This window comes from Nicotiana tabacum, chromosome 16 (assembly GCF_000715075.1).
Source record: "Nicotiana tabacum cultivar K326 chromosome 16, ASM71507v2, whole genome shotgun sequence".
Taxonomy (NCBI): Eukaryota; Viridiplantae; Streptophyta; class Magnoliopsida; order Solanales; family Solanaceae; genus Nicotiana; species Nicotiana tabacum.
In genome coordinates, this window is record NC_134095.1 from 85,860,468 (window position 1) to 85,932,556 (window position 72,089).

Here is a 72,089-nt window from a genome sequence, read left to right on the forward strand (position 1 = left end):
CCCTAGAATGTTTGTGAAATTGTGACTCCAAATCCGAGTGGTAGTAGATATATTGAGGTTGTTACAAATTTTTGCATTCACTTTAACTCGTTATAGCTTATTTGCTGTTAATTACTGAAATGAATAAGAATTGGCTTAATGATTCTCTAATGTTGGCTTGCCTATTAGCAAGTGAAATGTTAGGTGCCATCAGGACCCGATAGTGGAAAATTCGGGTCGTGACACAATTATGAGACTACCTTCTTAGACATTCTCTTTGAGCCACGTCAAGAGACAATAACAATCATTCTTGAATCAACTATTTTTTCGGGGAAAAAGTATGATTTAATTAAAACCCCTTCTTTCCATCCATATTCTTAAAAGCATAAATCAAGTCCAATCTGACTATTCGTCGAACAAGTCCTTGACTCTATTGATGTCACGACCCTAAAACCGGACCCGGTCGTGATGGTGCCTCTCGTGAAGAGAAGGTCAGCCGACACTTCCCATTTCAATATTTAACAGTTAAATAGTAAGAAATAGTCTAAAGCATGATAAAATAATCCAAAGTTTGAGTAGTTAATAGTATAATGTGCAGAATACAACCCAACACAACCCGATACCAGGGTGTCAGTAGTCATGAGCATCTAAACAATCCAGAATACTCAGAGGAAAACTACAAGTTTTAATACAAAAAACTAAGAACATGAGAAATAAGATAGGGAAGAGCTCCAGGCTGCGAATGCCGACTGCTACCTAGAGACACCTCGGATCCGTCTGGGTTGGGAAGATCAGCACTCGTGAGCGGGACCAAATGCGCCTGAATCTACACACAGGGTGCAGGGAGTAAAGTGAGTACTCCAACTCAGTGAGTAATAATCATAAATAAAGACTGAAAGCAGAAAATCACGTAAGGCACGTTAAGGCTATAACAAGGCGGTACAACCAGTAAAAACGGTAAATCAGTAGAAGATATGTGAAAGTCATTTTAGTTCAAATTACGCTTCATGAAAAGTCTGTTTCAACAATTAAGCAGGTAAATGGCAGGCAATTAAGGAAGTTAAACACATAAAGGTTCGCCCCTCAGGCACAATATCAACAAATCCGCCCCTTGGGCAATATCTCAGAACAATATCAACCCCTTGGGCTATATCTCACATCACAATGGGTACCCGCGCTCACTGGGGGTGTGTAGACTCCTAGAGGGGCCCGTTACAGCCCAAGCGCAATATCAAGCCATCTCGTGGCGTCATCACTAGGCTCTCGGCCTGATATTAACAAGCCACCTCGTGGCGTACATATCTCAGGCCCTTGGCCTTATAATCAATATCAAATGTTTCCTCACAACATAGGCCCTCGGCCTTACTTAGTCAAAATCCTCACAAGCCACTCGGGCGATAGTAAAACATGATTCTCAGCCCAAAATATCATTTAAGTGTTAAAACAGAGTAAACATGGTTGAGTACGAAAATAGTGAAATATAACATGACTGAGTTCAAGTATAAAGTCAAAACAGTGAGGAAATATTAATAAAAGTCCCCAAAGGGTTCAAATAGTTGCCACGAAACACAAATATGGCATTCAACCCAAATAATGATGATAGCAAATAGATTTCAGTCAAACACGCGGTAAAATAGTCATTCGGGACTGACTAAGTCACAATCCCCAATAGTGCACGACCCCATGCTCGCCATCAAGCATCTGCGTCACCTCAATATAGCATAACGATGTGCAATCCAGGGTTTCACACCCTCAGAACATCATTTACAATCATTACTTATCTCAAACCGGTTAAATCTCTAGCTCGTAACGCCTTTGCCCCTCGAATCGGCCTCCACTCGCTTCGAATCTATCCAAAATCAGAATCATGACGTCAAAATATGCTAAAGGAACGAAGCCCAAGCAAAAATAATCAATTTATAATATAAATCCCGAAATTACCAAAACTCGACCCTCGAGCCCACGTCTCAAAACTTGATAAAAATCAAATCAACAGAATATTCATCCTCCCACGAGTCCATACATACCAAGAACATTGAAATCAGAGTCCAAATGACCCCTCAAATTCTCATTTTAAGGTCTATTAATCTCATGCCCTAATTCCTCAATTTTTGGCTTAGATTTCATGATTTATTAGGTAGATTTCACAATAGAATCGAGTTAAGTCCAAAATTCTTACCTCCAAGTGATTCCCCTTGAATCCCTCTTCAATCCCCTTCAAATAGCTCCAAAAACAACCAACAATGGAAGAAATATACCCCAAATTCGCGGACAAGACGACTATTTAAACCTTCTGCCGAGGCCTAAAATCCTTCTTCGTGAACGCGGTCAAAGCCTCGCATTCACGAAGCACAAAAATACCTTGACCAAAATTCCCCTTATGCGATCGCGACCACCCCATCGCGAATGCAATGCTTTACTCAGACAGACCTTCACGATCACATTCACCCTATCACGAACGCGATGAATTAAATTCCCTTGAAGCTCAGCTGCCCATTTCTTCTACGCGAACGCGACAACACCCCCGCGAACACGATGCACAGATGCCCAGCCCTTCACGAATACGGAGCCTCCTCGCAAACGCGAAGACTAAATTTCCTGCTTCCTCAACTGACCCTTCGCGAACGCGAAAGTCATTTCTCTGCAGCACTGACCTGCAATTTTCTACAGCTCCAAACTTCATGGAATGGCCCGATTGACCACCCAAAACTCACTCGATGCCCCCGAGACCTCAAGCAAAGGCACTAACATATCCCAAAACCTTATTTAAACTTGTACCAATCTTCAAAACACCTCAAACAATATCAAATCAACCAAAACACATTGGATTCAAGCCTAAGTTTCCAAAATCTTCCGAATTACGCTTTTGATCAAAAACCCAACCAAACCACGTTTGAATGACCTGAAATTTGCACACACATCCAAAATGACACAGCGGAACTACCGCAACTCTTGAAATTCCATTCCAACCCCTATATCAAAATCTCACCTACCAACCGGAAATCGCCAAAAATCCACTTTTGCCAATTCAAGCCTAAATCTACTCCGGACCTCCAAAACTCATTCCGATCACACTCCTAAGTCCCAAATCACATCCTGAAGCTAGATAAACTATCGAAACTCACATCCGATCCCTCTAAAACATAAGTCAACATCCAGCTGACTTTTCCAACTTAACCTTCCTCAAAAGAGACTAAGTATCTCAAACCTTACCAATTCCTTTCCGAACCCAAACCAATCAACCCGATCACATATAGAACCATTATACAAAGCAATAAGAAGCAGAAATGGGGAAAATGGAGCGGTAACTCATGAGACAACTGGCCGGGTCGTCATGATAACTAGGAATTATGACGCATTTTACACTCCTTCATGCTCAAGTTTTGATTAGAAATGTGTACAAAATAGTCCCAAAGGCTCACAAGTTATGCTTGATTGTAGGTTTGATCAACAAGGTGACAAGATGTCAAAGATCAGCTCAAAAAGGAGGAAACTTGCACAAGTATCAAGACAAGGCAAAGCTCAGTCAAACAGAGCTAGTGCGGCCGCACACCATTCTGTGCGGTCCGCACAAGTGAAGTTCAGAGAATATGCATCTCAGGCGAAAAGGCAATGCGGTCGCAAAGGGTTTTGTGTGGTCCGCATTGGACTCACTATGGCCGCACTCGATGTAATGCGGTCCGCAGAGCCAAGGTTCATAGAATTGCCAGTTTGAAGATTGAAGTCCAATGCGGTCCGCACTCCATTTCATGCGGACTGCACTAGAAGCCACCGCGGCCACACTCGATTCTGTGCAGTCCGCATTTCCCAAGTTCAGAGAGCTGGATATTCAAGTCAAGAGCCTTAGTGTAGCCGCAGTTAATTTTATGCGGTCTGTACTAGCCCCGCAGGGGTATTTTTGTCCAAAATTGTCAACTTAGTATAAATAACTTCTTTTCCCATTTTTAGGTCATCAAATAGTTTTTCCTCAGAGTTGCGCTCGTGAATTAGCTTCTTTTATCTATTTTGAGTAATATTAGCTTCATTTCAACATTGAATCTTCAAGTCTAATTTAGCAATTACTTAATATGAGTTTTTCTTCATCTATTTCTTTATTTTTTTCTCTAATTATGAGTAGCTAGACCTATAAGCTAGGGTTGTGGCTCAACTCTAGTGTGGGTAATTGATGGGTCTTGTGTTTTGATGCTCGATTGTCTATGGGTGTTTGATATTTGGACTAATTTCATGTTTAATTGCTGAATTAGTGGTTGCAAAACACTAGTTTGTGTTTAGTTGACTTTGGCTCTTCTTGAGAAAGAGAGCCTAAGTCTCTAAAATTGGTCCAACAAGGAATTGGGCCGTACTCAAGAGATTGATAGCCCCAATTAAAGGGTTAAACCTAGAGATAGTAATAACCGACTTGAACCTTAATTGTTTGTGCAAATTTGCATACCCAATTGGTCTTGAGAAAGTTAATTCGGGCAAAATCGCTCGAACTACCAAGAGGTATAGAGTGAGTAGAATCGTGCAATGGTTATATCATACTCCCCAAATGTGACAATCATGCCTCAAAATCAAGTATCCCTCAATTGACCACCTAGGCGAAAGTCACTACCCTAGTTCCTTTTAATCATTTGAACAACTCGCAATAGTTTAACCTTAGCTTATTTTAGTTTAGTTGAGCATTGTAGTTTGTAAAATTAGAATCATAATCAAAACCAAAAATGTGCAGAAGTGCAATTTGGAGCAAATACGCATCTCTGATTTAGATAGACACCCGACTCCAATATCTAGCTCCCCATGGAAATCGATCCCGACCTTAATCGGGTAAAAGCTGCTTTGACCTCTCTCGCTACTCAATAGTAGTGCAGGGTTGGCCTCGATCACTTTTTGGTGCCAATGCTGGGGAGCTAACGGTTTTGGCTATCTATCTAAATAGTTTTGTGTACTGTTCTTCTTTCCTTCTGTGTTACTAATTTGTTTGTATCACAACTTCAGGTACAAAATGGCAGCAAACTTAAACAATGCACCTTTTAGAGATCTTCCGCCGAGGGAGGAAGTAGATGACAATGTTGAAGATGAGGTCCCTATTGTACCTCAATGACAAAGAAGGCCGCCAGGCCAATGATAATATTCTAAACCCACCCCCGCCACCTCCAAGAGTGGCTCTGAGAGTGCTTCCAAACCAAGGCTATGCAAGTGAAATTGTCCCACCCCGGATCCGGGCGGGAAATTTTCAAATAACCAATGTGATGATGACTTTGCTGGAGCAGCGTGGGTATTTCACGAGCGCTGCAAATCAAAATGCTTACAAACATCTCGGGGTTCGTGGATACATGTTGGGGGAGCAAGCAAACAAATGTATCCGAGGATGCATTGTGGTTGAGACTCTTCCCATTTTCACTTAGAGGGAAAGCACTTGATTGGCTTGAGCGACTTCCCAACCATTCCATCACTACTTGGGATGAGTTGGCGGATAAGTTCATTGCAAACTTTTTCTCACCGGGGCATATGGCTGCATTGAGAGATGAGATCTTGGCTTTCAAGCAAGAGCTCACGGAACCTTTGCATGATATTTGGGAGCGTTATAGAACAATGGTGAAGGAATGACCCAACAATGATATGACCGAGGCGATGATCCAACAAAACTTTTACCGGGGCAGTAACACAACAAACCAATGCATAGTGAACCAACTTGCTAAGGGCAACATTAAGCAGTTGTCTTATGATGAAGCTTGTAACATTCTTGACGAGATGGCTAACACTTCTTCTGCATGGCAAAGTAGAGGCAATGTGCCCCAGGGTGACCCCACGGTCACTCATTTGCACAAAAGTTACATGATCATGGGCTGGCTATAACTGAGTTAACAACTACTATGAACCAACTAGCAAAGGCACAATTGCAACAAGTTCAAAATCCTCACCAAGTGAATGCCAAAGAGGGTGTTAACATGCTTATCAACAAAATAAGACAAAGAGGTCAACAAAACCAAGGGAATTCAGATCAATTTGACAATGATTGTGGTGGATTTTAAGATGATGGTTTTGACAGACAGAGTGAAGAGGTGCAGTACGTGAATAATTATCAAGGCCAAAGGGGAAATTCTTCCAACCAATAACAATGGAGACCCCAAGGTAATTGGGGCAATCAACAACAATAAGGCAATGGTAATTGGGGGAACAACAACCAAAACTCCAACTGGGGCAATCAGAACAACAATTAAAACAATCAAGGAAATTGGAATGGTAATAACAATTGGGGTGGCAACAACAATCAAGGTGGATGGAATAATAGAAACCAAGAAAATCGGGGGCAAGGCTTTCTGAGGCCCCCAATGTACCAACAATCGAACAATCCTCCCCCATTTCCATCTCAAGGTCCCAGTTCTTCTAGCAATGATATGGGGAGAATTGAAATGATGTTCAAACAGATGATGAAAAAGAGTGCGGATTCCGATGCTCAATTGTCTTCCCACAATACCTCGATTCGGAATTTGGAGGTTCAGTTGGGCCAAATCTCACAATCTTTTAACACTCGCTCTAAGGGTGCTCTACCAAGTGATACGGTAGTGAACCCGAAAGGTCGGAACAATCATGTTATGGCGGTAACTACAAGGAGTGGACGAGGCGGTGATGTGAATGCCTCCAAACAAAAGCAAATCTTAAGTGATGATGTTGAGTTGCAAGAAGATGAAGTTCCTTTGGTGGTTGAAAATGTGATTGATGAGAATGTGAATGAAGAAGTGAAGATTGATATTCAAGATACCGAGGTGGAAACTCAAAATGATGTAAACCCATCTAGGGAACACAGACATGCCAGAGCCGGTTCTGCCTAAAGACAAGGCTCCTTTGCCAAGGCCACATCCACCTTATCCTCAAAGGCTTGCGAAGCAGAAAAATGAGAATCAGTTTAAAAAGTTCATTAACATGATGAAGAGCTTATCCATTAATGTGCCTTTAGTGGAGGCTCTTGAACAAATGTCAGGCTATTCTAAATTCATGAAGGACTTGGTGACAAAGAAGCGGACTATGGATTGTGAAACTATAAAGATGACTCACCAAGTTAGTGCAATAGTGCATTCAATGGCCCCGAAGCTTGAAGATCCCGGTGCTTTCACCATTCCTTGCACCACTGGGAGTGCGGATTTTGCTAAGGCTCTATACGATTTGAGGGCTAGTATCAATTTGATGCCCTACTTAGTTTCAAGACTTTGGGTATTGGGAAACTGAGGCGACTTCCATGAGATTACAAATGGCAGATAGAACGATGAAGAGACCATTGGGTATTATTGATGATATGCTTGTTCGAGTGGACGAATTTATCCTGCCAGCTGACTTTGTGATCTTGGACTGCGAGGTAGATTATGAAGTTCCTATCATATTGGGGAGACCTTTACTTTCTACGGGGAAGGCCTTAGTTGATATGGAAGTAGGGGAACTCACCTTCTGAGTGGGTGATGAAAAAGTGTTCTTTCATGTGTGCAATTCAATGAAGCAGCCCAATAGTACCGAGGTGTACTCTTTTGTGGACCTTGTCACAATAGTGATAGTTGATGACACCCGTGCAATGATCAATGTGGAGGACCCATTGGAGGCCGTATAGTTGGATTTGATGTCAATGATGATGAAGGCCGAGTGGAGTGTGTGAATACTTTACATGGAATGGGCTCTTACTCCTATGAGCCTAGGAAAATCTCTCTGGATCTCGAGAATAGGAAGACTCCACCAACAAAACCTTCAATTGAGGAGCCTCCGGTGTTGGAGTTGAAACCACTGCCTCCACACCTCAGGTATGAGTTCTTGGGCCTAGTTCTACTTTGCCAGTTATTCTTTCTTCTTGTCTTACTAACATGCAGGTTGATGCCATATTGGCGGTGCTTCAAAATCAGAAAAAAGCAATTGGATGGACTCTAGCTGATATTTGGGGGATAAGCCTCGCATTCTATATGCACAAGATTATTCTGGAAGATGATGCAAATCCCTCCTTGGAATATCAAAGGAGGTGGAACGAGGCAATACAAAAAGTGGTGAAAAAGGAGGTGATCAAGTGATTAGATGCCGGGGTTGTGTACCCCATCTCCGATAGCTCTTGGACTTCACCGGTGCAATGTGTACCGAAGAAGGGTGGCATGACCGTGGTTGCAAATTCACAAAATGAGTTGATTCCTACCAGAACCTTCACCAGTTAGAGGGTATGCATGGACTACTGCAAGTTGAATAAAGTGACCTGCAAGGATCACTTTCCTTTGCCTTTTCTTTATCAGATGTTAGACCGACTTGCTGGGCGTGCCTTCTACTATTTCTTGGATGGGTATAGTGGGTACAACCAAATCTTGATTGCTCCGGAAGATCAAGAGAAGACCACATTCACTTGTCCATATGGCACCTTTGCCTTTTCTAGGATGCCTTTTGGGTTGTGTAATGCACTGGCTACATTCTAGCGGTATATGATAGCTATTTTCACCGATATAGTGGAAGACATTTTGGAGGTGTTCATGGATGACTTTAGTGTTGTGGGTGATTTATTTGATGAGTGCTTGAAGAATCTTGATAGAGTTTTGGCACATTGTGAAGAAACCAATCTTGTTCTCAATTGGGAGAAATGCCACTTTATGGTGGAAGAGGGCATAGTTCTTGGGCATAAAATTTCGAAAAATGGTATTGAGGTAGAAAAAGCAAAAACTGATGTGATTTCAAGACTCCCTCCCCCTACATCTGTCAAGGGAGTTCGAAGTTTTCTTGGGCATGCGGGGTTCTACTGGAGATTTATCAAAGACTTTTCGAAGGTAGTGAATCCTTTGTGCAAGTTGTTGGGAAAGGATGCCAAGTTCGTGTTTGATGACAATTGTATGCAAGCCTTTGAACTTCTCAAGCATAAGTTGACCACCACTCCTATCATTACCGAACCTAATTGGAGCTTACCCTTTGAGCTCATGTGTGATGCGAGCGATGTTGCGGTTGGGGCGGTTTTGGGTGAAAGAGTGAACAAAATATTTTATCTGGTGTACTATGCGAGCAAGACAATGAATGATGCTCAAGTGAACTACACGGTGACCGAGAAAGAACCTTTGGCTATTTTGTTCGCAACGGAGAAATTTTGGTCGTATCTTATGGGTGCCAAGGTCATAATCCATACCGACCATGCCACACTCCGGTACTTGATGACGAAGAAGGATTCCAAAGCTAGACTGATGCGATGGGTTTTGTTACTTCAAGAGTTTGATTTGGAGATTGTGGACCGGAAGGGTAGTGAGAACCAAGTGGCGGACCACTTGTCCCGCTTGGAGGAGAAGAGGAGGCCTCGTGATGGCCTAGAGATCAATGATTCATTTCCCGACAAACAACTCCCTTCGGTGTCGGTGAATAGTATGCCATGGTTTGCGGACGTTGTTAATTTCCTTGTGACTGGTATAATCCCGTGTGAGCTCTCTTCTAACCAAAGGAAGAAGCTCAAACGGGATAGTTTGAATTTCTATTGGGATGATACATACTTGTTCAAGGTTTGCACGGATGGCGTGATCCGAAGGTGTGTCCCGGAGGAAGAGCAATTGAGTATATTGGTGGCTTTTTATTCCTCTCCCTATGGTGTCCATCATGGCGGGGCGAGGACGGCTTCCAAAGTTCTTAGTTGTGGGTTTTATTGGCCAACTTTGTACAAAGATGCAAGTGAACTTGTGAAGAGTTGTGACGAATATCAAAGAGCGGGTGGAATTTCGAAGAAAGATGAGATGCCTCTCAATACCATCCTCGAGGTTGATATTTTTGATGTATGGGGCATTGATTTTATGGGCCCGTTTGTTAGCTGACCCGGTGCCAGCAGCCCATCCCCAGCCAGTGCAGTTGGAGAGGCCTCCCATGAAGAAGAGGTTGATTTCCCTTATAGATGACGCAATCATATAGTTGGAGGACCCACATGGAGAGTCCCCCAGCCAGCCCCAGGAGTTAGCCCAGGCCTCGGTCCAGGTCCAGGTCCCAGCAGCAGAGCAGCAGGTCATAGGGAGCCAATCTCAGGTTCCCGAGCTTATAGAGGACCCAGGGACCACTCAGGATCCCATGCAGACAGATGGGCCATAGGGAGTTTCTGTTTCCTCTCCCTTTTATTTTTGGTGCTTATTTTGGTTAGTTGGCATTGAGGACAATGCCATCTTTCATTTGAAGGGGTAGGCCCTACTTTGATTTGATTGGATGAATGTATATATTTGACAGATTTTATGCTTTCTTTATTTTTCATCTTTGCTATGTATATAATTTTATCACTTCATTACATTTTTCGCACTTTTTATCTTGGGTCTGTATATAAAAGTATGTTCCATTGTATATATTCATCTCCCTTATTGTATATTCGATTAAATCCCCCTCTTGTAAATATTCAATTTACTTTCCGTAATTTTTTCTTTTTTTGCTTCTTATTTGTGTTCGTAGCTTCTTGTTTTGGATTTTTGCAATAAGCCTTTGGTTTTCTTAATGCTACGGTTCTTTCCAAAGGTAGAATTTGTGTGAACCGGGTGGCTCTTCCCGATGATGGATGGCATGACTACCTTCTTAAGGGTTTGAGTCCGTTTTTCTTTTGCTTTTTAGTATTTAATGGTAAGGGTGCCTCAAGCAAAACTTCACTTGGGCCTATCACATTTGCTTTTGATCTCATGTTCAAAAATAAATTGTTGTGTTTAGGATGGTGAAAGTCGTGACCTTGAGACTTTTTTGTTGACCGATAATCATCAAGTAGTTTTTCGTGACCATTGTATGCTCAAATCTTATCTAAGGTTGTTGTGGGCCCCTGACTCTGTGTCTTTAGCAATCCCATAGCTTGTGTGGTGAGAAATTTGCATTGGAAGTCCAAGTCCCGAGCCATTGGTCTAGAACTTGCCCTGAATGTTTGTTGAGGTGAAATACTAAGTGAATTTTGACTTGAGACATGATTATAGGATCTCCTTGATCCAAATGATAGCTTGAACACTTCCATATCCTACCAATGATAAAATCCCTAATCAACCCTTTTGAGCCTTAGACCTTTTTTCTTCAAAAACCATAATACAAGCCTTTACCCGTTCTAAAAAATACCCTCTCTTGGCACCCGATCTTTTCTTAGCACATGGCATAAGTATAAGTTTGGGGGGAGAGATGAGGATGGCAACAAAGTGGTAAAAAAGTACAAAATGAAGAAAAGAAAAGGCAATGAAAAAGAAAGAAAAGCAAAAAGACAAAAAGAATGTTCAATGTAGAAATGAATAAAAGGGATTCAAGAAAAGCAAAGAATGAAAGGTGTGGAAAATTGAAAAAGGAGAAAAGATTTGAAATGAATAAGAAAGAGTACCAGTGTGTCTCTCTAACCCCTTAGAAAGAAGTGAAACGACTTAAAAAGTCAAGTGAATGTGTGCCAAAATAAAACAAAAGAAGTGCTTAAGGGAAGATGGAACCTACTTAGACCAAACATTTCCTACCCTGAACCAAAAGCCTTCACTATGTCTCCACAAAAGCCCTATATGATCTTGAGTTGAATAAAGCTTACATTAGTGGTGACTCAAATAAGGGGAAAGCATATGGTACTTAAAGTCGGACTTGTGACTTTTTCTTGAGAGAGATGAGTGTGTTTCCATTAACCTCGTTCTGAGTGTCACTATCTTAAAGGTGAGGTTGGCTTAGGGAGAGTTGAGGATGCGTGAGTTTGGGTTCCACAATGACCGAAGTAATAGAAAGAGTTTCTTTGATGTGTTGAGTCAACTCTTGATGCTCTTGTGTCACACTTAATCCATGGTGTTTAAAAGGGTAAATGTCATTAATGATTCATTTGTATTGAGGGCAAATGTTAGTCCCAATTGATGCTAGATGAGGTCACTTTAGGACAGCTGAATTTTCTTGGATGTTCTCTTAAGGGGTGGGTCTTATTTTGTTTGCTTGAGGACAAGCAAATGCTTAAATTTGGGGGAGTTGATAACTAAGAATTATGACATATTTTACACTCCTTCATACTCAAGTTTTGATTAGAAATGTGTATAAAATAGTCACAAAGGCTCACAAGTTATTCTTGATTGCAGGTTTGATCAACAAGGTGACAAGATATCAAATATCAGCTCAAAAAAGAGTGAAACTTACACAAGTACCAAGACAAGGCAAAGCTTAGTCAAACAGGACCAGTGCGGCCGCACACCATTATGTGCGGTCCACACAAGTGGAGTTAAGAGATTGTGCATCTCAGACCAAAAGGCAATACGGTCGCAAAGGATTTTGTGCGGTCCGCATTAGATTCACTATGGCCGCACTCGATTTAATGCGGTCTATAGAGCCAAGGTTCAGAGAATTGCCAGTTTGAAGATTGAAGCCCAATGCGGTCTGTGCTACACTTCATGCGGACCGCACTAGAAGCCACCAAGACCGTACTCGATTCTATGTGGTCTGCATTGCCCAAGCTTAGAGACCTGGATATTCAAGTCAAGAGCCTTAGTGTGGCCTCACTTGATTTTGTGCGGTCCGCACTAGCCCCGCGAGGGTATTTTTGTCCAGAATTGTTAGCTTAGAATATCTTCTTTTCCTATTTTTAGGTCATCAGATAGTTTTTCCTCAGAGCTACGCTCGTGACTTAGCTTCTTTTATCTGTTTTAAGTAATTTTAGCTTCATTTCAACATTGAATCTTCAAATTTAATTTAGCAATTACTTAATATGAGTTTTTCTTCATCTATTTCTTTGTTTTCTTCTCTAATTATGAGTAGCTAGACCCATAAGCTAGGGTTGTGGCTCAACCCTAGTGTGGGTAATTGATGGATCTTGTGTTTTGATGCTTTATTGTTTATGGGTGTTTGATATTTGAACTAATTTCATATTTAATTGCTGAAATAATTAGTGGTTGCAAACACTAGTTTGTGTTTAGTTGACTTTGGCTCTTCTTGAGAAAGAGAGCCTAAGTCTTTGAAATTGGTCTAACAAGGAATTGAGGCGTACTCAAGAGATTGATAGCCCTAATTAAAGGGTTAAACCTAGAGATAGTAATACCCGACTTGAACCTTAATTGCTTGTGCAACTTGGCATACCCAATTGGTCTTGAGATATTCAATTCGGGCAAAATCACTCGAACTAACGAGAGGTATAGAGTGAGTAGAATCGTGCAATGGTTATATCATACTCCTCAAATGTGACAATCACGCCTTAAACTCAAGTATCCATCAATTGACCACCTAGGCAAAAGTTACTACCCTAGCGCCTTTTAATCATTTGAACAGCTCGCAATAGTTTAACCTTAGCTTATTTTAGTTTATTTGAGCATTGTAGTTTATAAAATTAGAATCATAATCAAAACCAAAAATGTGTAGAAGTGCAATTTGGAGCAAATACGCATCTCTCATTTAGATAGACACCCGACTCTAATATCTAGCTCCCTGTGGAAATCAATCCCGACCTTAATCGGGTAAAAGCTGTTTTGACCTCTCTCGCTACTCAATAGTAGTGTAGGGTTGGCCTCGGTCACATCATATCCTCCCCAACTTAAACAAATGTTCGTCCTCGAATGAGTCAAGAAACATACCTGAAGCCTCAAACGGGTGAGGATATCTGCTCCACATCTCCCGCTCGGTCACCCAGGTAACCCCCTTCACGGGCCGACCTCTCCACTACACTTTCACTGAAGCTATATCCTTTGAACTCAACTTTCAAACCTGACGACCCAAAATAGCTTCTGGCTCCATATCATAGGTAAAATCATCATCCAACTGAACCGTGTTGAAATCCAGAACATGAGACGGATCCCCAATATACTTCCAGAGCATAGAAACATGAAATACCGGATGCACACTCGACAAGCTAGGTGACAAAGCAAGCTCATAAGCCACCTCTTCAATCCTCCGAAGCACCTCAAAAGGCCCAATGAACCGCGGACTCAATTTCCCTTTCTTCCCAAATCTCATAACACCCTTCATAGGCGAAACCTTCAACAGAACCTTCTCACCCACCATGTTGGACACATCTCGAACCTTCCTTTCAGCATAACACTTCTATCTCGATTGCACTGTATAGAGCCTCTCCTAAATCACCTTCACCTTTTCCAAAGAATCCTGCACCAAGTCTGTCCCCAACAGCCTAGCCTTACCTGGTTCAAACCAAACAACTGGAGATCTACACCGCCTCCCATACAAAGCCTTATATGGAGTCATCTGAATACTCGACTGGTAGCTGTTGTTATAAATAAACTCTGCAAGCGGTAGAAACTGATCCCATGACCCTCCGAAATCAATGACACAAGCACGCAACATGTCCTCCAATATCTGAATGGTGCGCTCGGACTGCCCATCCGTCTGATGGTGAAAAGCTATTCTCAACTCAACCTGAGTACCAACCTCTCGCTACACAGACCTCCAAAATTGTGATGTAAACTGAGTGCCCCTATTTGAAATGATGGAAACGGGGACACCATGCAAACGAACAATCTCCCGGATATAGATCTCTTCTAACCACTCTGAAGAATAGGTAGTACACATAGAAATGAAGTGTGTGGACTTGGTCGGCCGATCCATAATCCAATGTGGATGGGCTTCGGGAGTTGGTTCTGGAGGAGGCTCATAGCTCGTGGTATTCCATTCATCCAGGTGCCGCAAATATGTATCAGGATTTGAGGCAGCATTATTGGTGGAGAAGAATGAAGAAAGACATTGTGGGATTTGTAGCTCGGTGTCTCAATTATCAACAATTGAAATATGAGCATCAGAGACAGGGTGGCTTGCTTCAGCGGATGGATATTCCAGAGTGAAAGTGGGAAAGGGTCACTATGGATTTTGTAGTTGGACTTCCTCGGACATTGAAGAAGTTCAGTGCTATTTGGGTGATTGTGGATCGGCTGACCAAGTTCACGCACTTCATTCCTATGTGTACTACCTATTCTTCAGAACGGTTAGCAGAGATCTATATCCGGGAGATTGTTCGTTTACATGGTGTCCCTGTTTCTATCATTTTAGATAGGGGCACTCAGTTTACATTGCAATTTTGGAGGTCTGTGCAGCAAGAGTTGGGTACTCAGGTTGAGTTGAGCACAACTTTTCACCCTCAGACGGATGGGCAGTCCGAGCGTACCATTCAGATATTGGAGGACATGTTGCGTGCTTGTGTCATTGATTTTGGAGGGCCATGGAATCAGTTTCTACCGCTTGCAGAGTTTGTTTATAACAACAACTACCAGTTAAGTATTCAGATGACTCCATATAAGGCTTTGTATGGGAGGCGGTGTAGATCTCCAGTTGTTTGGTTTGAGCCGGTAAGGCTAGGCTGTTGGGGACAGACTTGGTGCAAGATTCTTTGGAAAAGGTGAAGGTGATTTAGGAGAGGCTCTGTACAGCACAGTCGAGACAGAAGAGTTATGCTGAAAGGAAGGTTCGAGATGTGTCCTACATGGTGGGTGAGAAGGTTCTGTTGAAGGTTTCGCCTATGAAGGGTGTTATGAGATTTGGGAAGAAAGGGAAATTGAGTCCACGGTTCATTGGGCCTTTTGAGGTGCTTCGAAGGATTGGGGAGATGGCTTATGAGCTTGCTTTGCCACCTAGCTTGTCGAGTGTGCATCCGGTATTTCATGTTTCTATGCTCGGGAAGTATATTGGGGATCCATCTCATGTTCTGGATTTCAGCACGGTTCAGTTGGATGATGATTTTACCTATGATGTGGAGCCAGTAGCTATTTTGGGTCGTCAGGTTCAAAAGTTGAGGTCAAAGGATATAGCTTCAGTGAAAGTGCAGTGGAGAGGTCGGCCCGTGGAGGAGGTTACCTGGGAGACCGAGTGGGAGATGTGGAGCAGATATCCTCACTTGTTTGAGGCTTCAGGTATGTTTCTTGACTCGTTCAAGGATGAATGTTTGTTTAAGTTGGGGAGGATGTGACGTGACTGAGGCCAACCCTGCACTACTATTGAGTAGCGAGAGAGGTCGAAATAGATTTTACCCGATTAAGGTCGGGATCGATTTCCATAGGGAGCTAGATATTGGAGTCGGGTGTCTATCTAAATGAGAGATGCGTATTTGCTCCAAATTGCACTTCTACACATTTTTGGTTTTGATTATGATTCTAATTTTATAAACTACAATGCTCAAATAAACTAAAATAAGCTAAGGTTAAACTATTGCGAGTTGTTCAGTCCTTGCAGTTGAGATCGAGAGTTGGTCCAACTCCCGAAGCCCATCCACATTGGGCATACATAACTGGCCCTGCACTCGATGATCGAGAGTTGGTCCAATATTCCTTATACTGGCGCTCTCTGATGCAATCATATAAGGAAGATCAAGAAACCACACAAGCCAATACCCGACTAGGCTCCGAAATATCCAACCTCACGAACCAATTGTCCAAGGACTGAACATCAACTGCAAGAGGTCTCTCCCCAACTGGAATATATGCCAAACTCCCCATACTCACCGCCTTTCAGCTCAAAGCATTGGCCACCACATTGGCCTTTCTCGAATGGTACAATATAGTGATATCATAATCCTTAAGCAACTCTAACCACCTCCGCTGCCTCAAATTGAGATCCTTCTATTTGAACAAGTGTTGGAGGCTACGATGATCGTAAACACCTCATAAGACACACCATACAAGTAATTCCTCCAAATCTTTAACGCGTGAACTATGGCAGCCAACTCCAAATCATGAATGGGGTAGTTCTTCTCATGGGGCTTCAACTGATGGGAAGCATAAGCAATAACTCTACCCTCCTACATCAAAACACAACCAATATCAACTCTCGAAGCATCAAAATACACGGTATATGAACCTGAAGCTGATGGAAAAACCAACATTGGAGCTATGGTCAAGGCTGTCTTGAGCTTCTGAAAGACTCATTCGACCATACAATTGACGCAACCTTTTGAGTTAACTTGGTCAAGGGCGATGCGATAGATGAGAATCCCTGAACAAACCGGCGATAATAGCCTGCCAAACCATGAAAGCTGCGAATCTTTGTGGCTGAGGACGGCCTGGGACAACTCTGAACCGCTTTTATCTTCTTCGGATCAACCTGAATACCCTTGCTGGACACCACGTTCCCCAAGAAAGACACTGAATTGAGCTAAAACTCACACTTAGAGAATTTTACATAAAGTTTCTCCTCCCTCAATCTCTACAACACAACTCTTAAATACTCCGAGTGCTCCTCTTGACTACGCGAATACACTAGAATATCATCAATGAAGACTATGACAAATAAGTCGAGATAAGGCCGAAACACACTGTTCATCAAATGCATGAACGTTGTTGGGCAATGTCAGCCCAAAAGACATCACCAAGAACTCATAATGACCATATCGGGTCCTGAAAGCCGTTTTAAGAATATCCGAGTCCCTGATCTTCAACTGGTGATAACCTAAACGAAGATCAATCTTGGAGAACACTCTCTCTCCCTGAAGCTGGTCGAATAAATCATCAATGCGAGGCAAAGGATACTTGTTCTTAATTGTTACTTTGTTCAATTGCCTATAATCAATGCACATCCTCATAGTGCCATCCTTATTCTTCATAAATAGAACTGGTGCAACCCAAGGTGACATACTAGGCCGAATGAACCCCTTATCAAGGAGCTCCTGAAGCTGCTCCTTTAACTCTTTCAACTCCGCTGGTGCCATACGATATGGCAGAATAGAAATGGGTTGAGTGCCCGGCAGCAGGTCAATACCAAAATCAATATCCCTGTCCGATGGCATGCCCGATAGGTCTACAGAAAACACATTGGGAAAATCCCTCACAACTGAAACAGAATCAATACTGGGAGTCTTAGCACCGACATCCCTCACAAAGGCTAGATACGAAAGACAACCCTTCCCAACAATATGCTGGGATTTCAAGAATGAGATCACTCTACTGGGAACATAATCAGTCACACCTCGCACTCAATCCGTGGCACACCCAGTATAGCCAAGGTGACTGTCTTAGCATGACAGTCCATAACAGCATAACATAGAGATAGCCAATCCATGCCCAAAATGACATCGAAATCCACCATACACAATAATAATAAAAGATCCACATGGAGCTCCAAACCCCCAATAGTCACCGCATACGACCGGTACACACGGTCTATAACAACAGTATCGCCCACCAGGGCAGATACATGAACAGGTAAAGCAAGAAACTCACGGGGCGTACCCAAATAATGAGCAAAGTATGATGACACATAAGAAAAGGTGGAACCGGGATTAAATAATACAGAGGCATCTCTATGGCAGACTGAAAAAATACTTGTAATGACAATATCTGAAGCAATAGCATTGGGTCTGCCTGGAAGTGCATAGAAACGGGCCTAATCGCCACCTGATCGACCTCCCCCTCTAGGGCGACCCCTAGCTGACTGACCTCCACCCCTAGCTAGCTGAACGGGTGGTGGTGAAGCAACTGGCGCTGAAACCGATGACTGACCCCTCTGCTGAGATGAACTCACAAGACGACGAGGGCACTACCTCCACATATGACCCATCTCACCACACTCATAACAACTCCCAGGTGCTGGAAAAGGGGACTGAAGGGAACCCCTCGCACTAGAGTGACAGATGCACCTGGCATAGAAGAGCCTTGAACTAATGGAGCACGGGATGAACTCTGAGCTGGGACGGCACTAAGTGATGACTCGCCCTGATGAGAACCATGACCCGATGACGCCCCACGATACCCTGGGTGAGCTGGCTGAGCATGCCTGAATGGACAACCTCTGCCGTGATGAAACTGACCTCTCAAAGGAGTACCACTGTAACTACCAGATCCTCGAGGCCTCTTGGCCTCCCTCTCCTCTCGCTCCTGGCGACGAATAGACTTAATCTCACGGGCAATATCCACAACCTCCTCAAAAGTAGCATTGGTCACTCTCTCCCTGGTCATGAGAATATGAAGCTGATAAGTGAGGCCATCAACAAACCTTATAATCCTCTCTCTATCTGTCGGAACCAACCAAATGGCATGACGAGCTAACTCGAAGAACCTCAACTCATACTGCGACACGGTCATCTCTCCCTAATACAACCACTCAAACTGCCTACACAGCTCCTCTCTGCAAAACTGTAGTACATACTTCTCCAGAAAGAGAACGGAGAACTGCTGCCAAGTAAGGCGTGCTGCACCGACAGGCCTACACCTCTCAAAATCCTCTTACCAAGTGAAGGCAGCTCCAGAAAACTGATAAGTAGTGAAAGCGACCCCGCTGGTCTCTAGAATACCCGTTGTACGAAGCATTCTCTGACACTTATCCAAGAAACCCTGGGCATCCTCGCCCTCTGTACCACTGAAGGTCAGAGGCTGAAGTCTACCAAACCTCTCCAACCTACGCTGCTCGTCCTCCGGCATGGCAAGAACTACATAGTCATGAGCAGCTGCAACCGGTTGGGCTGGATGCGCCCTCGACGTCTGATGTCCCTGCATGACCTGGTCAGGCATGTGAGCGGCGGGAGTCTAATTGCCTCCCCTGGCCTGAGAAATAGCTGCGGTTGTAGTGGCTTAAACCACCTGAGCTAGGCCAGTGCAAACTGATAGAATCTGAACCAAGGACTCCTGAAGACCTGGAATCATAATGGGCATAGCTGGTGCCTGAGCTGGTGCTGCTGGACTGTCCATAGCTGGCACCTGATCCTAAACTAGGGCAGTTGGTGGATCTGCAAGTGCTGCCCTAGCTGCTGTGTGGACCACACCTCTGCCCCTATCGCAACCATGACCTCATCCTCGGCCTCTAGTGGCCACAACTGGTGGTACTGGTGGTCGTCCATCCTGGCCGGTAGCGCGTGTCCTTACCATCAGTGAGAGAATAAAACAACAGAAGTTTAGTACTCGGATTAACAAAGTCGCACGACAAGAATTTCAAGAATATGAAGTTTTTCCTAAAGGTTCTGCAGTCTCTCAAGGATAAATACAGACGTCTCCATACCGATCCGCGAGACTCTACTAAACCTGCTCATGACTCGTGCAACCTATGTAACATAGGCTTTTATACCAACTTGTCACGACTCTAAACATAAACCCGATTGTGATGGAGCCTCTCGTGAAGACAAGGCCAGCTGACACTTCCCATTTCAATATTTAATAGTTAAACAGTAAGAAACAGTCTAAAGCATGATAAAATAATCCAAAGTTTGAGCAGTTAACAGCATAATGTGCGGAATACAACCCAACACAGCCCGATACCGGGGTGTCACTAGTCATGAGCATCTAAACAATCCGAAATACTCAGAGGAAAACTACAAGGTTTAATACAAAAAACTAAGAACATGAAGAAATAAGATAGGGAAGAGCTCCGGGCTGCAAATGCCAACAGCTACCTAAAGACACCTCGGATCCGCCTGGGCTGGGAAGATCAGCAATCGGGAGTAGAACCAGATGCGCCAGAATTTGCACACAGGGTGCAGGGAGTAAAGTGAGTACTCCAACTCAGTGAGTAATAATCATAAATAAAGACTGGAAGCGGGAAATCACCTAAGGCACATTACAGGCTATAACGAGGTAGTAAAACCAATAAAAATAGTAAATCAGTAGAAGATATGTGAAAGTCATTTTAGTTCAAATTACGCTTCATGAAAAGCCTTTTTCAACAATTAAGCAGGTAAATGACAGGCAATTAAGGAAGTTAAACACATAAAGATTCACCCATCGGGCATAGTATCAACAAATCTGCCCCTCGGGCAATATTTCAGAACAATACCAGCCCTTCGGGCTATATCTCACATCACAATGGGTACCCGCGCTCACTGGGGGTGTGCAGACTCCTGGAGGGGCCCCTTACGGCCCAAGCGCAATATCAAGCCATCTCGTGGCGTCATCACTAGACGCTCGGCCTCATATCAACAAACCACTTCGTAGTGTACATATCTCAGGACCTTGGCCTCATAATCAATATCAAATGTTTCCTCGCAACATAGGCCCTCGGCCTTACTCAGTCAAAATCCTCACAAGCCACTCGGGCAACAGTAAAACATGATTCTCAGCCCAAAATATCATTTTTAAAGATCATTAAGTGTTAAAATAGAGTAAACATGGCTAAGTATGAAAACAGTGAAATATAATATGACTGAGTTTAAGTATAAAGTCAAAACAATGAGGAAATATCAATAAAAGTCCCCGAAGGGTTCAATAGTTAGCACGAAGCCCAAATATGACATTCAGCCTAAATAATGATGATAGCAAATAGATTTCAGTCAAACATGCGGTAAAATAATTATTCGGGATGGAGTAAGTCACAATCCCTAATAGTGCACAACCCCACGCTCTCTATCAAGCGTGTGTGTCACCTCAATATAGCATAACGATATGCAATCCGGGGTTTGATACACTCAGAACATCATTTACAATCATTACTCACCTCAAGCCGGTCAAATCTCTAGCTCGTGATGCCTTTTCCCCTCGAATTGGCCTCCACGTGCGTCGAATCTATCCAAAATCAGAATTACGGCGTCAAAATATGCTAAGGGAACAAAGCACAAGCGAAAATAATCAATTTACAACATAAATCCCGAAATTACCAAAACCCAACCCCCGGACCCACATATCGAAACTTGATAAAAATCACATCAACGGAATCTTTATCCTTCCACGAGTCCATACATACCAAGAACACTAAAATCGGAGTCCAAATGACCCCTCAAATTCTCATTTTAAAGTCTCTTAATCTCAAACCCTAATTCCTAAGTTTTTGGCTTAGATTTCATGATTTATTAGGTAGATTTCACAATAGAATCGAGTTTTAATCCAAAATTCTTACCTCCAAGTCCCCTTGAATCCCTCTTCACTCCCCTTCAAAAAGCTCCAAAAACAACCAACAATGGAAGAAATAAACCCCAAATTCGCGGATAAGACGACTATTTAAACCTTCTACCCCGGCCTGAAATCCTTCTTCGCGAACGCGGTCAATGCCTCGTATTCGAGAAGCACAAAAATACCTTGACAAAAATTCCTCTTTCGTGATCGCGAACACCCCATCGCGAACGCGATGCTTTACTCAGACAGACCTTCAAGATCGCGTTCGCCCTATCGCGAACGCGATGAATTAAATTCCCCTGAAGCTCAGCTGCCCATTTCTTTTACGTGAACGCGGCAACACCCCCACGAACGCGATACACAGATGCTCAGCCCTTTGCGAATGTGGAGCCTTCCTCATGAACGCGAAGGCTAAATTTCCAGCTTCCTCAACTGACCCTTCGCGAACTCGAGGACCTTCACGCGAATGCGAAGGTCATTTCTCTGCAGCACTGACCTGCAATTTTCTGTAGCTCCAAACTTCATGGAATGGCCCGATTGACCACCTGAAACTCACCTGAGGCCCCCAAGACCTCAACCAAAGCCACTAACATATCCCAAAACCCTATTCAAACTTGTACCAATCTTCAAAATACCTTAAACAACATCAAATCAACCAAAACACATCGGATTCAAGCCTAAGTTTCCAAAATCTTCTGAATTCCACTTTTGATCAAAAACCCAACCAAACCACGTCCAAATGACCTGAAATTTTACACACCCATCCCAAATGACACAAAGGAACTACTTCAACTCTCGGAATTCTATTCTGACCCTTATATCAAAATCTCACCAACCAACCGAAAATCGCCAAAAATCCACTTTCGCCAATTCAAGCCTAAATCTACTCCATACCTACAAAACTCATTTTGATCACGCTCCTAAGTCCCAAATCACCTCCCGAAGCGAACAGAACCATCGAAACTCACATCGAATCCCTCTAACACATAAGTCAACATCCGGTTTAATTTTCCAACTTAACCTTCCTCAAAAGAGACTAATTGTCTCAAACCTTACCAATTCCTTTCCGAACCCTAGCCAATCAACCGGATCACATATAGAACTATTATACAAAGCAATAATAAGCAGAAATTGGGGAAACAGAACAGTAACTCATGAAACAACTGGTCAGGTCATCATAATTGATAATTGTTCGAATTATTTGATCTTTTATTACAATACAACTCCTTCTCTTATTTGATATGCCTACTGCTACTACTACTCCAGCACTTCAAGAGACCTTAACATAGTAACTGAGCATGTTTGGTACATTGGTTCAAGCAGGATTGATTTAGGTTGTACCAACTACTTCACAGATCGGGGGAGGGACCCAGACTTCCACCACCCCCACTCCAGAGCAAACAAGTTCTAGGTGTTATGGTGACCCAGCTTGTGGTCCCAATTCAGCGGGTGGTGAGGACCTCTCCTCGAGTATAGGACAGGTGGGTCCAGGAGAGAGAGGATAGACGAGGTCAGGAGAAAGAGTATAGGGAAGTGAGGAGACCTTGTAGACTAAAGAGCCCCACTGGTCCTTATTTTGGAGGAAGAGTATGGCATGGTAGAGGTTTTGTGGGTCAGCTAGCTCAGTTTGCATCTCAGATTTCACATAGTATTTCAGGTGTTCAGGGGTCTTGGAGTACTCGTACTGCACAGTTCCCACTGCCACGTCCTCCTAGAGCTTGTTTTGAGTGTGGAGACACACGCCATGTGGTGAGGGATTGCCCTAGACTTGGGAGTGTACCTCCACAGACTTCTCAGCTACAGCGCGCTCCGTAGAGTTCTCATGCTATGATCACAACACCAGTTGCTACCCCACCTGCTCAGCCAGCTAGAGGGGAAGGCCAGGCCAGATATTATGTCCTTCCTGCCCGTACTGAGGCTGTTGCCTCCGATTCTGTCATCACAGGTATTGTAATGGTTTGTCATAGAAATGCATTGGTTCTATTCGATCTAGGCTTCACTTTTTCTTATGTGCCTTCTTATTTTGTTCCGCATTTAGGTGTACCTCGGGATTACTTGAGTTTCCCTGTTTATGTTTCTACTCTTTTGGGAGATTCTCTTGTTTAGACTACATTTATCGATTGTGTTTGATTGCTCTTAGTGGTTTTGAGACCAGAGCTGATTTGTTATTGCTCAGCATGGTAGATTTCAATGTTATCTTGGGCATGGACTGTTTGTACCCCCATTATGCTATTCTTGATTGTCAAGCTGAAATTGTGACGCTGACTATGCCAGGTGTGCCGCGCATTGAGTAGAGGGGTACTTTAGATCACACTCCCAGTAGAGCTATCTCTTTTCTTAAAGCTCAGCGTATGGTTGAGAAAGGGTGCGACCCGTAATTAGCTTATGTGAGAGATGTCAGTATTGATACCCCTTTAGTTGATTCAGTTCCAATAGTACGAGATTTTCCCAATGTGTTTCTTGATGATCTTCCTGTCATGCCTCCTGATAGAGATATCGATTTTGGCATTGATCTATTGCCAGGCACTCATCTCATTTCTATTCCTCCATATCGTATGACTCTTCCTGAGTTGAAGGAGTTAAAGAATCAGTTATAGGAATTGCTTGATAAGGGTTTTATTTGGCCTAGTGTATCACCTTGGGGTGCTCCTATCTTGTTTGTGAAGAAAAATAATGGTTCTATGCTTATGTTTATTGATTATCGCCGGTTAAACAAGGTTACAGTGAAGAACCATTATCCTTTACCTCATATTAATGATCTGTTTGACCAGCTTCAGGGCACACGAGTGTTTTCTAAGATTGACTTACGCTCAGGTTACCATCAGTTGAAGATTCGGGAGCCAGATATCCCGAACACTGCTTTCAAGACTCGGTATGGTCATTACGAGTTCCTTGTTATGTCATTTGGGCTGACCAATGCCCCAGCAACCTTTATGTATTTGATGCACAGTGTGTTCTGGCCGTATCTTGACTCATTCGTCATTGCCTTTATTGATGATATTCTTGTGTATTTTTGGAGTCGGGAAGATCATGAGCAGCACCTGAGGAATGTGCTTCAGACTCTAAGAGAGAAGAAATTATATGCTAAGTTCTCGAAATGTGAGTTTTGGTTGGATTCAGTGGCATTCTTAGGCCACGTGGTATCGAGTGAGGGTATTCAGGTGGATCCGAAGAAGATAGAGGTCGTGCAAAGTTGGCCCAGACCATCCTCAGCTACCGAGATCCGTAGTTTCTGTGGTTTGGTGGGCTACTACCGTCGTTTTGTGGAGGGGTTTTCATCGATTGGAGCCCCTATGACTAGGTTGACCCAGAAGGGTGCTCCGTTCAAGTGGACGAAGTAGTCTGAGGCGAGCTTTCAGAAACTCAAGATAGCTTTGACCACAACCCCAATTTTGATACTGCCTACAGGATCGGGGTCTTATACGATCTATTGTGATGCCTTGAGGATTGGCGTCGGAGCAGTGTTGATGCAGGATAGTAGGGTGATTGCCTACGCATCCAGGCAGTTAAAGATACATGAGAAGAACTACCTTGTTCAAGACCTTGACTTAGCTACCATTGTTTACGACCTTGACTTAGCTACCATTGTTCACTCCTTGAAGATTTGGTGCCATTATTTATACGGGGTTCCCTGTGAGATTTGTACTGACCAACGGAGCTTGCAGCACTTATTCAAGCAAAATGATCTAAATTTGCGCTAGAGGAGGTGGTTAGAGTTGCTGAAGGACTATGACATCACTATTTTGTATCACCGGACAAGGCCAATGTGGTGGCCGATGCTTTGAGTTACCGGGTAGAGAGTTTGGGGAGTTTGGTGTATTTACCAGCATCGTAGAGGCCTATGGCGATGGATGTTCAGGCCTTAGCCAGCCAATTTGTGAGATTGGATCTTTCGGAGCCTAGTCGGGTTCTAGCTTGCGTGTTTTCTCGGTCTTCCTTATTTGATTGTATCAGGGAGCATCAGTATGATGATCCTTATTTGCTTGTCCTCAAGGACAAGGTTCAGCAAGGTGATGCCAGAGATGTGACTATTGGTGATGATGGGGTGTTGAGAATGCAGGGTTGGATTTGTGTACCTAATGTCGATGGGCTTCGAGAGTTGATTCTAGAGGAGGCCAATAGTTTGCAGTATTCCATCCATCCAGGTGCCGCGAAGATGTATTAGGATTTGAGGGAGCACTACTAGTGGAGGCGGATGAAGAAGGATATAGTTGGATTTGTAGCTCGGTGCCTCAACTGTCAGCAGGTGAAGTATGAGTACCAGAGACCAGGTGGGTTACTTCAGCAGATAGATATTCCGGAGTGGAAGTGGGAGCAGATCACCATGGACTTTGTAGTTGGGCTCCCACGGACTTTGAGAAAGTTCGATGCTATTTCGGTGATTATGGATCGGCTGACCAAGTCCGCTCACTTTATTCCTATGTGTACTACTTATTCTTCAGAGCGGTTGGTGGAGATTTATATCCGAGAGATTGTTTGTCTGCTTGGTAGTCCAGTGTCAATCATTTCAAATAGAGGTGCTCAGTTCACATCACAGTTCTGGAGGGTCTTTCAGCATGAGTTGGGTACTCGGGTGGAGTTGAGTACACCATTTCACCCTCAAATGGACGGACAGTCCGAGCGCATTATTTAGATTCTTGAGTATATGCTTTGTGCATGTGTGATTGAGTTTGGAGGTTCTTGGGAACAATTCTTGCCATTGGCAGAGTTTTCTTACAACAACAACTATCAGTCTAGTATTCAGATGACACCGTATGAGGCTTTATATGGGAGACAGTGTAGATCTTCGGTGGGTTGGTTTGAGCCAGGTGAGGTTAGATTGTTGGGCACAAACTTGGTTCAGCATGCTTTAAGAAGGTTAAGGTGATTCAAGATAGACTCCGTATAGCCCAGTCCAGAAAGAAGAGTTATGCAGATCGAAAGGTTCGTGATGTTTCCTATATGGCTGGAGTGCGGGTTTTTCTTCGGGTTTCGCCTATGAAGGGCGTTATGAGATTTGGGAAGAAAGGGAAGTTGAGTCTGAGGTTTATTGGTCCTTTTGAGATATTGAAGCGTGTTGGGGAGGTTGCTTATAAGCTTGCTTTACCTCCCAACTTGGCAGGAGTTCATCCGGTATTTTATGTTTCGATGCTCCGGAGGTATCTCGGTGATCCGTCGCACGTGTTGGATTTCAGTTCAGTCCAGTTGGACAAAGATCTATCCTATGTTGAGGAGCTAGTGGCAATATTGGACAGGAAGGTTAGAAAGCTGAGGTCAAAGAACATTGCATGCGTGAAGGTTCAATGGCGGGGCTAGCAGGTCGAGGAGGAAACCTGGGAGACCGAGTAGGATATGCGTAGCCGTTGCCCTCATCTTTCCTCTACTTCAGGTATGTATTTATGCTCGTTCGAGGATGAATGAATGTTTAAGTGTAGGATGATGTGACAACCCGGCTGGTCGTCTTAAGAATTAACGCCTCGATCCCCTATTAACTTCTTTCCCCAAGTTTATTTCTGCTATTTTGATTTGCCGGGATGCTCGGTTTTCAGTTTCGGAGAGTTTTGGGACACTTAGTCCCTAAATGAGAGCTTAAATGTTAGAAAGTTGATCATAGTTGGAACAGTGTGAATACGGCCTTGGAATGGAAATCTGATGGTTCCTTTAGCTATGTTGGGTGATTTCGGGCTTAGGGGCGTGTTCAGATTGTATTTTGGAGGTCTGTAGCTAATTTAGTCTTGAAATGCCAAAAGTTGAATTTTTGAAGTTTCCGGTTCGATAGTGAGATTTTGATCCGAAGGTCGGAATGGAATTTCGAAAGTTGGAGTAGATCCATAGTGTTGAATGTGACGTGTGTGCAAAATTTCAGGTTATTCGGACGAGCTTTGATAGACTTTTTGATCGAAAGCGTATTTTTAGAGTTTTTGGAATTCTTAGGCTTGAATCCGATGAAAAATAGGTGTTTTGATGTTTTTTTGAGCGTTCCGAAGGTTGGAAGAGGTTTGAATGAAGTTATGAAATATATTGGTAGGTTTGGTTGAGGTGTCGGGGGCCTCGGATGTGTTTCAGGAGCTCAACGGACCATTTTTGGACTTGGAGAAGGATCACATTTTGCTGGTATGTGTTGCAGACTTTTCTTCATTGCGATCGCGTAAGGAGGATCGCGATCGCTAAGGCTTAAATTAGGCAGAGTGAAACTTTGCTCTTCGCGTTTGTGTGAAGAGGAATGCGAACGTGTAGCTTTGGGCAGTGCTGAATCGCGAATGCATAGTCTAGGCCGCGTTCGCGTAGAAGAAAAAAGGAGGCAGTGGATTTTAAGTGTTTCTCTACGCGGTCGCGTGAAGCCAACCGCGATCGCGTAGGTCTGAGGGAGCTAAGCATCGCGTTCGCAAATGAGGGTTCCACGTTCGCATAGAGAAAATCTGAGGCGTGTGGTCTTTGCTCTTCGCGATCGTCTGGACTTCCGCGATCGCGATTAAGGGAAAAGCTGGGCAGAATATAAAATTTCAAATCGAGGGTTTAGCCATTTTTGAGAAAACTTAAGCTTGGGAGCTCGGATTTGAGCGAGGTTTTGAAGGATTTTCAGATATATCTATTGGGTAACGATTCTTAACTCCTTTTTGCTTGTAACCCATTAATCCAAACATCAATTCATCATTTAATTTCGGATTGGAGATGAAAATTGGGGAAAATTTGGAGGAAAGTTCTTAGACCTAGAATTTGACTTTTGATTAGGAATTTGACCTTAGATTTGGATAATTTTGGTATGCATGAACTCTTGAGAGCGTGAGAATTCTGAAAATATAAATTTTACCCGATTTCGAGATGTGGGGTCGAGGGGCGTTTTGGTCATTTTACCTAATTTTGCGTATTAGCTTAGAATTTCTTTGTAGAATCAGTTACTTGAAGTGTTATTTACATTATGCAATTGAATTGAATATATTTGGGCCATTTGGAGTCGAGTACTCGTGGCAAGAGCGTGGTTTCGGGTTGATTTTGAGACGGTTCGAGGTAAGTGGCTTGTCTAACATTGTGTGAGAGACTTTCCCCTTAGGATTGGTATTGTGATAATTGAAATGCCTTGTACGTGAGTTGACGAGTGTGTACTTGTGATAATTGTTGAAAATATGGTTTTCATTAAGTAACTTTAATTGTGTTTTTCCCTTTCTATTTATTCTACTTGCACTTTTAAACCTGTTGTTAGTTAGAGAAGCATGTCTAATTGACTTAATTGCTTTATTTGTTGAAACTGCCTTATTTGTATTACGTGAAGCATGCTAGATTAGAATTGTTTGTGTTACCTTGTTATTAAGTTGAGTTTATTTGAGTATTCCTTGTGCCATTGTTGTGTGTTTTACTTTGGGACTACGGGACAACATCCTAGGAGATCCCCTGTACGCATTTACGATTTGAGCTGAATTGCGAGATACCGAGAGATCCCTATCATACATTGAGGATATCGAGAGATCCTCGGGATACCAAGAGATCCCTAGCATACATTGAGAATACCGAGAGATCCTCGGGATACCAAGAGATCCCTATCATATATTGAGGATACCGAGAGATCCTCGGGATACCAAGAGATCCCTAGCATATATTGAGGATACCGAGAGATCCTCGAGATACCAAGAGATCCCTAGCATATATTGAGGATACCGAGAGATCCTCGGGATACAAAGAGATCCCTATCATACATTGAGGATACCAAGAGATCCTCGGGATACCAAGAGATCCCTATCATACATTGAGGATACCGAGAGATTATCGGGATACCAAGAGATCCCTAGCATACATTGAGGATACCGAGAGATCCTCGGGATACTAAGAGATCCCTGGCATATATTGAGGGTATTAAGAGATCATCGGGATACTGTGAGATCCCCAGTTATTCCCTTGTGATTGTTTTGCCTCTGTTTCAGTTATTGAATTCCTTGTTTTCCTGTATTAAATTTGTATTGTTAGTTTTCAACTGTACTGTTTATCTTATACTATCATACCTTATATTTTTTTGTTTTGCGGGTTTGTACTATTAATGTCAGTGTTATTTTTCATGATTTGTATTCTTAATATAAATACAACAGCAAGCCAATTTGGGGGGGGGGGGGTTGTTTGAGTTCATCTTATTTTTCATAGGATCTTTTTTATGTAGTTGTGGAATTAAATGCTTTTTCATGATTATCTGTAGCTAGCGAAATTAACCTTGAAATTTCTTTTATATTTTCAAGTGTGTATTCTAAGTATTTAATATCTTTAGTTTTTTGATATTCTTCTATATTTTTTTCTAATATTATTTTTGACATATTTATATGTTTTAGAATTTCTAACCAGTACTTAAAATATTTGTAACTATCAATTTTTGATTTGTTCATATTAATACTGAGATGTATACCTGTTGATACATATATCCATGGTTTCTATATTTCTCAGTGTTATTTCTTTTCTGTGTTGATAACTTTCAAGTTTATCTTCATAAAATTCAATTTCATTTTCTATAGTTAATAAAGCTTTATTACGTAATTTATTATATCTAATAATATCTTTGCAGGTTTTAATATTGTATTTAACACAATCTATTTTTCTATTTATGTTACTGAGGGTTTTAAGAAGTTTCCATTTCTGGGTATTATAGAATCTTATATAATGAAAAGTGTTATGTTTCATTTATAAAAAGATTTTATTAACTTGATATGTGATCATTAATCTGAATATAAATCTAGTTCATATAGATCTAATATATCTATTTCATGTGATACAATTAGTTCTGTAAATGCTTGTTCCATTACATATATTATTTCAAAAGTAACTAAAATATCGTAAATTTTTCTTTTAACATCGTTATTAAGTCTCTTAAAGATATATAACATAAGTATTTTGTAGTCAATATTTTCTTCTAATAAATACGTGTGGTTGTTCATTCAGATTTCTATTTATCCTTATCATGTGTTTACTAAACATATTCCCTCTAACCTCTTTGTTTATCATAGAGTTTATCATATTTTAATAAGTTATACTGAACAATCTTTTCTGGTCACTACCATGTTTTTCATGCTTCAATCATTTACCCTAACAGCGCCTCAACTCTGTGTACTCCCCTAAACGGCTTCCTTGCCTACTGGTTTCCACTTTAGGATGGCATAGTCTGGGCTTAACTACTCTCAGCATTATTAGACAGGCAAACTTTCTCAAGATGTTCTTTATAACAGTACTATAACATGATAAACAATTATGATATTCAAGAGATTATAAGGAATATAAGAGTTTAGTTAAACATGATTATAAATAAACTTACCTGGTTTTGTAACTCGTTTGAATGCTCCATAGCTTTCAGAAGTTTGTATATAATTAGATATTTTATTGAGAGAAGATAAGAGAGAGAAGGTGAGGATGTCTGAGGATGTCCTCCTTCCTCGGATTTACATTCTATATAAAGAAAATTAAAACGACTCTTACTGTTTACAAATGACTCCTACTATTCATGAACGACCTTTACTGTTCATGATTATGACATATACTATTTACTTTATGACTCTTACTATTCATGAACGACCTTTACTGTTCATGAATGCGACTAGTACTATTTACTTTACATTATATGTTTCCAGTAGCTGTCTTCTTCTTTTGTCTTCTTGTTGATACCTTCATTCTAGTTGGACTTCTGGTACATAGTTATCATCTCCGTTGCATTTTGAACATATGTGGTCTGGATATTTGTGTCCTACTAGTTTGCAGTATCTTGTTAATAACTCGTTTGAAATAAATTCTTTTTTCAATGCTCTGGTAGTTGGTTGCATTTCTGGCTTTAATAATGATAAAATCCATTTCTGGACTTCATCCATATCTCCTTGTCGTAGTTCCTTCGAGTTGGCATATATCATCAATTGGTCTCTGGAATAGTAGCTCCAGATAGCATTTCCTTGTAGATAATTGTTAGCTAGTTCTTGAATAATAGTTGCTATACCAATTATTCTTTTATTGGCATAGAAACTTGGTATCTCCATTTTCTGTATCTCCGGTTGTTTCTCTATCTCTTCTGGTATTATCATATCTCGTGTTAGTCCTATCTTTATCACCTGTATTATGGGTTTTATTTCATCATATAGTATTTCCGCTGGTGCTGTATAGAATTTGATGAAGAATAGGTTGCCTTTTGTAATTCTCTTGAAGGTGACAAATGCTTTGTATAGCTCTGGTATTCCAATTATTTCTTCTCCGTCATGGGTATATACTGTGCTAAGTAGTCCGTAGTTGTAACATGTTTTTACTAGGTTTGCTTTTGTTTTTGGCTGGGCTATAAGCCTATTATATCCCTGTAGTTTTTGGGTTACATAATCTTGTGTTGGATCTGTAGTAGTCGTTGATCTAGGGTTTAGGTTTAGAAATGTCTGGATTTTATATATATTCTCAATATATGTTTGAGTAATATGGTTATATACCTTTTTGTTGTGGTGTAGGCTATTAGCATAGGTTGAAGTTTGTGGGGCTATAACTATTGCTTCTCTTGGCTTTTTTGATGTAAATGGCTTATCAAATACGGTATTTAGGTTTACATTGATATGTGGTTTTTTGCTAACTTGTTTGCTTGTACCTGCAGCTGTATATAAAGCAACTGTGTTATGGGTTTTTTGGAGTTTCCCAACGTCTCCTTCTACCTCTGGAAGTTTAGAGTCTTCCGATTGACTTAGCTCCGCATTTTTATAGTCATGCTGCTGACTTTCTAGCTGTTGTAATCTTTTTCCCATACTCTCCATCTGTAAGGATAGAGTAGTAAGGATTGTAAATATGTCTTTTGATTCTTGGCTTTCATCTGTTTGGGTACCTTTGTCTTGATAGGTAGTCTGCAATAACATTCTTGTCAGTCCGTATTACTTCAATTGTAAATGTAAAATTTTGTATATTTAATACAAGTCTCCTTATTTCCTTTGTAGTTACTGAATCCTGTACTTTCCGAGTTATCCACCATTTTACTTGTGTATTATCTGTTCTTACTATAAATTTGTTATAAACAATATATGGCTCAAATGCTAACAAACATTTATATAATCCAAATAGTTCTTTCCTATTTATTTCCCATTTTAATTGTGGTTCCGTGTATGATCCGGAATAATATCTACAATGGTGTTCAATTTTTTCATTATCATATTTATATTTTAGAACTCCTCCGTAGCTGTGATCACTAGAATCAGTTTCTACAATATATGTAAATTGTTTCTTTTCATCTGGAAAATATAGTTTTGGTAATTTTTTACACATATTTTTTATCTTCTGTATATGTATTTTATCTTTTTCGTCAAAATGATATTCTATGTCCTTTTTTAATTTTTTCTGTAATGGTTTTAAGTTTTCTGCTAATTTAGGAATATATTCTCTTACTTGGTTAACCAATCCTAAGAATGATTGTAACTTCTTTTTTGTATCAAGTGTTTCATTCAAGTTAATTATTTTTTGTACTACATGGGTTTGCATTTTTATTCCGTTTTTATCTATTTGTATACCTAAAAATTCTATTTGATTTTTCATTACTTCTGCTTTCTTTTTACTTAAACTTATTCCTGATATTTCTACAATGTGTATGAATTTTTCTAGTAGTTTTATATGTTCGTTCTCTGTTCTAGAATATAGCAATATATCATCTATATATATTATACAATTTTCTAATTGGTTGAAGTAATTATCCATAAAATGTTGATACCTACCTGGTGCATTTTTATATCCAAAAGGTAATACGTTCCATTCGTAAAATCCTTGTGGTACTGTGAATGCTGTTAACTTTTTAGATTCATCTTCTAGTTTTAAATGGTAAAATCCTGATTTACAGTCAAATTTACTAAAATAGTTATATCCTTGTATTTGTCTAATTTTCAGTATTTTATTTGGTATCGGATAATTATATGTTTTTGTTTTTGCATTTAAGTTTCTATAATCTATAACCATACGGCTTTTTCCTCTTTTTTGTTCACTATGCTTATTTACTATAAATGCTGGGCTAGTATGTTTACTATTACTTTCTTGTATGTAGTTATTATCTAATAATTCTTTTATATGCATTTTAAATTCTGTTAAATCATTAAAATTGTATTTTAAAGGTTTTTGTGTTATTATGCTATTTTCATCTATTAGTTCAATCTTTATTTTTGTTTGATGTTTTTCCCATCCTTGGAGTGGATTATCATTATATAGTAATTCTAGTTTATCTTGTAGTGGTTTTATCTTATTTATTGAGAAAATGATTATCTCTATATTATGGTTACTTTGTATTACATTTTCTAATTTTTGGGTAATCTTTTCACTTCCTTTAATCCAGGGTGTTGTTTTTCTTACTTTATTATTTACTCTTTTTGCTCCTAATTTTTGTTTACACGGGGTAGTAAACCACCAATGTGTTTTTGTTATAATATGTGGGTATAATTTATCTAAAAATGGCATTCCTAATAATATATCTTTATTTGTGAATTCGTAACTATATATTTCTTCTATGGTTAATATTTTATCCCATATTTGTATTTTTATATTTCTTGCTTTATATGTTATCATACTTCCTTCATTATTAAATCCTGTTACTACTATGGGAGTTTTTAGCTTTTCCCATTTACTTTCTGGTAAACAATTATGTCTACACATATTAGCTTCTGCTCCTGTATCCACCATAGGTGTATAATATCTATTATAATATCCTTCTACTATTATTTTGGAAAGTATGTATATCTTTGGCATTATATCAAAGTTCTTTTTATTATTATTTTCTTATTTTCATAACTTATTGTTAATTGCCTATCTTCTAATTTATATGGTTTGACTTTTTCTAACCATTTTATCCCTAGTGTAATATTTTTATCTCCTTGATATATTTTAAAATTTATTAATATTGGTATTCCTCCAATAATTAATTCTTTTTCAGTTGTTTCTTCGTTTTTTCTTAACGCTTTTGGTAGTTCTGAATTTTGTTGTTCTATTGTTACTATCTCTTGTTCTGGTATTAGTTCTCTTATAACATAATTCTCTTCCTGCCCTGTATTTATTAGTATTAAATATTTTCTTTGGTCCATTATTCCTGTTATATAATAATGATGTGGGTTTATTTCTTCTATTTTTTGTTCTATTAATTTTTGTGGAGTGGTATAATTTATTCTTTTTGATGTACTTCTTGATGTACTTCTTGATGATGTTTCTGGCATTTCATTATTTATTCGTTTTGATGTGCTTAATCTTTCTTTTACTATTTCTAAATCTTCATCCATGTCTATTTCTGTATAACTGTAATCATTGTTGTCTATAACTGATACTATTCTTTCGAATGGATTTTCTATTTTTATTTTATTTATTTTATTTTTAGCTGTTATCTTATGTTTCGTTGTTAAGACATATAGATTTTTACATCTTGCTGTGAATATTTTACTTCCTGGTGCTAATTCTATTCCAGACATTTTCCAGTATAATACTAATGATTTATCTATATTTTTATCATCTACTGCTACTGAATAGTTAGCACTTACTATAAATTTAAATTTTTGGTATATTAAGTTACCTCTTACAGCACTTATTATACTCTTTTCTATAGGTTGTACAATCCTATCATCTGCCAAGTATATTTCTATAGGGGTATCTATTCCTTCCCTAAAACATGCTTTTATTAGGATCTCCGTTCCTCCTAAGTGTACATATTTTATTGGATTTTTTGCTTTTATATCTTGTATTTCTTTATTTAGTAGTCTTTTATTTAAAATTGGTATTTGTGCTTTACCTTTGATGTATTTACAATCTATTATATGTTCTCTTTGGCTTACTACATAGTATTCTTCTTTTTGTCTTTTAAACCAATTCTTTATTGTTGGTACTTCTAATATTTTGTCTATACTTAGATCCAATTCTTTTCCTTTTATTTGTTCAAATATATTAGCGTCAAATATTATTTTTTGTTCTGAAGATTGTTCATCTTGGTGTTCTTCTTGTTGTATAATTTGTATATCTTTTTCAGTCATAATTTTCTTCATCTGACTCTTCTATATCCTTGTTTATTTCATTTTCAGAGAACTCATTTTCTGATATCTCATATATGCTGTCTTCACTGCTTAATTCATAATCTACATATTCTATTTGTGTATATTTATCATTATCTATCAATATTTCGGTAATTTGTTTCTTCTTTGGGTTTTTTGGTAATTTACAATCTTTGGCTAAGTGTCCTAGCTTTCCACAATTATAGCAAGTACATTCTGTTAGTTTTTCTTTTTCCTATATGGTTTTTTATGTTTATAATTTTTTACATAATATCTTCTTCTTGGTTTCCTATATTTATACTTTGAATATTTTGATTTAAATTTCTTTTTCTTTCCTTCTTTTTTGTAATATTTATCTGTGGAGCCAAATTGGGGTGCTATTCTACTTTTGCAACATGCCAAATTTTTTACTAATATTTTTTCCATTTTCATATTTTCTTTATATTTTTCACATAATTCTATAAACCAGTTTTGTAGAAATTTTATCCTTACTCCTAATGTATCTGCTAGTCCTGCTTCGTTCCAACTTTTTATTATTTTTGAGCTAAAGGGTTCTGGTAATTTTGTAAAATATAATTTTCTTATCTCTTTACTTTCATCTGGACTATATGTTCCTTTATAATAATAGTCTCTAAATGCACAAGTATATTCATCTATATAACACATATTACATATTGCTAATTTTGTCATTAAATTTCTATTTGTAATTTTTTCTTTATTTTGTTCTTCTACTTCTGTTGTCATACTACTAAATTCATTTCTTATTGCTATTTCATATTTATTTAATATATCTGTAACTGTTGTTGTAGTTGTACCGTCAAGTTTTTTATTACTCCTTAATGTGTCTAAGCTTTCACTTGATAAATTTTGTAACCATAATTTTACAGTTCCTATTAATGTTCTTTCTATATATCCTGGTGTTTCCGTTATTGTTATTTTATTATCTATTAGTTGTTTTGAGATATATCCTATCCATAATTGTATTGTTTTATTTATATCTGCTACACAATCTAGATCTAAAAAATTATATTGTTCAGTTATCTGTCTTGGTGCCCATTTCTTATTTAACCTTTTATCCCATAATGTTTTGTTTCTGTCATATGCATCATAACTTACTCTGTAATAGGTTGGGTTTAATTGTTTTGGATTTTTTATTCCTGATATGCTTGGTTTATCTTCGTTCATATCTCCTGTATTTATTTCTGGGTTTATTTTTATCTTTTCTGTTTTTTCTATAAGTTCTGTGTATGTTTCACTTGTTTCTGAATAGTTTTCTCCTAGTTCTGTGTCTTTATCACTTTGGTCATTTATTTCGTTTATACTTATTTTTGATGGACTCTCCTGTACTTCTTCTAACTGTAATTTGAATCTTTCTATCTCATTTGTTAGTTTTAGTTCTTCTTCTTCTTCTTTACGTTTTTCCTTTTCTTTTAGTTTATTTGCATACATTTGTTTTAGCATCTCTAATTCTTTTTCTAATTCTGTTATTTTAGTGTTTTTTACTTCCTCTATCTGTTGTATTTTTTCTTTAGCTTGCTGTTGTATTTCTTTAATCTCTCGTTTTCTATCTATTTCTTCGTTTTCTTTTGTTATTCTAACCATGGCGGTTAAACTATCCTCTAGTTTTACAGTTTCTTTTTCTAACATTAAGTTTAGGTTATTTCCTATTTTTTTATATCTTCTTCCTAAGTTAGAAAATATTATTGTTATTTTTAATCCTTCTGGATTCTCATATGTTTTCTCTTCTAATGCGAATTCTTCTTTATTCATCTTTTATCCTTTAGATAACAAACATATTTATATTCTGTTTTAGATATTATATCGATTAATTTGGACAGCCTGGCTTTGTTTTATTTTTGTGATACTTAAGTATTCATATTCTATATATAGCTTCTTTAGTTTCTTCCTAATTTTCTGCGATTTCTTAGTTATTTTGATTGTTTCACTGTTTTGCGGGTTTGTACTATTAATGTCAGTGTTATTTTTCATGATTTGCTTCTTAATATAAATGTTTTTCATTTATATTTCAACCTTCTCAAGGTTCATCTTATTTTTCATAGGATCTTTTTTATGTAGTTGTGGAATTAAATGCTTTTTCATGATTATCTGTAGCTAGCGAAATTAACCTTGAAATTTCTTTTATATTTTCAAGTGTGTATTCTAAGTATTTAATATCTTTAGTTTTTTGATATTCTTCTATATTTTTTTCTAATATTATTTTTGACATATTTATATGTTTTAGAATTTCTAACCAGTACTTAAAATATTTGTAACTATCAATTTTTGATTTGTTCATATTAATACTGAGATGTATACCTGTTGATACATATATCCATGGTTTCTATATTTCTCAGTGTTATTTCTTTTCTGTGTTGATAACTTTCAAGTTTATCTTCATAAAATTCAATTTCATTTTCTATAGTTAATAAAGCTTTATTACGTAATTTATTATATCTAATAATATCTTTGCAGGTTTTAATATTGTATTTAACACAATCTATTTTTCTATTTATGTTACTGAGGGTTTTAAGAAGTTTCCATTTCTGGGTATTATAGAATCTTATATAATGAAAAGTGTTATGTTTCATTTATAAAAAGATTTTATTAACTTGATATGTGATCATTAATCTGAATATAAATCTAGTTCATATAGATCTAATATATCTATTTCATGTGATACAATTAGTTCTGTAAATGCTTGTTCCATTACATATATTATTTCAAAAGTAACTAAAATATCGTAAATTTTTCTTTTAACATCGTTATTAAGTCTCTTAAAGATATATAACATAAGTATTTTGTAGTCAATATTTTCTTCTAATAAATACGTGTGGTTGTTCATTCAGATTTCTATTTATCCTTATCATGTGTTTACTAAACATATTCCCTCTAACCTCTTTGTTTATCATAGAGTTTATCATATTTTAATAAGTTATACTGAACAATCTTTTCTGGTCACTACCATGTTTTTCATGCTTCAATCATTTACCCTAACAGCGCCTCAACTCTGTGTACTCCCCTAAACGGCTTCCTTGCCTACTGGTTTCCACTTTAGGATGGCATAGTCTGGGCTTAACTACTCTCAGCATTATTAGACAGGCAAACTTTCTCAAGATGTTCTTTATAACAGTACTATAACATGATAAACAATTATGATATTCAAGAGATTATAAGGAATATAAGAGTTTAGTTAAACATGATTATAAATAAACTTACCTGGTTTTGTAACTCGTTTGAATGCTCCATAGCTTTCAGAAGTTTGTATATAATTAGATATTTTATTGAGAGAAGATAAGAGAGAGAAGGTGAGGATGTCTGAGGATGTCCTCCTTCCTCGGATTTACATTCTATATAAAGAAAATTAAAACGACTCTTACTGTTTACAAATGACTCCTACTATTCATGAACGACCTTTACTGTTCATGATTATGACATATACTATTTACTTTATGACTCTTACTATTCATGAACGACCTTTACTGTTCATGAATGCGACTAGTACTATTTACTTTACATTATATGTTTCCAGTAGCTGTCTTCTTCTTTTGTCTTCTTGTTGATACCTTCATTCTAGTTGGACTTCTGGTACATAGTTATCATCTCCGTTGCACTTTGAACATATGTGGTCTGGATATTTGTGTCCTACTAGTTTGCAGTATCTTGTTAATAACTCGTTTGAAATAAATTCTTTTTTCAATGCTCTGGTAGTTGGTTGCATTTCTGGCTTTAATAATGATAAAATCCATTTCTGGACTTCATCCATATCTCCTTGTCGTAGTTCCTTCGAGTTGGCATATATCATCAATTGGTCTCTGGAATAGTAGCTCCAGATAGCATTTCCTTGTAGATAATTGTTAGCTAGTTCTTGAATAATAGTTGCTATACCAATTATTCTTTTATTAGCATAGAAACTTGGTATCTCCATTTTCTGTATCTCGGGTTGTTTCTCTATCTCTTCTGGTATTATCATATCTCGTGTTAGTCCTATCTTTATCACCTGTATTATGGGTTTTATTTCATCATATAGTATTTCCGCTGGTGCTGTGTAGAATTTGATGAAGAATAGGTTGCCTTTTGTAATTCTCTTGAAGGTGACAAATGCTTTGTATAGCTCTGGTATTCCAATTATTTCTTCTCCGTCATGGGTATATACTGTGCTGAGTAGTCCGTAGTTGTAACATGTTTTTACTAGGTTTGCTTTTGTTTTTGGCTGGGCTATAAGCCTATTATATCTCTGTAGTTTTTGGGTTACATAATCTTGTGTTGGATCTGTAGTAGTCGTTGATCTAGGGTTTAGGTTTAGAAATGTCTGGATTTTATATATATTCTCAATATATGTTTGAGTAATATGGTTATATACCTTTTTGTTGTGGTGTAGGCTATTAGCATAGGTTGAAGTTTGTGGGGCTATAACTATTGCTTCTCTTGGCTTTTTTGATGTAAATGGCTTATCAAATACGGTATTTAGGTTTACATTGATATGTGGTTTTTTGCTAACTTGTTTGCTTGTACCTGCAGCTGTATATAAAGCAACTGTGTTATGGGTTTTTTGGAGTTTCCCAACGTCTCCTTCTACCTCTGGAAGTTTAGAGTCTTCCGATTGACTTAGCTCCGCATTTTTATAGTCATGCTGCTGACTTTCTAGCTGTTGTAATCTTTTTCCCATACTCTCCATCTGTAAGGATAGAGTAGTAAGGATTGTAAATATGTCTTTTGATTCTTGGCTTTCATCTGTTTGGGTACCTTTGTCTTGATAGGTAGTCTGCAATAACATTCTTGTCAGTCCGTATTACTTCAATTGTAAATGTAAAATTTTGTATATTTAATACAAGTCTCCTTATTTCCTTTGTAGTTACTGAATCCTGTACTTTCCGAGTTATCCACCATTTTACTTGTGTATTATCTGTTCTTACTATAAATTTGTTATAAACAATATATGGCTCAAATGCTAACAAACATTTATATAATCCAAATAGTTCTTTCCTATTTATTTCCCATTTTAATTGTGGTTCCGTGTATGATCCGGAATAATATCTACAATGGTGTTCAATTTTTTCATTATCATATTTATATTTTAGAACTCCTCCGTAGCTGTGATCACTAGAATCAGTTTCTACAATATATGTAAATTGTTTCTTTTCATCTGGAAAATATAGTTTTGGTAATTTTTTACACATATTTTTTATCTTCTGTATATGTATTTTATCTTTTTCGTCAAAATGATATTCTATGTCCTTTTTTAATTTTTTCTGTAATGGTTTTAAGTTTTCTGCTAATTTAGGAATATATTCTCTTACTTGGTTAACCAATCCTAAGAATGATTGTAACTTCTTTTTTGTATCAAGTGTTTCATTCAAGTTAATTATTTTTTGTACTACATGGGTTTGCATTTTTATTCCGTTTTTATCTATTTGTATACCTAAAAATTCTATTTGATTTTTCATTACTTCTGCTTTCTTTTTACTTAAACTTATTCCTGATATTTCTACAATGTGTATGAATTTTTCTAGTAGTTTTATATGTTCGTTCTCTGTTCTAGAATATAGCAATATATCATCTATATATATTATACAATTTTCTAATTGGTTGAAGTAATTATCCATAAAATGTTGATACCTACCTGGTGCATTTTTATATCCAAAAGGTAATACGTTCCATTCGTAAAATCCTTGTGGTACTGTGAATGCTGTTAACTTTTTAGATTCATCTTCTAGTTTTAAATGGTAAAATCCTGATTTACAGTCAAATTTACTAAAATAGTTATATCCTTGTATTTGTCTAATTTTCAGTATTTTATTTGGTATCGGATAATTATATGTTTTTGTTTTTGCATTTAAGTTTCTATAATCTATAACCATACGGCTTTTTCCTCTTTTTTGTTCACTATGCTTATTTACTATAAATGCTGGGCTAGTATGTTTACTATTACTTTCTTGTATGTAGTTATTATCTAATAATTCTTTTATATGCATTTTAAATTCTGTTAAATCATTAAAATTGTATTTTAAAGGTTTTTGTGTTATTATGCTATTTTCATCTATTAGTTCAATCTTTATTTTTGTTTGATGTTTTTCCCATCCTTGGAGTGGATTATCATTATATAGTAATTCTAGTTTATCTTGTAGTGGTTTTATCTTATTTATTGAGAAAATGATTATCTCTATATTATGGTTACTTTGTATTACATTTTCTAATTTTTGGGTAATCTTTTCACTTCCTTTAATCCAGGGTGTTGTTTTTCTTACTTTATTATTTACTCTTTTTGCTCCTAATTTTTGTTTACACGGGGTAGTAAACCACCAATGTGTTTTTGTTATAATATGTGGGTATAATTTATCTAAAAATGGCATTCCTAATAATATATCTTTATTTGTGAATTCGTAACTATATATTTCTTCTATGGTTAATATTTTATCCCATATTTGTATTTTTATATTTCTTGCTTTATATGTTATCATACTTCCTTCATTATTAAATCCTGTTACTACTATGGGAGTTTTTAGCTTTTCCCATTTACTTTCTGGTAAACAATTATGTCTACACATATTAGCTTCTGCTCCTGTATCCACCATAGGTGTATAATATCTATTATAATATCCTTCTACTATTATTTTGGAAAGTATGTATATCTTTGGCATTATATCAAAGTTCTTTTTATTATTATTTTCTTATTTTCATAACTTATTGTTAATTGCCTATCTTCTAATTTATATGGTTTGACTTTTTCTAACCATTTTATCCCTAGTGTAATATTTTTATCTCCTTGATATATTTTAAAATTTATTAATATTGGTATTCCTCCAATAATTAATTCTTTTTCAGTTGTTTCTTCGTTTTTTCTTAACGCTTTTGGTAGTTCTGAATTTTGTTGTTCTATTGTTACTATCTCTTGTTCTGGTATTAGTTCTCTTATAACATAATTCTCTTCCTGCCCTGTATTTATTAGTATTAAATATTTTCTTTGGTCCATTATTCCTGTTATATAATAATGATGTGGGTTTATTTCTTCTATTTTTTGTTCTATTAATTTTTGTGGAGTGGTATAATTTATTCTTTTTGATGTACTTCTTGATGTACTTCTTGATGATGTTTCTGGCATTTCATTATTTATTCGTTTTGATGTGCTTAATCTTTCTTTTACTATTTCTAAATCTTCATCCATGTCTATTTCTGTATAACTGTAATCATTGTTGTCTATAACTGATACTATTCTTTCGAATGGATTTTCTATTTTTATTTTATTTATTTTATTTTTAGCTGTTATCTTATGTTTCGTTGTTAAGACATATAGATTTTTACATCTTGCTGTGAATATTTTACTTCCTGGTGCTAATTCTATTCCAGACATTTTCCAGTATAATACTAATGATTTATCTATATTTTTATCATCTACTGCTACTGAATAGTTAGCACTTACTATAAATTTAAATTTTTGGTATATTAAGTTACCTCTTACAGCACTTATTATACTCTTTTCTATAGGTTGTACAATCCTATCATCTGCCAAGTATATTTCTATAGGGGTATCTATTCCTTCCCTAAAACATGCTTTTATTAGGATCTCCGTTCCTCCTAAGTGTACATATTTTATTGGATTTTTTGCTTTTATATCTTGTATTTCTTTATTTAGTAGTCTTTTATTTAAAATTGGTATTTGTGCTTTACCTTTGATGTATTTACAATCTATTATATGTTCTCTTTGGCTTACTACATAGTATTCTTCTTTTTGTCTTTTAAACCAATTCTTTATTGTTGGTACTTCTAATATTTTGTCTATACTTAGATCCAATTCTTTTCCTTTTATTTGTTCAAATATATTAGCGTCAAATATTATTTTTTGTTCTGAAGATTGTTCATCTTGGTGTTCTTCTTGTTGTATAATTTGTATATCTTTTTCAGTCATAATTTTCTTCATCTGACTCTTCTATATCCTTGTTTATTTCATTTTCAGAGAACTCATTTTCTGATATCTCATATATGCTGTCTTCACTGCTTAATTCATAATCTACATATTCTATTTGTGTATATTTATCATTATCTATCAATATTTCGGTAATTTGTTTCTTCTTTGGGTTTTTTGGTAATTTACAATCTTTGGCTAAGTGTCCTAGCTTTCCACAATTATAGCAAGTACATTCTGTTAGTTTTTCTTTTTCCTATATGGTTTTTTATGTTTATAATTTTTTACATAATATCTTCTTCTTGGTTTCCTATATTTATACTTTGAATATTTTGATTTAAATTTCTTTTTCTTTCCTTCTTTTTTGTAATATTTATCTGTGGAGCCAAATTGGGGTGCTATTCTACTTTTGCAACATGCCAAATTTTTTACTAATATTTTTTCCATTTTCATGTTTTCTTTATATTTTTCACATAATTCTATAAACCAGTTTTGTAGAAATTTTATCCTTACTCCTAATGTATCTGCTAGTCCTGCTTCGTTCCAACTTTTTATTATTTTTGAGCTAAAGGGTTCTGGTAATTTTGTAAAATATAATTTTCTTATCTCTTTACTTTCATCTGGACTATATGTTCCTTTATAATAATAGTCTCTAAATGCACAAGTATATTCATCTATATAACACATATTACATATTGCTAATTTTGTCATTAAATTTCTATTTGTAATTTTTTCTTTATTTTGTTCTTCTACTTCTGTTGTCATACTACTAAATTCATTTCTTATTGCTATTTCATATTTATTTAATATATCTGTAACTGTTGTTGTAGTTGTACCGTCAAGTTTTTTATTACTCCTTAATGTGTCTAAGCTTTCACTTGATAAATTTTGTAACCATAATTTTACAGTTCCTATTAATGTTCTTTCTATATATCCTGGTGTTTCCGTTATTGTTATTTTATTATCTATTAGTTGTTTTGAGATATATCCTATCCATAATTGTATTGTTTTATTTATATCTGCTACACAATCTAGATCTAAAAAATTATATTGTTCAGTTATCTGTCTTGGTGCCCATTTCTTATTTAACCTTTTATCCCATAATGTTTTGTTTCTGTCATATGCATCATAACTTACTCTGTAATAGGTTGGGTTTAATTGTTTTGGATTTTTTATTCCTGATATGCTTGGTTTATCTTCGTTCATATCTCCTGTATTTATTTCTGGGTTTATTTTTATCTTTTCTGTTTTTTCTATAAGTTCTGTGTATGTTTCACTTGTTTCTGAATAGTTTTCTCCTAGTTCTGTGTCTTTATCACTTTGGTCATTTATTTCGTTTATACTTATTTTTGATGGACTCTCCTGTACTTCTTCTAACTGTAATTTGAATCTTTCTATCTCATTTGTTAGTTTTAGTTCTTCTTCTTCTTCTTTACGTTTTTCCTTTTCTTTTAGTTTATTTGCATACATTTGTTTTAGCATCTCTAATTCTTTTTCTAATTCTGTTATTTTAGTGTTTTTTACTTCCTCTATCTGTTGTATTTTTTCTTTAGCTTGCTGTTGTATTTCTTTAATCTCTCGTTTTCTATCTATTTCTTCGTTTTCTTTTGTTATTCTAACCATGGCGGTTAAACTATCCTCTAGTTTTACAGTTTCTTTTTCTAACATTAAGTTTAGGTTATTTCCTATTTTTTTATATCTTCTTCCTAAGTTAGAAAATATTATTGTTATTTTTAATCCTTCTGGATTCTCATATGTTTTCTCTTCTAATGCGAATTCTTCTTTATTCATCTTTTATCCTTTAGATAACAAACATATTTATATTCTGTTTTAGATATTATATCGATTAATTTGGACAGCCTGGCTTTGTTTATTTTTGTGATACTTAAGTATTCATATTCTATATATAGCTTCTTTAGTTTCTTCCTAATTTTCTGCGATTTCTTAGTTATTTTGATTGTTTCACTGTTTTGCGGGTTTGTACTATTAATGTCAGTGTTATTTTTCATGATTTGCTTCTTAATATAAATGTTTATTTTTCATAGCTCTGATACCAATTTGGGGGGGGGGGTTGTTTGAGTTCATCTTATTTTTCATAGGATCTTTTTTATGTAGTTGTGGAATTAAATGCTTTTTCATGATTATCTGTAGCTAGCGAAATAGCTTGGCACTTACTGAGTACCGTTGTGGTGTACTCATGCTCTTTATGTGCATGTTTATCATGTGCAGATCCAGGTACTTTCACTATGTCTTATCATCCTTGAGGCGAGGGGCTTCGATGGAGACTTCGAGGTATATCTGCCGCGTCCGTAGACCGAGGAGTCCCTTTCTATCTTTCTGTGATAGTATAGCCCTTCATTATTCCCCTTTTGTTAGACATTTCTGGAGTTAGAGCTTCTTATGTATCTCTTAGCTTGTGATTCATGGGTTTCCGTGTCTTGGAAGTATGTATTGATTTGAGAGTTAAATATTGTGTATGCCGAGCGGCACTTTTAAACACTGTCTTATTACTGTAATTCTGTTTTAAATTGTTTTACTTCCGCAAATTGGTTTTGTCATGATCCCAGTTCGCCCTCCGTGAACTGTCGTGATGGCACTTAGTCTCTACGACTAGGTAAGCCTAACAAATGCAGAACATAAACGAAACTTGTGGAAGAAAATAACCAAAAACCAAAAGTAACTGAATGGAACAATAGTTATAATGTCGCTTGACATATACAACACAACATTCTCAAACCAAGTATACTATCCCAAAACCCGAAAACTCACGTAAACACAAGCCTTTGGAATATCTAACAGTCTAACTCCAGAATATCTAACAAGAAAGAAAAATACAGAAGGGCAATGTTTAACAACTAGAATAGAAAGGGACTTCTTGGTCTGCGGACGCGGCATATGTACCTCGAAGTCTCTAAGCAGTCGCCTCTCTCAAGGATGGTAGGCTTGAGTAGCGGTACCTGGATCTGCACATGAAAAACATGCGCAGAAGGGGCATGAGTACACCACAGCGGTACTCAGTAAGTGCCAAGCCTAACCTCGGTTGGGTAGTGACGAGGAAGGTCAGGGCCCTACTGAGGTTAAATAAAATATAAGGATTAGCAGTATGAAATAAAACAGTATAATTAAGTGCAACTGTAGGAAGAAACATAGAATTGAAACAACAACAAAAACTAGAACAGAGACAAACAAACCACGGAAAGAAATACAACTAAACACATCGATAACAACCGGGGCTCCTTCCAGGATACCGTTCTGTAGTCCCAACTACAACTATCTAGTGGATCTCCCGGGATACCTCTCGTAGTCCATTATATATGTGTCCGAAGGATCTCCCGGGATCCTGTCCCGTAGTCCAACTATCAATGCGCGGGGATCTATCGGAATCTCGATCCGTAGTCCCAAATGTAAATACCCAGTACTGGGGAAATCTACCGGGTGCATTCTCATAGTTCCATATAACTGTGCAGGGGGATATATCGGGAATCTAACCAATAGTCCCAAAGTAAATGTACAGGGGGATCTACTAGGAATCTAACTCGTAATCCCAAAGTAAACAGACAAGGGGGGAGCTACCGGAATCCCACATCCGTAGTCCCAATGTAAATACACAGCAGCAGCAAGAAAATATTCAGAGAAGGGAAATTTCATATTAGGCAACAAATAATTCTAGCCTAGCATATTGCACAGAATTCAGGTAAACAGATTGAGCAATCAAAGCAATTAAGTCATTTAGACATGCTTTCCTAAGCTAACAACAGGCTTAATAGTACAAGTAATAAAAGAAGGAGAAGAAACATACTAATAAGTACTTAAAGAAAACCGGATTTCTAACAATTTGCATAAGTACGCACTTGTACCTCACGTACAAGGAAATTCAATTACCAATTATACCAAATCCTAAGGGGAAGGTCCCACACACAAGGTTAGACAAGCTACTTACCTCGAACTAGCTCAAAAATCAATTTGAAACCACTCTCTTGCCACGAGTACTCGACTCCAAATGGCCCAAATCTTTTCAATTCAATTTCATAATGTAGATAACACTTCAAGTAATTGATTCTACAATTAAAGTCTAGGCTAAGACGCAATATTATGAAAAATGACCAAAACGCCCCTCGGGCCCACATCTCGGAATTGGGTAAAATTTATATCTCTAGAAACCTCGCACTCTCACGAGTCTAACCATACCAATATTATCCAAATCCCATAACATTTCGACCCTTAAATCCTCAAATCTATCCGAGAGGGTTTTGAGACTCTTCCAACTAAATTCACAGTTTTAATGCCAAAACTAGCAATAGATTCGAGTAATCTAACCAAAATTAAGTTAAGAACACTTACCCCGTTGTTTCTCTCAAAAATCTCCCAAAAATCGCCTCTCCCTGAGCTCCAAATTTATAAAAATGGAAAATGGGACGAAGTCCCATTTTCATAACTTAAAACATTCTGTCCAGCAAGTTTCGCATCTACGACTAGATGAGCCGCACCTGCGGTCCCGCAGGTGAGAGAAGAGATCTCGCTTCTGCGGAAGTTTCCGCATCTGCAGACACGCTTCTGCGATGGAGCGTCCGCTTCTGTGGTCTATGCTGACCCTCCCTATTTCCGCTTCTGCGGCTCCGCACTTGCGGAACCCAAACCGCAGGTGCGGTTATGACAGATATTAGCTGAAGCTGCAACCTTCCAACTCCAAAATTCTTCCGTCAACCATCCGAAATCATCCCGAGGCCTCTAGGACCTCAACCAAAGGCACCAACAAGTCACAAACAACTATCCAAACTTGTACAGATCCTTAGAAAACCTAAAACAACATCGGAACCTCGAGTTAACCATCTATTCAAGCCTAATTACTCCAAAATTCTCGAAATACGCTTTCGATCAAAAAGTCTAACAAACCTCGTACGAATGACCTGAAATTTTGCACACACGTCACATTCAACACTACGGAGCTATTTCAACTTTTGGAATTCCGTTCTGACCCTCGGATCAAAATCTCACTATCGGACCGGAAACGTCAAAAGTTCAACTTTCGGCATTTTAAGCCTAAATTAGCTACGGACCTCCAAAACACAATTCGAACACCCCCTAAGCCCAAAATCACCTAACGGAGCTAACGAAACCATCAAATTTTCATTCTGAGGCCGTCTTCACACTGCTCCAACTACGGTCAACTTTCCAACACTTAAGCTCTCATTTAGGGACTAAGTGTCCCAAAATTCTCCAAAACTCAAAATCAAACATCCCGGCAAATCAAAATAGCAGAAATAAACTTGGAGAAATCAGTTAATAGAGGATCAGGGCGTAAATTCTTAAGACGGCCGGCCGGGTCGTCACAGGTTTATTTTCCGCAATTTAGGCTTACATACTCGTAGGGACTAGGTGCCGTCATGATGGTTTGCAGAGAGTGAACCGGGGTCGTGACATGTTCCCAATGTTTTGCAGAATTTGAAAATCATAAAACTCAGTAGGCAGTTCTGGTAAACGTACCCATTGAGCAGCATATGTTAGTTGTGCAGCTGAAGCAATAAACTTGGGTTCCCAGCGACGAACTGATAGAAAATGGTTTAATATGAACCAAGGCCCCTCATGCAAAGCCTTATACATATTTTCCTCATAACGAAATTTGATAAGGAAAAAATTACATCCCAAATCAATGAGATGGATTTCCTCTTTGGGTTGCCAACTATTCATTAGTTTTGCCTTTAGCAGCTGGTGTCCAACTGTTCTACCAAAGACCTTGACAATAATGAAATTTTGCCAAGGAGTGTATAGGCGAGCTTTGTCTTTCGCGGTTAAGCGTATAAAATCGTCGAAGTCATTTTCATTTGAAGTTTCATCAGTTAAGTCAACTGTCAATATGACAGCTTGTGTGTTGGAAATGTAAGTCGGTAGGTTTGAGTTTGATGTTAGTGTTTGTAAAAAAGATTTGGTTTGTGGTTGAGTGCCTGCTGTGTCAATTTGCATTTGTTTTGTAATTGGTGGACCCATTGCTATGGCTAGGTTATGAAACAGTGTAGATGAAGAAGAGGAGAGAGTATTTTGTGATGTGTGACAGCAGCTTTCGTACTAGTGGCAAATACTTTTGCTGCATTAGTTATGAGTCCAGCAGTTTTAAGCCTACCATTAAATCCGCTAAAGAGGAAAATTATTAATATTAAATTCTTAAAATATGATTTCTAAGAAAAGTTGGAGAACAACTTGCATAAGTTGAATTATTTGAATAAATTGAACAAATGTCAAAACAAAACAAAAGTTGGACGAATTACGAATATGATACGATGGATTCATATCCAATAAATATTGGAATATACTTTTGTTATATCAAAGAACAAAATTGAAATAAATGTAACAAAATATAAACAAAAACCCTAACCCTAGTTATAACAATCAAGGGAGATCGATGAGGCTTTGCACATAGCATTCTGGCTGGTGGGAGAGGTTATGAAGAGAACGTGTAATGACATTTATGTTTTTATTAACATAACATTTCCGCCACTGATAGTCAGAACCGAAGCAACTTTTAAACTTTGTTGAGTATTGAGGTTTTGATAATTGACAAAGTTTGTTCAGAGGAAATATTCTAAGAATTAGGTCCTTAATGTAGCTGATGAAATGCTCTAAGAACCAGGTCCTCAAGATCGTTGTTGAAGGTTCTTCCATGGCAGTAATTTTTTCGCAAAGTTACTCAAGTCCAAGTTTGTTGGAAGATGACGTTTGACTGTCTAGCGTATATAAAATTCTAACTCGTACTCTGTCAAATAATACTATAGAAAGATGTCGAACCCACAGAGATTGATTTATCTATTCTACAGAGGTTTCTTGTTTTAGTTACTATTTGAGAAAATCGGAAAGAGTAGAGTTGTAAATTAATTGACTAAAAATTCATGAATAGAGCAATAGAACATATCATGTTTTTCACAAATATAATAAAAAGGTGTTGGGATCTTGACTTTACGTAAGATTTTTATTATATAGTAGAATTATTATTCCTCAATTTTTATTTCTAAAAAATGTATAAATGCCTCTCACGATTACAAATATATATTATTACTCAAGTGGAATAATTAATTGCACTCCTCTCGGTTATACAAATTAATCTTCAAAATAGTAATACTAAAGAACCAGAAATATATGATTGAACTAAAACATGCTCTTGCTAGCAAGTCCCTTTCGGTTACCCTACTTGTTATAATTGATTATTACACTATTCGATTCTCTCGATTACAAATAAATGTACAATTAATTATAACATAAAAGAGATAGATGTTACTGAATAAATATTAACATATATCAATACTACAATTAACTATATTATTTCTTCTGCCTCTCTCGATTATAAAATTAATAAATAGCTAATATGTAGAACAAGATAGATAGATGTTAATAAATCAAATAACGTCTAGCTGTAAAAGCAGATAAAAGTTAAATAAAACGTTTTAGCTCAAGCATGTGAATTTGAAGAATAATATCTACTATTATATAGAAATATTAAGATCCATCTTTCTCCAATACAAGAAATATTACTCCATACTGGAATTAGTATTAACAATGAAAATATTCTTGTCCATTAAATAAGAAAATAGAAAAAAATATTCGAGAAGAATAATTCCCCCTATTTAATTAAAAGCAGGAACTAGAGTATTTAGAAACAATAACAAAACCACTATTGTGATTTAAAAGACAAGATAACTCGATACTAGTGAAAGAAATAAAATAGAAAAGCTTATTAAGAATTTGAATTCAGTATTCTAGCTCTATCCTTTGTCTCCAATGTCGATGCCCTCTTCTGATCGGACAACATCTTCTTATATAAGTAAATTTCGTGATGACTTCTCGATTTTGTGCTAGATTTTCATGGCAAATCTAGATTTTGCATTTGCAGATATGAGAATTCGAATTCTCAATTTGGTGCTAGATTTCCATGGCAAATCTAGATTTTGAATTTGCAAAGATGAGAATTCTGTCATTCTAAATTTAGATTTCATCGATTTCATCATAGAAAATCGAGATTTGGTGCATTGTCACTGTAGTAATGAATCATAGGTCAATCTTACACTTCTTTGTTGTATTTTTCTTCAATAATTATTTTATTTGTTCATGTTGCGCACAACAATTCTTCTATAATTATTCCTGCAAAATAAAGTTTAAAATATGGAGGAATTATGATAATTTATATATTTTTATGAGAGAAATTATATGATTAGCATCTGGTAAAATACACTTATCAAATTCTCTCATACTTAAACTTTTACTCGTACTCGAGCAAAAAAAACAAATGAACATAGTAACTAAACATTTTAAGTGAAATCATGAGAGGTTCTGACAAAGAAGAATTGACTAAGACCAATCTACGAATTCAAACAACTTTCAGTTGTACATATGTTCACCTATTGAGAACTGAAATCATAATATTTTCTAATCCCAAGTGTGTCTCACCGAATGAAGAGAGATGTTCATATATCACATAATATATAGATATAGGATCAAAGAAGGGCATAGATAAAAAAAATACGCTCACTCTCAACAAAGAAGTACTTCAAGCTACTGGAAATAACCATAAGCTTGACTATCATGTGGTTCTCCACTAATATAGGAGTCTCTGAGTTAAGATCATGTAGAACTTTTGCAAGGTTGTAAAGTAGGCTTAGGAATGGGTAGGATACATATAGATAATAGTGACTCAAATTCCCTATAGACACTACACATTTATTTTATCTCTTAAGTACAATTGCATTTCATCTCATTTAAATAATAAACCTCTATTTTGTTTAATCCCTTTCAAATTTTCTCTTTTTTTATGGAGTTGCCAAAGCTATTTATTTATTTTTCGAAATTCGGAAGAAACTATTAATTTTTTTTAGTTCTCATGACAGCATCTCAAAAGATCGACTACCTCAAACAATTATTCTTTCACTAATTATTTTTGCAATTACACCTCACGCTAGAATTTTACATTTAGATGAGCTCTTAAAGTTCCCAAAAGGGAATTGGGTGAACAAAGAACAAGTCATAACAACAAACAAGCTAAGGGTTAAAGCTTGGCGACCAAAAAAATAAGAGATAATTTATTTAGGCTCAACTGGGCTAACTAGGGATAAAAACCATTAAGGTAGGCCAATTTAGGCTATGGCTCAACAAAGAAGGCCTACATTCATTTCTTAACTCAAAGATCTACCTTGAATTTCACATCAATCCACATTTAAGGCAAGTTCTGAATTTCCAGATAAGCAGGAGAACCAGACAATATAAGCTAACCACAAAATACACTTGGGCCAACGAAAACTATGATTTCAATCACCAATAAGTAAGTATGATCTTAGAAAAGTGATCATAGATTTAATGACTCGGCCAGTCGTTTAAAGAGTTGTAGCCTCGTTCCCCTATTTCTGCTTCTTTTGTCTCCTACAGCTATGTTATGACTTATCAAGTTAGTTGATTCGGGTCCGGAGTGATTTTAGAACAAATTGAGACACTTAGTCTCTTATTTGAAAGCTTAAGTTGAAAAAATTGATCGGATGTTGTCTTATATACAAACAACCTCAGATTTGAAGTTTGATGATTCTGTTAGCTCCGTTAGGTGATTTCGGACTTAGGAACGCGTCTGATTGTTATTTGGAGGCCCGTAGTAGAATTAGGCTTGAAATGCCGAAGTTGAAATTTTGGATGTTTGACCAGGGGTGGTCTTTTTGATATCAGGGTCGGATTGGATTTATGGAAGTTGGAGTAGGTTCATGGTGTCATTTATGACTTGTGTGAAAAAAATTTGAGGTCAATCGGACGTGATTTGATTGGTTTTGACGTCGTTTGTATAATTTGGAAATTTCAAAGTTCATTAGGCTTGAATCCGTGGGTAATTCATATTTTTGATAATGTTTGAGGTGATTTGAGGATTTGACTAAGTTCGTATCGGGCTATAAGAATTGTTGGTATGTTTGGTTGAGGTCCCGGGGGCCTCGGGTTGGTTTTGGGTCGTTAACGGACTTAATTTTGAGTTGACAAAGTAGCTAAAATGTTGTTGCTACTGGTGTTACCACACCTGCGGAGTGGGAACCATAGGTGCGAGCCCACAGAAACGTGGAATAAATCGCAGAAGTGGCGAAGGAAGAGTTGAGCAGAGGTTGCAAGTGCAAAGAATTTCCTGCACCTGCGATGGTTGCAGAAGTGGGTAGAAGGGCGCAGATATGAGATTGATCCGTAGCTGGATAAGTGACTTCCGTAGAAGCGAGAATTTAACCGTAGAAGATTCCCCACAGGTGCGGATAGATGGTTGCAGGTGCGAAAAGCCTGGCAGAATATTTAAAAATAAGGGTTCACGATTTTAGTCTTATTTCAACATTTTGGGCTCAGACTTAGTCGATTTTGGAGAGGAATTTTTAGGGGATTATTGAGGTAAACTTGTTGTACTTATTTTTGTCATAAATATTGTTTCCCCATTATTTTCCCACCTACATTGTGTGGTGTTGAGGTAAAATTTGGGGGTTTGAGGCTAGGGATTTGGAAAGTGAGTTTTGGGGATTTGAATGGCCATTTGATATCAGATTTTGATAAATTTAGTATGGTTGGATTCATGAGTAAATGAGATTTCGGGTTTTGTGACTTTTTTTGAATTTTGAGACGTGGGTCTGAGGGCCGGGCTTGAGCCGATTTCAGATTTTTGGCTGTGATAGTACTTTTCTTGTGGAATTGATCCATTTAGCCTATATTGATTGTATTATACTACTTGTGGCTAGATTAGGGACGTTTGGAGATCGATTTGAGAGGCAAAGACATTTCAGAGTAGAGATTTGCTCAGTTTGAGGTAAGTAACGCTTTCAAACTTGGTTTTGAGGGTTCGAAACCCCGAATTATGTGTTATATGATTGGTATTGAGGTGACACACATGCCAAGTGACGGGTGTGCACCGTAAGAATTATGACATGGTTGATTCCATGGCAATGTATAGTTTTGCTATATTGTTGATATCCATGTTTTTCATCATGCAATAAAATAATTAAGCTATCAATCAAGCTAGATATCATGTTTGGCGTTATGCCGGTACTGTTGGGACCCCTAGTGGTCGTTTCTTGATGTCATCTCACCGATTTTATTGATATTATGTACTCAGTCATGTTCATGTATTTCATATCATATCTCAGTCTGAGTTGTAATTTATTGATACATAATATCATTGTTTCGGGCTAGTTTTCATGACATTATGAGCCCGTGAGTGATACTGGAGAGATTGATGACTGAGTGAGGCCGAGAGCCTGATTATGAGTGACAGTTATGGGATCATGCTGCATGCCGCAGCAGTTATATTGATTTGTGATAGCGCTTTGACTGTAGGAGCCCCTCCGAAGTCTGTATACACCTTGAGTGAGTGCGGTTGATATAATTGAGGATGGATCTTCCCTGGACATGGATCTTATCCGAAGTACTTGATACATGTAAATGGATATTCTTTGTAGGGCTGGATTGGCCTTCCTCGGTACTAGGTGACTGATGGTTAGTAATGTATATATTACGGAATGGATCTTCCCTGGGCCTTATGAGCCATATACAGTACCGAGTGGTTGCACATTTGAGAGTGTGAGCATATGAGGCTGACAGTCTGGTACATCACATACAGCATGTGCATTGGCATGTAGAGATAGCAGAGTTATATTCTTTACACTGTTCGGATCTGCTCTACTTTACTGTTTTGAACTGCCTATTTAATTTGAAATCATGCCTACATTTTTGCTTACTTATTTTTATTTTATCTGTACCGGTTGAGTTCGTCACTACCTTTCAGGCCAAAGTTTGGACTAGTTACTTACTAAATTAGATGTACTCACGTTACTCCATGCACTTTGTGTGTAGATCCAGGCATTTTTTGTCACGGCGGCGGTTACTGATTGAGGCTTCAGAGTTCGGAGACTATCAAGGTATTCATTGATGATATCCTGGTGTACTCTCGTAGCTAGGAAGAGCATGCACAACATTTGCGGATTGTGTTGCAGTGGTTGAGGGAGGAGAAGCTTTATGCTAAGTTCTCCAAGTGTGAGTTATGGCTCAGTTCAGTGGCGTTCTTGGAGCACGTGCTATCTAGTGAGGGTATATAGGTATTCCAAAGAAGATAGAGGTGGTTTAGAGTTGGCCAAGACCGTCCTCAGCTATAGAGATTCGGTGTTTTCTTGGATTAGTTAGTTATTACCACTGGCTTGTGTAGGGTTTCTCGTCTATTGCATCACCCTTGACCAAATTGACCCAAACGGGTGCTCCTTTCAGGTGGTTGGATGAGTGTGAGGAGATCTTTCAGAAGCTCAAGACTGCCTTGACCACAACTCCAGTTCTAGTTCTACCATCAGCTTCTGGTTCTTATACAGTATATTGTGATGCTTCTCGGATTGATATTAGGTATGTTTTGATGCAGGAGGGTAGAGTAATTACTTATGTTTCACGCCAGTTGAAGACCCATGAGAAGAACTACTATGGTTATGATTTGGAGTTGGCTTCCATTGTTCATACATTGAAGATTTGGAGGCACTATCTCTATGGTGTGTCTTATGAGGTATTTACTGATCATCATAGCCTCCAGCGCTTGTTTAAATAGAAGGATCTCAATTTGAGTCAGCAGAGATGGTTGGTGCTGCTAAAGGGTTATGATATTACTATTCTGTATCATCCGGGAAAGGCCAATATGGTGGCCGATGCCTTGAGCACGAGGAAAGTGAGTATGGGCAGTCTTGCATTCATTCTTGTTGGGGAGAGACGTCTTGCAGTTAATGTTCATGCTTTGGCCAACTAGTTCGCGAGATTGGATCTTTTGGAGCCTAATTGGGTCCTAGCTTGTGTGGTTTCTCGATCTTCCTTATTTGATCGCATCATAGAGCGCCTGTATGATGATCCTCATTTGCTTGTACTCAAGTACAAGGTTCAGCACGATGATGCTCGAGATGTGGCTATCAGAGATGATGGGGTGTTCAGGATGTATAGGGGATATATGTGCCCTTATAGATGGGCTACAAGAGTTGATTCTTGAGGAGGCCCACAGCTCGTGGTATTCCATCCATCCGGGTACCGCGAAGATGTACTAGGACTTGAAGCAACACTATTGGTGGAGGAGAATGAAGAAGGATATAGTTGGGTTTGTAGCTTAGTGTCTTAACTGTCAGCTGGTAAAATATGAGCATCAGAGACTGGGTACATTGCTTCAGAAGATAGAGATTCTAGAGTGGAAGTGGGAGCGAATCACAATGGATTTTGTAGTTGGGATCCTACGGACTTCGAGGAAGTTTGATGCTATTTGAGTGATTATGGATCAGCTGACCAAGTCCGCCCACTTCATTCCTGTGAGTACTACTTATTCTTCAGATTGATTGTTTGAGATTTACATCAGAGAGATTGTTCTCCTGCACGGTGTGCTAGTTTCCATCAGTTCAGATAGAGGCACGTAGTTTACATTGTAGTTTTGGAGAGCCGTGTAGCGATATTTGGGCACTCAAGTTGAGTTGAGCACATCATTTCACCCTCAGATGAACGGGCAGTCCGAGCGCACTATTCAAATATTAAAGGACATGTTACATGTTTGTGTCATTGATTTCGGGGGTTTATAGGACTAGTTTTTGCCGCTCGTGGAGTTTGCTTACAACAACAATTATCAGGTTAGTATTTAGATGGATCCATATGAGGTTTTATATGGGAGACGGTATAGATCTCCGGTGGGTTGGTTTGAGTCGAGCGAGGCTAGACTATTGGGTACTGACCTGGTTCATGATGCTTTGGACAAGGTTAAATTGATTCATGAGGGGCTTCGCACAGCGCAGTCAAGATAAAAGAGTTATGCCGATAGGAAGGTTCATGATGTGTATTACATGGTTGGGTAGAAGGTTCTGCTAAAGGTTTTTCACCCATGAAAGGTGTTCTGAGATTCGGGAAGAAGGGCAAGTTGAGCCTTCGGTTCATTGGGCCTTTTAAGGTACTTCAGAGGATTGGGGAGGTGGCTTACAAGCTTGACTTGTCACCTAGCTTGTCAAGTGTGCACCCAATATTTCATGTTTCTATGCTCTGGAAGTATATCGGCGATCCGTCTCATGTTTTGGATTTTAGCACGACTCAGTTAGATAGTGATTTGACTTATGATGTGGAGCCTGTTGCCATTTTGGAGCGGCAGGTCCGAAAGTTGAGGTCAAATGATATAGCTTCAGTGAAAGTGCAGTGGAGAGGTCAACCCATGGAGGAGGATACTTGGGAGACTGAGCGGGAGATGCGGAGCAGATATCCACACCTATTTATGGCTCCAGGTATGTTTCTAGACCCATTCGAGGATGAATGTTCACTAAAGAGGGGGGATGTAATGACCCAGCCGGTTGTTTCGAGAGTTGTAGCCCTATTCAGCCATTTTCTACTTCTTTTGTGTTCTAAAGTTGTATTATGACCTATCGGGTTATTTGGTTTGGGTCCAGAGTAATTTCAGAAGGAGTTAAGACACTTAGTCTCTTATTTGAAAGCTTAAGTTGGAAAAGTTAACCGGATGTTGACTTATGTGCAAACGACCTTGGATTTGAAGTTTTATGGTTCTGTAATCTCCGTTAGGTGATTTTGGACTTAGGAGCGCATGTAGATTGTGATTTGGAGGTCCATAGTAGAATTAGGCTTGAAATGCTAAAAGTTGGAATTTTTGAAAGTTTGACCGGAGTAGATTTTTTTATATTGGGGTTGGATTGGATTTCCGGAAGTTGGGGAAGGTTCGTGGTGTCATTTATGACTTGTGTGCAAAATTTGTGGTCAATCAGACGTGATTTGATTGGTTTTTAATGTCGTTTGTAGAATTTGGAAATTTCAAAGTTCATTAGGCTTGAATTTGTGGGTAATTCGTGTTTTTGATGTTTTTGAGGTGATTTGAGGATTCGACCAAGTTCGTATCAGGCAATAAGACTTTTTGGTATGTTTGGTTGAGGTCCCGGGGGCCTCGGGTTGATTTCGGGTGGTTAACGGACTTAATTTTGAGTTGATGAAGCAGCTGAAGTGTTGCTACTAGTGTAACCGCACCTGCACAGTAGGCACCTAGGTGCGAGCCCGCATACGCGTGGCATGAATCGCAAAAAAGGCCAAGGAAGAGTTGGGCAAAGGTCACAGGTGCAAAGACTTTCCCGCACCTGCGATGGTCGTAGAAACAGGCAGAAGAGTGCAGATGCGAGATTGATCCGCAGGTGCGATATGATTTTCGCCCCGCGATATGCGCAGATGTGGTCCTGTGATCGCGAAGCAGAGGCAGCTGGATAAGTGACTTCGGCAGAAGCGGGCCCGCAGGTGTAGATAGATGGCCGCACGTGCGAAAAGCCTGGGCAGAATGTTTAAAAGGGTTCGCAATTTTAGTCTTATTTCAACATTTTGGACTCGGACTTAGGCGATTTTGGAGAGGATTTTTGAGGGGTTTATTGAGGTAAGCTTCTTGTACTCGTTTTTTATCATAAACCTGTTTCTCTATTGTTTTTCCCACCTAGATTGTGTGGTGTTGAGGTGAAATTTGGGGTTTTGAGGCTAGGGATTTGGAAAGTTAGTATTGGGGATTTGAATGGCCATTTGATGTCGGATTTTGTAAATTTGGTATGGTTAGACTCGTGAGTGAATGGGCTTTCGCGTTTTGTGACTTTTGTCGAATTTCGAGACGTGGGTCGGGTTTGAGCTAATTTCGGATTTTTGGTTATGATTTAGCACTTTTCTTGTGGAATTGATCCCTTTAGCCTATATTGATTGTATTGCACTACATGTAGCTAGATTTGGGAAGTTTGGAGACCGATTTGAGAGGCAAAGACATTTCAGAGTAGAGATTTGCTCAGTTTGAGGTAAGTAATGCTTTCAATCTTGGATCTGAGGGTTCGAAACCCCGAATTATATGTTATGTGATTTGTATAGAGGTGACGCACATGCCAAGTGAAGGACGTGCACCGTGAGAATTGGGATCTGGTTGATTACATGGCACTGTATAGTGACTCTATCTTGTTGATATCCGTGTTTTCATCATGTGATAAAGTAATTGAGCTGTCAATCATGCTAGATATCATGTTTAGGCTTTATGCCGATACTATTGGGATCCCTAGTGGGCGTTCCTTGCTATCATCTCACTAATTTCATTGATATTATGTACTCAGTCATGTTCATGCATTTCATATCATATCTCAGTCTCAGTTGTTATTTATTGATACATAATATCATTGTTTCGAGCTAGTTTTCATGACATTGTGAGCCCGTGAGTGAGACTGGAGAGATTGATGACTGTCTGAAGCCTAGAGCCTGATTATGAGAGACAGTTATGGGATCCGGCTGCAAGCCGCAACGGTTATACTGATTTGTGATAGCGTTTGAGCTGTAGGAGCCCCTCCGGAGTCTGTACATAACCCCAGCAAGTGCGGTGGATACTATTGAGAGATGGATCTTCCCTGGACATGGATCTTGTCCGAAGTACTTGATATCTGGAGATAGATCTTCTCCGTAGGGCTGGATTGGCCTTCATCGGTACTGGGTGACTGATGGTCAGTGATGTATATGTTCTGGGATGGATATTCCCTGGGCCGTATGGGCCATATACAATACAGAGTGGTTGAGCATTCCAGAGTATGAGCACATGAGGCTGACAGCATGGTGCATCATATACAGCATGTGCATTGGCATGTAGAGATAGCAGAGTTATATTCTTTACACTGTTCGGATCTACTTCACTTTACTGTTTTGAGTTGCCTATTTAATTTGAAAGCATGCCTACGTTTTTCTTAAGCTATTTCTATTTTATCTGTACCGGTTGAGTTCATCACTACCTTTTAGTCCAAAGTTTGGTCTTGTTACTTGCAGAGTTAGATGTACTCACATTACTCCCTGCACCTTGTGTGCAGATCCAGGCATTTCTGGTCACGACAGTGGTTGTTGATTGAGGCTTCAGAGTTTGGAGACTATCAAGGTAGTTGCACGGCGTTCACAGGCCTTGACCCTCCTTCTTTATCACTAGTTGTATTTTTAGTTTATTTCTCTAGACATTATAGTAGACTGTATTATGATTTATACGCTCATGTACTCAGTGACACCCCGGTTTTGGGATGGATTGTATCGTGTTTTAGGATTTATTCCATTTTTCAAAAGGTTTCTTAAATTTTAACTGCTTCCGTCTTTATTTTCAAAGTTATTTTGCTATGATGAGTTGTTAATTAGAGGTTGGCCTAGTTCCACGATAGGCGCCATCACGACGGTTGATTTTGAGTCGTGACAATAAAACTCATGAATGGCACTTAATCGAATTCGTCTTTTCTAAGTGTCATTCTTTTCAAGTCAAATCAAGTTTAGTCAACTTATTTAACAAAATTGTTCTAATCAACTAAAAGTCTTAAAAACTGTTCAGTTCAAAATATTACGACCATGGCAAAGAACTGAACAAGAAATCTATGGAAGTACATGACATAATTCCTTAAGAATAAGGCAACTCAAATTTTATTTTTATTTTTTCTTAGTTTTTTTTAAAATATTATAATTTTACTAAAAATATATTTTCGGTTGTAAATTATACGTTTTTTATATTAAACAGAACAAAAAAAAAACTTAAAAGAAACACATATATCAAAAACATATTCTTCTACCCCAAGCTTAGATAATGTCATGTCCTCATGATAAATAAATTAAAAGTAAAAGGATATAAAGGAGCTTCCCTGATGACATAATGCAATACTTTGGAAGAATGTACAGAGAGAATGTAGAGAGAGAAACTCTGACAATCGTTGAGCAAGGTAGCTAACCTCACTGGCCACGATGACTCACCGTAATCAACCTACACTCCCTACACAATCACCTCTTCCAATTCATAATAGAAGTAGATTAATTACTCCAGAAAATGGTATTCCTCATAAATTGGCCCCAATGCAACTGTTACATTGGATGTCAGGCATGGGGAGTGCCCCTACTATCATGCAAGCCCCGCCAGAAATGGAGAAGAATGAATCGCAAGTAATGGAACCAGGATTGTTGACAGCGGCACGAAAATTAACCTACTCTGCTGGGTCTCAAAGTACAAAGCAGACCATGGCAGAGGTAGTCAAATGCAACAGAAATCAAATACAAGGCATGCAACTGAAGTTCTATCCTCTGGTAGTAAAGGATGGAGTGAAATTTTCCAAGTCAAACCCAAAGGAGTTAGAATAGCAATGCCAGCGATGGAAAATAGCTTTGATTGGATACGTTCTAGGGAGAAATCTGCCGTTCAAGGAGATGCTCAAATTCATCTATGGCATATGGAATCTAGTCGCGACACCAACAGTACTTCTGCATGATGACGGGTATATTAGAGGAGAAAAACCTAATTGTGCAAAATGGCCCTTATACCTTCAATAGCGGACCTATGGTATTAAAGGATTGGGATCCAGATTTTCAGATTCAGAATGAATCTATGAGGATAGTTCCTGTATGGGTTAATTTACCTGGGCAACCTGTTTAGTGTTGGGCTGAGGAAAACCTATGTAGGATTGCTAGTCTATTAGGCAAACCTATCTGCACTGATAAACTTACAGCATAATGTGAAAGGATTTCATATGCTAGAATACTTGTTGAAATGGACATCACACAGCCATTATCAGATGAAATTCTCATTGAAAAGCCTGATGGGAGGAGCTGGATGCAGAGAGTGGATTTTGAATGGAAACCAAAGTTTTGTTTGGATTGCAACAAATTTGGTCATGATAGTGCTAAGTGCCAACAAGTAACACAACAAGACGAGAAACCAAAATAGCATAAAAGAAGAAGAAAGAAGAGAACAAAAATGGAATGAAAACCTAAAGCAACAGATGCAGGAAACAATAGCACTACGATTCTGCCTCAGGAGAAACCTACACAACAGGAAATAGTAGTAGAGATACAGGTGACTAATAGAGGCAAACATGCAGTGGTTACTCAAGGATCAGCTGGCAAAACAAAGCATAAGGAGATTAATTATGATGAACTTATTAGAAGAAATGCATTTTCTCCCCTGACAATACTAGAAAGGCCATCAAATGAGAGTCAGCAGGGGCGATCTTCTAGTAATGAAGAAGCTCAAAGGGCAAATGAGTGCAATCCCATTAATTATAATCCTCCATGATTGTTGTTCCTGGAATATAAGAGGACTGAATAAGTCTTACAATCAACTAGAATTCAGAAAGTTCTTATTGACGAATAAGGTAGATATGATAGCTTGTCTAGAGACTAGAGTTAAACAATAAAGATAAAAAGCAATTCAAAGGAAGATGGGTGATGATTGGCAGTTCAAAGATAACTATGCTTATGCACCTAATGGTAGAATCTGGATAGGTTGGAAAATAGTAAATGTTCAAGTAAAAGTTCTGGATGGCTTAGATCAGCTGATACACTCCTAGTTAAGGATAAGAATTCATCCTTTACCAGCTACATAACCTTTATATATGGATTACATATTGTTTAACACAGAATGCCAATCTGGAGAGCTTGAGGAATATGCAAAGTAATGGACCTTGGCTTATAATAGGATATTTTAATAGTGTGCTACATGTAGATGACAAAGTGAATGGAACTCCAGTTCATCAAACAGAAATGACTGACTTTCAAAGCTATCTTGATGATATTGGAGTGGGATAAATCACAAAAAGAGGGTGCAAATTCTCATAGAGCAATAAGAGGGATACAGAGATCAGAGTTTATAGTCATATAGACTAGGCTTTTGGGAATGCTGATTGGTTCAATGAGTATAATGGGGTGGAGGCCATATACATGCTGCTAGGTTACTCAGATCATACTCCTATTTTGATAATTATTGATGTTATTAAGGTAAAAGTGAAAAGGCCTTTTAGGTTACTATCTATAGTGATGTAACTACAATAGTATAAAGAAGCAGTTCAGGCTACTTGGAGTCAACAGAATCAAGGTCATACAATGTATTCAATTTGGAGGAAGTTGAAGTTAGTAGAGCTACAAACTAGGGGCTTCCAGCAGGAACACTCCTCAGTTGATCAGAAGTTAATTCAACTAAGAGACACATTGAAGGAGATGCAGGGGAAGCTCAATGAAGACTATTTGAACAATTTACTAATTGAAGAGGAAAGGAAGACCTTGTCACTTTTAGAGAATGGGAAGCAATTCAAGAACAAATAATGAAGCAGAAGTCAAGGGCCACATGGATCAAACTAGGGGACTTCAACACTAAATATTTTCATGCTTACATGAGAGCCAGACAAGCAAGGAACAAGGTTAGCTGTATCTATAATAAACAATAGATAAAGATAACTGAGTCTAAGCAGATACTAAAGGAATTATTCAGTTCTTTCAACAATTACTGGAAAATAAGCAGATGAATTACCAGGAATTGATGTCAATATAGAAAGAAATGGTCCTTGTCTAACCCTGAATCAGCAACAACAACTGTTACAACCTGCAACACCAGAGGAAATAAGTTAGATTGTGCAAAGTCTCCGTAGTGACAAAGCACCTGGTATTGATGGATACCCTACTTAATTCTTTAGAGAATTTTGGCCAATCATTGGTGGGGAAGTCACAGAAGCAGTACAAAAATACTTTGAAACTAGTAGACTACTAAAAGAAATTAATTGCACAACAGTTACTTTGATCCCCAAGGTTCAGAATCCTACTTATGTGAAGGAATTTAGGCATATTGCTTGTTGTTCTACACTTTACGAGATCATTGCTAAGGTACTTACAGCAAGGCTTAAACTAGTTGTGGATTTATTGGTAGGGGCTTCACAATCAGCCTTCATAAAAGGGAGAAACATCCTTGACAATGTTATAACGGCTCATGAACTGATTAAAGGTTACACTTAAAAGGTAGTTTCTCCTAGATGCATGATCAAAGTAGATATCAGAAAAGCATATGACTCAGTTGAATGGAGTTTCTTGAAATCAATACTGCTTGAGTTTGGGATACCGTATAAGATGGTAACATTAATCATGGAGTGTGTAACTACTATTAGTTATACATTATTATTGAATGGTAAACTAACTAACAGATTTGAAGCAAGGAAGGGGCTAAGGCAGAGAGACCCAATGTCTCCATATTTGTTTGTGCTGGAAATAGAGTACCTGAATAGATCTTTGAAGACACTTATTCAGAATCATGACTTTAACTTCCATCCTAAATGTGCAAGATTACAAGTCTTACACATCTGCTTTGCAGATGATCTACTGATGTATTGTAGAGAAGATGAAGTATCCATGAAGCTAATGATGGGAGCTTTTGAACACTTTTCTACTGTTTCTAGGCTACAAACAAATCTGGAAAAGAGTTCATTATATATAGTAGGAGTGCCTATGGACTTCAAAGATAAAATGCTAGCAGAGTTACACTTAACACTAGGCAAGCTACCATTCAAGTACTTGGGAGTTCCTCTATCCACAAGGAAACTCACTATTCATCAATGCATGCCACTAGTTGAGAAGATTGTTGATAGGATCAGAAGCTGGACATTAAAGTTTTTGTCCTAAGCTGGAAGATTACAACTCATTAAGAGTGTCCTATTTGAAATGCAGACCTATTGGACATAGGTATTCTTTATTCCAAAGAAAGTTATCAAGTTTGTCAATAGTATATGCAGGAGCTACTTGTGGACTGGAAGTCAAGATAATGCTCATAGAGCTCCTATTGCTTGGGAAATACTGTGCAAACCAAGAGCTGTTGGGGGTCTGAATATTATCAATTATGAGAAATGGAACAAGGTTGCTTTGACTAAACTCCCATGGGCTATAATGGCAAAGAAGGATAAGCTATGGATTAGATGGATCCACAGTCATTACATAAAACAAAAGGACATTACTACCATGGATGCACCAAAGTAGGCTAGCTGGTTGGTAAGGAAACTATTCACTGCTAGAGAATGGTGGGCTAATGACTTAACAATCATAGAGTCCTTTGCATTGAATGGAAAATTCAGTATTAAGAAGGCCTAACTACATACTCTCCCAAGGTATCCTAAAGCCCAATGGAAATCACTAGTCATGTTGACTGGAATCCTGCCAAAGCATCAATTCTTTTTATAGATGGCAATACAAAGAAGGTTGATTACTACTGACAGATTAGCAAAGTGGAGAATTCAGGTGCCTCAATCATGTGCATTGTGTGAAAGAGATATTGAAGAAACACATGATCACTTATTTTTTGAATATCCATTCTAAAAAAGCTTATGGAAAGGAATGCTAGGATGGCTAAAATATCAAAGAAGTGTGCAAACTGGGAAGCTGAGGTGAAGTGGTAATCTGCCAATGCTAATAGTAGGAACCCAAGGAAGACAATCCTAGAAGTGGTGTTTTGCAGCAGTAGTGTACCATATCTAGATGGAACGCAATGATAGAAGATATTAGAACCAGAAAAGAGAGGCCAAAGACAGAGTAAAAGACATTACCATCCAAGTGCACATAACATGGCAACAGAAATGTAAATGGAAACCTGTATTGGTTACTTTAAATAGTTATCCTAATTGTAAACCATAACAAGTAGGATAGAGGAAGATCTACGATTGTTAGTAGTGGTCTTATGAGACAACCTCTTAGTTGTATAGCTTCTTGTTTTATTGATTTAGTCATGAGACCTGTTATTAGAGTCCAAAAGGGCAGGTGATGTAAAATAGAAAATCTGGTTGAAATAAAAAAATTCTTTCGACAAAAAAAGGAGCTTCCCTGATTTTTTTCCGGTTCTATCCTAATTTCCTTTTTCTTGGCTTCTCAAGCTCTCGCATATAACAAAGACAAGATTATGGCAAAGAAAATGTTCTTTTTCATGATAGGAGAAAACTTTCATTGTCAAAATCATGGGAGTTCTTCTTTATCAAGGCAAAATATGTTAATACATACTATATACACACATATATAATATAATACAAATATGCACTTATTCTGTTTTTACTTTTTTTAAAAGTTTTTTTATTATATATATTTACTAAAAAGGAAATATTATATGTTACTACTAATAATTACTTAAACGATTAAAGAGAGGGGAAGAAAATAATTCTTAGTTTAGCGTCGTCAGCTCGACCTATTTTAAAAGTTAGGCAAAAAGGGATGTTGAAGCATGTTTGTCGAAGAATCTGCTGATATAAGGCTTCAAACGATGACCGTTTACTTTGAATTTGTCTCCCCCATTTGCATGTTGTACTTCAATGACAGCATAGAGGGTCACTCCTGTTACTGTATATGGTCCTGTCCAGCGTGACTTAAACTTTCCTGGGAATAATATTAATCGACTATTGTACAACAGAACTTGATCTCTAACTTTAAAATCTTTATGGAGGATGAGCTTGTCATGCAATTTTTTTGTCTTTTCTTTATACAATTTAGCATTTTTGTATGATGTAAGTCTGAACTCTTCCAACTCATTAAGTTGCTATAGACGATTTTTACCTTCATCTAGCAAGTTCACATTCAACAATTTTATAGCCCAATATGCTTTATGTTCTAATTTCACATATAAATGACAAGCTTTTTCAAAAACTAGTCTATAAAGGGATGTACCCATGAAAGTTTTCAAAGTAGTTGTGTATGCCCATAAAGCATCATCTAACTTTAAAGACCAATCTTTTCGAGAAAAACTAACAGTTTTTTTCAAAATTCTTTTTCATTCTCTATTGGATACTTCAACTTGCCCGCTTGTTTGAGCATTATATAGAGTTCCTATTTTATGAGTTACTCTATATCTTGACAATAAACTAGAGAATTGTCTATTTATAAAATGAGATTCTTGATCACTTATTATAACTCGTAGAGTTCCAAATTTAGAAAAAATATTTTTCTTGAGAAAAGCACAAACAATATTAGCATCAAATTTTCTAGTAGCAGTTGCTTCTACCTATTTTGAAACATAGTCAACAGCTACCAAAATATATTCATAGCCGTTTGAAGGAGGAAAAGGACCCATAAAATTAATGCCCCAAACATCAAAGATTTCACATAAAAAAATAAAGTTAAGAGGCATTTCGTCCCTTTTTGAAATGTTACCGATTCTCTGGTATTTATCACAAGTGGCGACATTATTTCTTGCATCTTTGAATAGAGTAGGCCAAAAAAATCCAACTTCAAGTACTTTAGCTGCTGTCTTTCTTCCTCCATAGCGTCCTCCTATAGCCGCATCATGGCAGTGACTTAAGATGTTGTTCATTTCTATCTCTGGTACACATCCCCTGATTATGTCATCTGCACAAAACATAAACAAGTAAAGATCTTTCTAGTAATAATGTCTTGCTTCTTTTTAAGTTTTTCTTTTGTTCATAAGAAAAATCTTTTGGAATCCATCCTCCAGCCAAGTAGTTGGCAATATCAGCAAACCAAGGTGGTCGATTTATAATATATGTGATTGAAAATATATGTTCAACGAGAAATTCCTCTTTAATAATTTATATCTCAGTAGGAGGATTTTCCAAACGAGATAAATGATCAGCTACCTGATTCTCAGAACCTTTTCGATCTTTTATTTTAAGATCAAAATCTTGCAAAAAGAGTATCCATCTTAACAATCTGGGTCTAGGATCTTTCTTTGCTAAGAGGTACTTTAAAGCTGCATGATCAGTATAAATTGTAACCTTTGTTCCTATCAAATAGGAACGAAATTTGTCAAATGCAAATACTACTGCAAGCAGCTCCTTCTCAGTTGTGGCATAATTCTTTAGAGCTTCATTGAGGGTTCTATTGGCGTAGTAAATAGGTCTGAAAATCTTGTCTCTCTTTTGTCCCAATATCACTCCAACTGCTATCACTTGCATCACACACTATTTCAAAGGGCTGGCTCCAGTAAGGGGAAACAACAATTGGAGCATTACTCAAATATTTCTTGAGAATCTCAAAAACTTTCTTGCAGTTATCTGAAAAGTCAAACTTCACATCTTTCATCAGTAGATTAGTCAGAGGTTTTAAAATTTTTTAAAATATCTTTTATAAACCTTTTATAAAAACCTGCATGCCCTAAGAAACTTCTAATGCCTTTGATAGTGGTAGGAGGGGGTAATCCTGCTATAAGATCAATTTTAGCCTTATAAACTTCTGTCCCTTTAGCAAAAATTTTATGTCCTAAAATAATTCCCTCTATTACCATGAAGTGACATTTTTCCCAATTAAGAATCAAATTTGTCTCTTCATATTTTTTAAGCACCAACGTTAAATGATAGAGACAATACCAAAAAGTGTAAAATCATCCATGAAGATTTCAAGAAATTTCTCAGTCATGTCTGAGAAAATAGCCGACATGCAATGTTGTAATGTAGCAGGAGCATTACATAGTCTAAATGGCATTCTTCAGTAAGCATACGTACCTTGGGGGAATGTGAATGTGGTTTTTTCTTGATCTTCTGGAGAAATTGGTATCTGATTATAGGTGTTGTGATAGATGCCATAAGTCTTTATGTTGTGATAGATGCACATCATGCAGTAGAGACCGATTCCCCGGTACAGTTAGGAATGCACATAGGAAGACCTCCTATATTTGATGGACACCACTATGATGAATGAAAGATGCGTATGAAAATGTTCCTTCGGGCCACTAACTTTGACCTATGGATAATTTTCAATCACGGACCAATTATCCCCACCAAAGTGGATAGTGAAGGAAAAATGTAACAACAGAGAGGAGGATTATGATGCTGAAGATTGTTAGGTGATCCAGAAAAATGTTAAAGCAAAGGATCTTCTCTACAAAAGTTTACCAAGAAGTATTCTCTACAAGGTCTCCTCTTGCATCTCTACTCGTGATATATGGAGGACCTTGGAGGCTAATTTTAGAGATGAAAACATTGAAATTGCACTAATGGAAATTTTAAAAAGTCAAACAGAAGAAAAAGTAATAGAGGTGATGCCCATGAGTGACTCAGAGGCTGAAGATGAAACAAACCAGGTAAGTATTTCTAACTTAAATAAAATATTCATGATATGTCTAAGAAACAACTAATGACCATAATAGTGACCATAATGAGTGAGATAGATATGTTGAGTGTTGGAAATGATCAGTTAATAAGAAACCTTTCATGTGTTAAACTTGACCACAAAAAACTTGATTCTGACAAAGTTGATCTTGAGGGACAGGTCAAAGATCTTAAGAACCAAGTTCTTGAGCTCATGTCTAAAAATGAGCAGTTAGCTAATACACATTGTAAGGGAAAAATGAGTGGTCTGCAATATAATATTGAAAAGGAATTAAAAGAGCTTAAAGATAGTCTTTGTGATGTTGATTGTAGGAGCAAAGTACTGCAAGAAAATCTTGAAAAGGAAAAATATGAACTATCTAGGCTAAGAAAGTGGCATAAATCCTCATATGCACTAAATTGGATAAATGGAAATTCACCACTACCAAATCAGTAATTGGCTATAGAAAACCTGTACCCAGGTTTGATCCAAAGCATGTAGGAATTCCTGATAACAAGATGTGTATACATTGTGGGAAGGTAGGACACTTAAGAGAACTTGCCCTGCTTTAATTCATGCCTAGTTTAAGAACACCTTTGAGATTTTAAAAAATGTGAAGAAGGAAGAGGAACCCAAAGTCAACTCCTTTGTACAAACTAAGTGGATTAAGGTCAATAAGAAAAGAATCGTTAATCTTCTTCCCTTCTGGGAAAGAAGAGATCTGTTCATCCTTTTCCAAATAAAAAAGGACCCAAGCTTGTCTGGTTCCCAAGACTAACTTGTGATTTCTGGTGCAGGATAAAGTGAGAGGAAACAATCCAGACTGGTATCCGGACAGAAACTGGGTCGTGCTGTTTCAAGTATAAGAACAAACCATGGAACTGAATTTTGAAAACTCTAAGTTCCTTGAGTTCTATAAAACTCATGGAATTGATCATAACTTCTCTGCACACTGATAACTATGGATTCTAGCCTATCTTATGCTCTCTTTTGCTTAGGTTTTAGATCAAAAATATGTAAAAGTATTCTCGAAAACTAACTTATTGTGCTTGTCTGTAGGGTTTGGTCAAAATGAGGTAAGGAAGCGATAATCAACTTATGAAGGAGTTAAATTTGCACAAGTTCAAAGCTGAAATAAAAGGGCTGATAGCGAAGAAAAAGAGCGGTGGTGGGAGGTCTACCGCTGAGGCGGCCACGATTACGCGATCCGCGAAATTGAGGTTCAGAGAAGGTATTTTGGATGCAGACAGGGACCGCTGACCACAATAAAATAGCACGGCCGCGGAATACATGACGCGGCCGCAGTGCAAATTCTGCTGAGAGCGAGAGAAAGAATCAGAGACATTGCAATATGAGCTCAAATGAAGAGCGTGGTCCGCGAACATTTTACGCAGCTGCGATTGAAGCCAATGCTGATGCGGCAGAATTTACGTTGTTCGCGAAACCTAGCCCAGTCCCAGTCCAAGATTGAAGAAACGCGGTCTGCGCTTGTTTTTGCGCGGCCGCAAAAGTTCATGCGCTGAGGCGCTTAGTATTCCGCCGACAGCGGAACCTCAGTAGGGGTAGTTTTGTCCAATAATTCTAGTTGTATTTAAATAGATCTTTTTCACATTTTTAGGTTATCTTTTGTATTAGGGAGCTCGTGAACAGCCGTACTTTACCACTTTGAGTAATTTTAGAGTAACTCTAGCTTATATTCTTAGATTTTATTCTTGTAATCAACTTTTATGGCTGATATTTCATCTTCATCTTTGATTTCAACCTTGATTATGAGTAGCTAAACCCATTAGCTAGGGTTGTAACCCAACCCTAGTATGGGTATTTAATGGGTCTTCAATTTTAGGACTTAATTGTTTATGGGTTAGTGATATTTAGCTTGATTCATGCTTTAATTGTAGAATTGGTGGTTGCAAACATTGATTCATGCCTTTATGACCTAGACTCTTCTTGAGAAAGAGGGACTAAGTCTAGAAAATTCAGGCTAACAAGAAATTGGGGTGCATTCAAGAGATTGATAGCCCCAATTAAAGGGTTAAACCTAGAGATAGTAATACCCGACTTGAGCCAATTTTGCTTTCATTGTTTGAACACCCAATTGGGCTTGAGAAAGCTACTTAGGGAAAAGTCACTCAAACTATCAAGAGGTATAAAGTGAGTAATTATGTGCAACGGTTATATCACGGCCCCATATATAACAAGCTTGTCCTAAATTTTAGATCTCATTAGAAACTCACTTAGGTGTAAGTCACTTCCCTAGTGCTTTTTATAAATTGAGAAAACTCTTGCAAAAATATTATACTTAGATTACTTTCAGCAATCAGTAGCATTTAAAAGTAGAATAACAACAAATCCAAATATGGTTAGAAGTGCAATTAAAAGCAACACACATAGCTAGATTGGATAGAAACCCAATTCCCAACCAATATTAGCTCCGTGTGGATATCGATCCTGACCTCTCGGGTAAAAGCTGCATCGACGACTCTTTGCCATTTTATAGTGGTATAGAGTTGGAGCCGATCAGAAGCTCCATGACAATGTTTGCAAATAGAAGAATGTTAATTAAACTATTTTTTTCTTTAATCGTTTAACATATTTAAAAATATTGCGATATTTTTATATTAATATTTAATCAATAAATTTTCTATATTATTACTTAGGTTAATAAATTTTTGATATTAATATTATATATGTTAGTTTCTTACATTTTTTGACTAAAATTCAGTAGGGTTT